The 72,089-nt window shown below is 39.7% G+C and overlaps 2 protein-coding genes across 5 annotated transcripts; one reads left to right on the top strand and one right to left on the bottom strand.

Annotated features, from left to right (window-relative positions):
* The first annotated feature begins 27,894 nt into the window (after positions 1-27,894).
* pcgf1 (polycomb group ring finger 1) lies at positions 27,895-34,404 on the top strand. 3 transcript variants are annotated; one of them, XM_031317249.2, is made up of 9 exons: positions 27,895-28,026; positions 29,346-29,451; positions 29,595-29,747; positions 30,043-30,114; positions 30,307-30,412; positions 30,576-30,618; positions 33,090-33,173; positions 33,764-33,844; positions 34,221-34,404. In XM_031317249.2, the coding sequence occupies exons 1-9, from the start codon at positions 27,940-27,942 to the stop codon at positions 34,269-34,271; spliced, it is 783 nt and encodes a 260-aa protein (XP_031173109.1). In that variant the 5' UTR covers positions 27,895-27,939; the 3' UTR covers positions 34,272-34,404. The 3 variants fall into 3 exon arrangements, with proteins under 3 accessions (XP_031173109.1, XP_031173108.1, XP_031173110.1); XM_031317248.2 differs by having other exon boundaries at positions 33,087-33,173; XM_031317250.2 differs by having other exon boundaries at positions 27,897-28,026; positions 29,349-29,451; positions 33,087-33,173.
* Positions 34,405-40,020: 5,616 nt separating this feature from the next.
* On the bottom strand, positions 40,021-42,736 carry lbx2 (ladybird homeobox 2). 2 transcript variants are annotated; one of them, XM_031317261.2, is made up of 2 exons: positions 41,975-42,736; positions 40,021-41,201 (listed from the first exon to the last, which is right to left on the bottom strand). In XM_031317261.2, exons 1-2 carry the CDS (start codon positions 42,297-42,299, stop codon positions 40,738-40,740), a joined length of 789 nt encoding a protein of 262 aa, XP_031173121.1. In that variant the 5' UTR covers positions 42,300-42,736; the 3' UTR covers positions 40,021-40,737. The 2 variants fall into 2 exon arrangements, with proteins under 2 accessions (XP_031173121.1, XP_031173120.1); XM_031317260.2 differs by having other exon boundaries at positions 41,966-42,735.
* Between the last annotated feature and the right edge of the window lie 29,353 nt (positions 42,737-72,089).

The following is a 72,089-nucleotide window of genomic DNA, read 5'->3' as shown; positions in this document are numbered from 1 at the left end:
TGTGGAAATTGGTGCAGTGTATGTGTCATCTCAGAGAATTCACGGTTGTCTACCACAGTGTTTTTTTAATACTATCATGGGGTGTCGACTAAATGTTTAAGCCCCTTTGAAATGATTCTTAGTCAGCTTCTTACTATAATGTGACCCAAATTGAACAACTACTGGCTGGCAACTACATGCGCATCAGAGAAATAACGTAGCTATCTACACCTTCACCAACAGTGCAACAATAGGAGTTAGCAGTGACCACAATGCACTGCGGGAAAACAACAATGCTTATAGCACACTAAGCATGGATGTATTACTCAAAACATAATTATGTTACATACTGTATAGGGAGCTGCAGACAGAGTGGCGAGAGCCTTGTAGTTTGTCACAGTGACTAACTGTGGTACTGCACAAAAACCTGGTGCAAAAACAGCATCTTCCCTGTTGACTGCCATCGCAAGACAGGGGCAGGAAAGTAGATACTAATACTTTTGGGCAGTGAAAAATGCATGTAGTCTGGTATCCAGTTCTCATAATATATCCTTATATGAACACTCGAACTGAAGAAGAGTTTAAAAGTTTAACACTGAATCAAATGACTCCATGTAGTGTGAAATTATTGTTAGTAGATATGTAGGCTGACAACCTCCAATAGAATTAAAAATGGCGATGACAATGTGGCCGAGATATCCTGAAATACTGACTTTTTATAAAAAAAAAAAAAAACATTTTCTTTAGACGGATGGAAAGACAATGTACTAAAGTCACTCGTAAATTTTACTCTATCTTATCCACAATATAAAATCATGGTAACATGTATCCTCCTATCTTGAGAATGCATGTTGAAATACTTTCTCACAGATTCTTAAGCATAAATATAAGCATAACCATAACAATTTTTAAAAAGTATCACTTGATAGTGTCAGAAAAGCATTGCAGATGTGTGCATGTGTCAACTCCTTCTGTCTGGTGAGGGAAAATATAATATAAATGCCTTCACAGATTTGTGACCCTTTGTTTTGAATGTGGCCTTTTTTCCCACAGATCTTTGTGTGTGAAGTGTCTGGTTTACATTGAAGAGTGCACCACACATGTCAAAATAAAGAGGCATACACTGTGTGACTTGCACCAAAAAAAGAAAGATATTTAGTTGCTTCCAAAATGTTTTGGTCTGGTTATTTTATCAGCTTTTTATGGATGAGAGGAGGAAGGACAAAACAAGTGGAATGTTTTAAAAGTGCCAAGAGGTAATAAAAGAAAATGTCTTGGTCTTAAACAAAACTTATCCTGTAGATGATAATAAAATTGGTCTGTCATCAGCCCCAGTAGAGTTGTGGTGCTGAGTGTCTACTGACAATGAAGCTCCATTCGAAGTGAAGTGGTGTTTTCAGTCAGCACTTGGCCCCAGGTATCGCTCAGGATAAGCTTATCCAATTTAAAGTCACTAAAATCTAATACCTAAAACTTGTCATTTAATTTATAGAACGAGTTGGCATGATGTGTTCCACTAAAGTTAGCGTACTGATTTGATTTAGAGGAAAACACAATAAAGTTACAGTGCAGCAGTGTGTTCAACTTTTGTAAGTTCATATACAATTTTCTTCAGCACACATTTTGAAAAAGTATTGCTGCATGTAGTCATTTTGTACTACCACAATCATTAAGAGATCAATCTAAAAGTCCCATTGGAGTTCGTCCTTTGCTTTCCGTTAAAGAGCCACAAAGGGGAACACTGAGTCCCCAGAGACAAAGCATCGGATTCCTCCATCTAATAACTTGTGGACAATTGCCAGTTACAGCTTATAGGGTGGGTGATGCAATGTTTATACAATATAGGAATATTTCACATCTCCTGTCAAAGCAGTAACTCACCTGCATTTATTCAATCCCCAAAGAATCCTTGGCTGCTGCAGAAGTGGAGAGACAATGATCGGTCTGTCACCGAGCGGGATGGTGGGCGGGGCGATCCGCCCAGCTGAGGCCTTGATTTGAGCTAGGATGGATCTTCAGTCGCTGACAGTGGGGTTAATGGAGCATGGTAACCACTTAACCAAACCTGGCCTCAGCTAAACTGAGCTGAATTAAACCCGGATATGTCTGCAGTTAGAGGTACTGAGACTAAAATTGTAGGTAGTTCAGATATAAGGTAACCACAAATAAAAACACTCAACCCTCTGGTCCTTGTACATGCTGATCATACATTGTTTAATCAAACAAGAGTTCTTTTGTGAAAGGTAAGTATCTGTGGAATCTACAGATGCTTCAATCACAAACACACACAATTGTTATGGTCACTAAAGCCGCCTACACATGATCCGCGGCAAAACCGCAAGGTTAGGCGCAGAGCAGAGAGGCAAAGCGCAGCTCAGGAAAGTTCTGGAATTGGTTGCGCCTTGAAAGGCCAGCGGCAGCAAGGTCAAAGTTGAAATAATTTGGACTTTGAGCGCAGTTATAGTTGAGCGGCACCACTCTCCCCATAAGAAAATAATGAAACGGCCAGCGCAGAGCAGTTTTACCGTGGATCATGTGTAGGCGGCTTTTGAAGGACATTGCATTGACTTACATTCATTCTGTGAAAGTTTGAGAGGGCAATCCACAGAAAGTTTTTTGCATTTGTCAATACGCACATACTCTGAGACACTTGCATGTGATGCACATCAACGAGGGGACCACCCACGTTTTTTACTCTTCGATCTTTTTTCATCTGGCGCGCTTAACAAATTGCACTAATCTCTTGCTGTTTTTATGTTATGAACTTGAAAAAATATATCTGTTATAATTAATCAAGACCGCCTCTTTCACAATGAGCTTTCTGGCTTTATCATAGGCTTCAGTCCCCACAATGTGTGTAAACTGGTATGTCCCCACAGTGTGATTGATACAAGTACAGATACACATACTCCAACCCTGTTTTCTTAAAAGATTACATTTTTATACAATGAAACTGCATTCTCAGTTACGTTAAGAGAGAAACATATTTTCCAGCAGCCACAGCACATTGTGAAACAGTCGCTGTTATCATGCTTGTAGTCTCCTGTTCACTACATATAATAGAGAGACAGTCGCCACAAGGAGATGGTATAATTGTCTTGTAGTGCAAGGTGCCAAAATACAAACTATAGAAAAAAATGTTGAGCCATGCAATCACTAAATGGTTTAAGTAATCTTGTCGTTTTTAATTCCCTACAGGCCGTACTTTGCACTTGTAAAGTCATTTCTAGATCAAAAAATACAAAACTCAAAACGAGAGAATCACAGTTTTCAACTTGCTCAGTGTTGTCATATTAACAAATACTTGCATTGGAATCATACAGGAAAAAATCACAAAGCAGTCCAAGCCACCCAATCATAGCTCTTGTGTTCACCATGTGATACTTTAATAGCACTTGTAGTCGTGACTTGTACTTTTTCTGTGTGGAGGAGCATGTCAGCCGGGTGTTTAGGCTGGTAAATACTTGGCAACTTCATGTGTGTGGTTTGATTTTCAATCTTTTTGTCCTCCATTTTGTGTCTCTCAAACTTTAAAACTGCATTCCTGTGCTGTGCTTGATATTTTACATATTCAGAGTGGCAGTTACAAGTGCATGGGTGACTAAAAACAATATTAAGTGATATGACTATAGCTACTTCACTTGGCTAAGCTCCATCAAAAATATGCAAAGAGTGCGGACGAGAGCGCCATCACTCTTAACAACACTAGAACCGGTGACAGCGATGATATTTTGATATGATTTGATTCAGCAGAACAGCGTGTGGATCTGTGATTAAATAAGTGACAGGAGGAGAGATGTGAGAGGATGTCAGAGGAAGAGTAAGACACAAAATAAATAGGATGAGAGAGATTTGAGCATACAGTATCATGAATATGGTACAAGTGTACTGCCTGTACCTGCCGTACAGCAAGTCTCAGCAGGCAGGAGTAAAAAGGGAAGCCAGACTCAGAAACAACAGGATGTAGAAGTACAACTACAACCATCACTACTACTAATACAACTACTGCAACCACAATTCCCAGCACATTTTGAATGCATACTTGTAAATAATTGTTTTTACATGGTGGTATTGCTACATTTTCTTGATTCTTCTTCCACAACTGCTTGACTTTAATGAAAATCTCAAGAACATCCCTCCAAAATAATGACAGGCAACTTTAAATTTGAATACAACTAAACACAAGCTGAGCTGTTAAAGAGGAAAAAGAGAGGAAGAATATATTGAAATGGAGAGAATGAGGCATGAATGGGGGGGACGGGATGGTTGCAGGGTGATGTGGGGTATAAGTGTAAGTGGGGTCATGGATTTAGCATTGCTCAGTCATGTTCTCATGGAGCGTTGTTACAGGCGGACGGTGCCAAGTTGAGGTGGAGTGCTGAGCTCTGCTCAGAATCAAACCCGCCTTTGTTTAACAAAACACCCACTAATCTGTGATGTTGGAATATTCATCTGTGTGGATGGAATTGGACGCTGTCAGGTAAACTCAATGCATCCGAAATGTTTTAACTGATTCCAGGGTTACTCGGGTATTTTGATAAGAGACGGTGCAAAATATTTTGATAAGCAGGATGCTGTGATCTAAAATGTAAGGCACATTGTTGAGCTGGTCTTCAGCTTTCTGTTGCTGGATTGGTTTGTGAAAAAGTCATGTTTAACTGCCATTAAATCCAGGCCCATCTGTATTACATAATCATTACATCTAAGTCCACTATGTATTTAACTGAGATTGATAAATCATACTGTATGGTGTTTTTAATAGCTCCTGTGCCAGCCCTGTCTCCTAAACAAACAGCTAAACTGCAATTGTCAATCAATTTCGAGGGAAACTTATTTTCTCAACACATCCTTGTACCAGCGACAGGCGCATGTTGTTAAATGGTCTCAGTTTTAAACACATGGTTAATGTTGTGAATTGAAACAAAACCACTTGGGTAGACTTTAAGAAAAGATGATGGTTTGGGTTAAAATAAGTATGTTTGTAACTTGTCGCTGGTACTAGGACGTGTTGAATTGGAGAGAAAATGTGTTTTCCTCAGAACGTAATTGAGAATGCAGTTTAGTTGCATGGGAATGTCATTTTTAGGAGACAACTGGGCTGCCTGTGCTGAGTCTGCATGGTTTGGCACAGAATGGCACCGGCCAATGCCCTTTGGTTTTATGGTACAATTTTGAAAAAATACCCTGAAACCAATAAAACATTAATGTAGGGTGTAGGAACTGGGCTCTATCTTGGTGGCTGTGTTGTACAAAGTTAACATCACTTTGCAAATGTAAAATTGGCCAGTATTTGGGGACTCAATTATTATTAAATATAAAGTACCATTTCAGAAATAAGGATAATTTTGCACTTTTTCGAGGGGTCATTTTGTGAACAAGTGTATTTCTCTGATGTCCATTTGTATGGATAGTTTTCTTGTTGTTTTCTAATATTTGGCTATGTTTTCTTAGTATTTTTCTGCTACCCTCTAATTAAATAAAATGTGTCTGAAATTGTGATAAGCAAATATGTTGGCTTATTTGTGACTTACTGAACCTGCTTGCGGGGATACATGAGTATAACTTTGCCAACAAGTCCTCTAAAATGTCATAGCCTAAATTACCCATAAGGGTTTTTTGACAAGGCACCCCAGGATGAAATTGTTTGTCAGTGCCTTCCAAAACCGTTACAAATGATTGTTTCAGTGGTAGGTTTAGGCATTAAAACTACTTTTTTTAGGTTAAGGGAAAACATCTCTATTGAAGAAAAAACTGGACATTGGTAGGAGACAAGATGCAACGAGCAGTCTGCCATGTCAGAGTCAAATCCATCCACCTTGGCCTCCTCTCTAAGAGGTTTTGCAGAGGTAATAACAACATGCTACTTTCGCCTCTGGTCCTGACAGACAATAACTCAAAAGAGAAGAACTTTATTATACATAAAGTGCACTGAAACAAAAATAAATAAATAAAAAGGAAAACATATTGTGCAGGGAGAACATGTGTACAGCATAACAAAATAGTCCAGTGCAAAAAGCCTATTTGAGCAGAGTGCTGAAAGTCCCAGTGAAGGTTAAGCACACATTCTTTATTATAGCAATAAAATCCAAGAGAGGCTTCTTTAACATGATGTTGTGTTCAACAATGACGTGGTTTCGTACCATTTCTTTAAAACAGTCAGTGTAAATAAATTACAAATATGAGACTGACGCAGTGTGAAGCAAGACGGATTGTCTTCAAGCTCCCTCGTTAACATGAGTTAGTATCGAAACCATTTCCATTTTTCATAACATCTAACCAGTGCATTGTGGGATTACCGGCACGGCTGGAACGCATCAGTGACCAATCAGGTGGCTTGGCTGCAACTATCTGTTGTATAAAAAGCTGTGTGGTCTCATCCTGAGAATGTGACTGAGCTTATTAGGCTTCAGAAGGGAGGGAAATGACTCTAAAAGAATGACAGGTATGATAAACCTTCCTCTAAATGTGGGCCAGTTGGAATGCAGGTCTAAATAAAACACAGGAGAGACAGTTGCTACAGGTGAAAAATAAAATAAACTGAAGTGCATTTCTTAAATGCCATATCTGTTTTTGTAGATGAAAGTAAAAAATCATTATATGAATTTCATTATTCATAGTCTCTAAAATAGGCAAGATCCAATCTGTGAAAGTATTCAAAGCCTGAAGTCAGCTATTCTCTAAAAGAATATGATGATTTGAACATTGATATCAGTTTCTCAATGCCATTAAGAACTAATAACTTCATCTCTTATTTTTTTTCCTTGTTGAAATACATGCATTGTAACATAGCAAGCCAAATCTATACTAAAACCCCATAATCTCATCCATCAAACCTTGACACGGTGTATGCTGCAATACTAAACTGTGTTGATAGAAAAGAACTTCATGAATGCGGTGGTACTTGTAAACCACATCATCAGATCTTATCCGACTGATCATTTAATTCTCATTTGTAAGTGCTTATTTTTCCTCACTGATTTATTCCGTTTAAGTGGTAAGTACTGTTAAAAGGCACACAGCTGTAGAGAGATTTCTTTCTGATGAAGATAAATGTCATCCCATATTTCTTTGTGAAATTTGTCAAGAAGGGATGTGTTCGCAGGATAAACACTGGGTGATAAAAAATATATATAAAAAAACTCAGTCTGCAAGAATTATGCTCCTCTAAAAGCAACATAAAGCATTGAGGATTTATCATGGATTGCGGGTGGTTCTCAACAGACATAATGGACCTGAAGACCTGAGGGAAGAAATCTGGGCTGGGTTGACTGCAATTGCTCATATAATGAAAAACTGTTTAGGTGGGAGAACTTTTAGATATTTTGGTCTCAAAGAGAGTGAAATTTGATGCTGACTTCTTGCAAAAAGAGATGTAGTTGGAGGTATACCTTCATAATATCATGTGAGTATGTGAAATGGTTATTACAATAACAGTGAAAAGTAGGAAAAGTGTCAACATACATTTCCTGGGCATCATGTTGGGCTATAGGTTTAAGACACTGACCATGTAATTGTAATGACATTTTAAGTGATGCCTTGACATTCATTTTGCTAAATCATATGGTACCTAGTCAGATCCATAAGTGGTTGGTTTGTCTATAGTTTTATTATTGTTTACTTTTTTTCTAATTACATATCTCACTTTCCATTGAGTCATATCTTCTTGAGTTTTGATCCATTGTGTTGTTTACAGGCCCATGTTTTCTATGGGAAGCATTATTTCTGTCATTGAGGTAACTGGTTGAATTCCTCGGCACACTGGCAAACAGTATCTTTTGTGTTCCCTGTGCTAGATCACTGAGCAAGGAAAGAAAGGGAGAAAGTGTATTCTCTCCTCTCCCCAGTTCGTCTTTTTAGCCTATGTGGCATTCTCCTCGCTACCTCATGTATGGAACCTTTTCAGAAACGAGGCTGCCTTTGCTTTGGGAAAAGACACAGACTTGTTTTGCATATTTCACAGCTATTACCAGACACAAAGACTTTTCACTGGCTCTTTGTGCTCTTTGCTGTATGAAGAACACTGCATGTTTCAGATTTCTGGGTTCCATAAAAACTGATCTCAGTTCACCTTTAAAATCATCACAAACCTATGAAGAAGCAAGGATGGGCTGTTATAGATACTTTCTGAAGTTCCTTCACTCTTAAACTCAAATTGGTCCTTTCAAAGTAAACCACCTACATGCACACACAATGTAAAAATGTAAACAGTTCCATAGATCATTGAGTAACTTTGTGTACCAGGTGAACTAACTAGAGAGAGGCTAGGTGCATGCTAAAAAAATCTATTGTATTCTTATTGTATTTGATGGAGAAACTGACAGTAGGCAGTACATGACGTCATAAAGTAGTGGCCAGCGACCCACCTTAGGTCATCACAATGCGCACGGTGGGCGTAGTGAAGACATAACTACTAATTTTGTAATTTTTTACATGAATAGCGTACGTGAGGATAAGTGCATGGATAATGTACGCACGGACGTACATTCGCCACCAGGCATGGTTTCATTTTGGAGCAAATTTTCAAAATTCGGGCTCCTCTTTGTGTCCAACAGCTAAGGCCCCTGAGTGATTCCTCCAGCGACCCAAACTGTATGTTGAGTGGAAGCCCTCTAATCTTGTTGGTCACGGATTAGAAAAGGCTTCAGTTTCTTCATTCCAGCTTTAGTTAATTTGGTGACCTTATCACTGCATGGTGTTATTCAGTGGACACTGTGTCTCCAAGCAGGGCAGTTCCTGATTAGATGAGAATGTGTGGAACACGGCAGTGAACGCCCTTTTGTTTTGCTTCACAACATCATCTACCTCCCTTCCAAGTCTAGATCGAACATGATCTGATGGCAAGTGGAGCACATGTGCCGGCCGTCAGCGATGTCAAAATGGGCATATGTGCAGTGTCACTGTCAAATAGTCAGGAGCTGCCCAGCAGCTCAATGCTTCAACTCTGCAACCGCCCTCAAACACACACTTACAGATGATGATGTCTTTTTCAAACAGCAAAGGGTCAATGAAAGTTTGTCATGTAATTATCTGTTTCAACAGAAGGAGTCTGCCAGAAGGTTAGTCTTTTTAGGAGTTGCATAATGTTCCGCCTTATTGAAACCTCCTGGAGAAAACTAAATAGGTCACACCAAAACATCTGAGCAGCTTTGTCCTCCCTAGTTTAGTGTATTTGCTTTGTTGGGATCATGACATATCCTCACTGGTCTCAGAAGGTCCTGCTTTTAGAAAAGAAATTTAGAGGAAGAAATATCTCAAGTGCAGTAACCCTAATGTATGTTTCTATAGTACTTTTGCTTAAGCTGATTTAGATTACAACACCAAATAGACAAAAACAAATGAATACATGAAAAATGAATGACTTCCATGAAGTAAAATGAGATAAGATGATATGCAATGATAAAATAAGCTGGATGAAAGAACTAACAAACAAAATCTGGCTGTTAACAGTTGGAAGTATTGCATGTGACTGGTTTTCAGATTTTGAATGCAGGGTATAGAGCAATTTTTTTTAGAATGTGCAAGTCATTTACAGCAAAATACATGAAATTACACATTATTAGTGGCTGGCTGTTATGATGATGAGCAGGAGAAATGATATAAACAGGGCATTGCTACATGTTTATCTAAGCATGGGGAAAATTCATAGTGTTTTCAGCTCCGCTCATAGTGTAGCAATTTTCTGATATACAACAGGAGGGTGTGTACATATTGTGTGTCCAAATGGGTGGTGGTCATCAAAAGCAAGTTATGCATAAAGTCAAAGTTATGCCTTTTATTGTCCTCTATCTGTATCCATTTGAAACTGTAATAGTTGTCACAGTTTAGGATGGTTTCTGCATGACACAAACCGTAAAGTCGCCTTTATATCACATAGATGTGTCACACGGGAAGACTGCTGCTCTCTGCAAACCTTTATTAGTTCTTGTCACTGGCATTATTTTTAGAAAAGCTTTACTTTGCAGTTTTGGATCCAGAACACACTGCAGCACCATGGTTGCGTACATTCTTTTAAAGGGGTGGCCACAGAAGGAGTTAAACTCCTAATCTTGGCAGTGTTATGCTCCCTCTCGTTGATTTATGTGTGTCACACAGCTTAAGATAACTTCTTAGCGTATAAGGGTGTACTGTAGGTATTAGACTGGTTATCTTGTGTAAAAATATGTATTTATCCTTCATGGTTACACCTCTCAGACTTGCCTTAAATAGCATTTAGTTTAAGCAAATGGGGAGCGATACATATCTATAAAGATTGATATCATTGACAACTTACTTTACATGAGATAAACTGTTTTTCTTTCTAAATACAACCTATAGTAACACGTTACACAGAAGACAGACTCCTGCAGCTTCTATTTACTCTTTCTCCCCCTGAAGCACACTGACCATGATTGATTGTTGGGAAATAATGGTAATGTTGCTGCACTGGAATGCCCATTACAGGAAGATTCTCACACCCCTACGAAATTCCACCACGCCGGTGAGTCGAGGCGTCACAGACAGACTTAAAATACGCTTGGAATCTACATTAATTCATGTTTAAAAGCACAGGGAGGACTTGTTGCTTATTGTTGATCTTCCATGAATCAGTTGCATCTGTTTTACTCCATTTCTCTTCCTTCATTTCTTCTTCTCTCCACTGCTCTGTGCTGGGTCCATTTAAAGGCAGCAAAGTAAACATGCTCTCTTTTATGTACAAGCTTTTAGGCCTCTGTTCTGAGCCCGTCCATCTCATAAAGGTTGATGACACGTCACGGACCGCTGGGTCACATGAGAGAGGAGCCTGGAGTGCAGCGCTGCAGTGTAATCAGCTGAGGAGACTGTGGCAGGGATACTGGGATGTAGCAGACGGTGAAACCTCCTACACTAAGTTTACCCACCTTTTTATTTGTTAATTTGTATATCCCTTGGGTTTTCTTTCCTCTAATTTGCACAATCTGTTATTATTCTCTCTTCTACATCTGCAAATAAACAAACTAAGCTGCTCAGTGATGAATGGTAATGCCCTGAGCTTTGTCCATGATCCTTCTGTCTGGTTTTAATTAGCACTCAGGGGCTGAGGTTGACCATGACGTGATACTGGGTCTGATGTCATGGAGTCCAGCGACCTCGCAGGTCAGACGCCACATTGCACACTGTGGCTTTGATGCTCAGAATTATTGAGTCATTTGTTAAGTCCTTGGGTGGCATTGGATATCATCTTCCCAGGCGTTGTACAAATGTTTGTTCTCTGGGATGACGATGGAGACGCGAGACCGTTACCCTTCGTTTGGCTTTGCCAGGTTGCAGGAGTGTGATTCCCCCAAAACAGACAACTGATTTTTTCCCCCATCTGAGCGGAGAACAACAGGGCGGCTGTAGTCACAACAGAGCTGGGAAACAGTTCTTCATCGTCTTGTAGCATTTAATTAGAAGACAGAACTTACTTAACTTATTTAATTATGACTGGGTCAGTTATTTAATTTGTGTAACAGACAAAGTTGGACACAGCTAAGAAATAAAATGAGTAAACTTCCCCAAATTATTTAATTAAATACATCATTCAAAATTCTGAATCAATCAAGCAAAGCACTCAATCACCAGTTTCCATTTGTATTAAATGAAAGGAGCGAGAGAATACATTATATTGCTGTACACCTACAAAAGGATGCATTTCAACCTTTTGTAATAACACAAAAAAAACATTGTTTTTTCCTACCCTCTGTCATTAAAAATAGTGAGGAAGTGTTTGAAATGAATGAAAAAGTGCGGAATTCTTCTTTATACAATAAAGACATTTAATATCCTCCTTTTCTGTTAAGAATCATGAGATGTCTCAGACATGCACATGTATTTGTGCACACATTTCTCATCCTACCTTTGCATGAAAGCCTTTCACTCTCCCTGCGTCTCCACACTCTCTGAATTCAGTTGCCTCTTGTTGACCCACAAAAGCCCTGCGACTGCCAACGAGCCAGCACATATCTGCTTGCAAACTATTTGCAACATTTTTTAATCAGGTGTCTGCAGTGACAGCACCACTGTCTCTGCTGGCAAGTCGGCTTCAACGTGTGTCAGGGAGCAAGCATGAGCATGTGCAAAGATACCTGATCAGCGTACCAGTCAACTGATGTGTCAGTTGTACAGAAAAGGATAAAACAATTTGAAAGAACGCAAAAGTGGTGTCAGCTTGCCACGTAGGAGTAAGGTTACACGTTGGACAAGATGATTGACTAAAACATGGCATATGCATTTGACTGTGACAACTCATTTGGACATTTGTATTGTTTGTCTCAGAGAACATTTGTACTGTCAAAAAGCAATGCAGAAACAGAAAACTTACTGAGAATTGTCAAACATTTGCCAGCATTTGTTTGGTAGCAGCCAGGTATATTTCACCAAGGAGAAGTGCTTACAAAAACACAGTGAGTAACAGAAGAGTTCAGGGCCTCAGACATAATAAACTTTAACTACTTTGTCTATCTTTTATTTCTTTGTAAGTGACATGAAATAGCTGTGAGATCATAATTCTCATTCATAGTTGTGTTTCTGCATTAAAAATCCTGGCTGCATATTGGCGTGTGACTTGACTTTTGGAGAGACTTGGTTTGAAAGGCCTGTTTTAGGCTGGCCAAAAACTGCAAAATGGTAACTGACATAAGCCAATGAGGCTTAAAGACCTATCACCCTTACATAAAGACAAGATGGAGGACAAAGAAGATGAGGAAAATGTGTTCATGCTGGGGATCAGAATGTATGTTTTAACCTTTGCAGATGTGAAAAAATGACAATGTTTCCGACGTCGTTGCCAACTGGCAAATACCACACACATTTGACCCATATTGATGCTGCTAGTAAGCAGGTTATTTCAGCAATAACAGATTTGGGGTTTTATAAAAGGGGAAAGATTGTCTGATTTGCCCCAAAATTATCAATATTATTTGCATTTGGCCTGAGTACAAAATGAGTCATTGCTCCTGCTTTTGCATAGTAATGTTTTGACATACTGCACTGCATTATCATGGAGCAGTAACATAACCTTGCAAAAACTGCATTCCAAGACTTATTTATGTCCATACTGTATTGAAATAAATGCAAACGTATCATGTCTGATAAAGCAAAAGGAAAAAAAAAAATCCTAAATCTAATGTATGATTTGGAAAATAGTTGGCAGTAATGTTAAGTCTCAAAACATTTGTAAACTAGAACTTTATACTTGTCTGGAAATGTGAGACTGCAAAATATGATGCTAATTCTAGTTACATTCAGACACAGTCATTTAGCTGACGTTTTTATCAAAAGTGACTTACAATTGCTATATCTCCCACACCAAAAGCGTGTGTCTTATCCACTGCGCCATCACCACCATCCTTAACTAAGAGCTAACTTAGTTAGTGATGAGTAACTGAGGGATCTCTTCTCAATATGCGACTCAGTGTTTTGGAGTGGAGAATGAAGGTAAAGTTGAGAGTTCACTGTGCGTATCAACTAAGAGCTGCTGAGTTAAACACAGAGCTCATGCAGTCTACAATCCCTTGTCAGTGTCTGCCTTTTATAATACTTCATTGATCATTGCTGTGCGGACAACTTCTCCAACATGTTTTTTCATTCAGGTAAAGTTCAGGTATGGGCTGCATTAGCTGTCTCTACACGCTAACACAAACTTTTGACATCAAAGAGCACCGCGAGGACATTAGATTCAACGTCATCCAAACAAACTGAGAGTTTCTATTTTTCTCTGATGAGCATAACAGCCACAGACAGAAATATGTTAATATTTTCTTTAGCAAAGGTCAAATATTTAATCTATTCCCACCCATTTTTTATATGACAGTTGAGGTATGGTGTCAAGTTTGCACAGTAAAGATAAATGAAAGCATACTATGTTTGACAGGCTTTTACATTGTTGGGTCAAATTCTGTCAGAGGACAGTTTTGATACAATGACGCTGTAAGAGATGAACAATGAGGCAGTAATGAGAAGGACCAAATATTTTGAATGTCAAAACTGTTTTATCAGAGCTTGATGGTGGGTTGCTGCAATGAATGATTCTGAATTATGAGTTAGAGTAAATTTGCTGTGGTGAAGAATAAGAAGAACCAGCTGACGACGGGAAAAAGAAGAGTAGAAGAATGAGAAGAACAACAAGAGGTGGAGAGTTATCAGGTTGAGACATTTCCCGTTCTGTCTTGTGTTTGTTAGAACGGTGGATGTATTCAGAGAAGCTATCTTCAAATATGGCATCTCATTCAGTACAATAAAAGTTGCCCAAAAAGGCTTCTGCGTTACTGTGTTCATAGAGCATGTGCATCACAATCCTTCCCTGCATCCTGGTAGCCGCGGTAAAAGAATAGGAGAGTTAAGTTTAGGAGGGTGGGGGTTATAAAATATATATTTCTTTAACACACGGGACAAGAACAGGACAAAACCCAGGCCTCCTGTAGCCTGGTCCTACCAGACTCTCGTACATTTAATTTGTACAGAGAGTCTGGCCACTCTCCATTGACAAGTGTTAACTTCCTTGAAGGCAGGTACTCTGTTGAAGTTTAAAACTATTGGATCTGCCCAGAGCCACTCTGGTAGCCTGGCTCCACCCTCCTATGTACTGTCTGGTAGGACCAGGCTAACAAGAGGGGAGACGACAACAACTATCGCCTTAGCATCGCTAGCGTTCGCCTTAGCCAACTCTTTCACCACTAACGGAGCGAGCTGGAAAATCAAACTTTTCCCAAACCCCATGGGGAGGAGGGCCACAACATCATGGCTACCAACAAAACTCAGCAAAGATTGTTCTTGCTCGGGCTTTAACTTTTGGATATTCGGCAGCGTTGCCACAACGGACCGAATGGCTTTGCTCGCATCTTTCTCTGCCGCCATTACAGAACTACAACTCAAACTAGCGCACAACCTCAACGTCATCATTCTCAGCCACTCCCTCTGTTCGCTGATTGGACCACATCCCAGATGGTGTGCCGAAGGAAAATGAAAATTGAGCGGAAGTATGTAGGAGGGCGGAGCCAGACTAGGTCTCCTGGGTGACAGTCCTGTGTTGTTAGACCTATCCACCACCCCAACCAACCTCCTTAAGGCTCTTTTACACTAGATGCATCCAAGGTGGCGCGTGCCATCGTGACATCAAAATGACGTAATATCCTGCCAGCGCGCCCGATTTATGGCGCACGAGCAGAGGTCGCGTACGGCTCTTTTTTTTTCAGCGGCGCGCGACTAAGCGGAAACGGGAGGCCTGAACGAGTTCGCCGACAACCGGATGCCAGGACTCTCACAGTGACTGCAAGTCTCTCTTGTAAACTTACTAGGTTAAGATGAGTTCTTTTATGGTGAATGAAAGGCTTGATCCGACGAAGTAGGTCATCCAATCAAATCGAAGCATTGATGGCAATGCTGCTGCCAGTTCTGCCGTTGTTTATCTTTTTCTTTTTCTTCTAGTCCGTAGAAAGAGCAACGTCTGTAGCCACTAGACGCAGCCCAGCTGGCGCGTACAAATGTGACATCATGGGATCGCCATGACTATTTATACCCGCACTGGTGCTCGCAACACTAGTTGCAGTCTTCTCCTGAACAGAGGTGGCGCTAATGAGCAAAGGCTACAGACGTTGCTCTTTCTACGGACTAGAAGAAGAAGAAAAAAGTAAACAATACTGATACTGCTCCATTGGGCTGTGATTATGGGGCGTGTTTCAACCCGAACCAGGAAAGAAAATGCCTCTGCACTCAATTGGATAGACCTACAACCAATCAGAGCAACGGAGACAGACGTCACAGAAGCTGCAAGTTAAAGGCAGGCTTCGACAGAGCAAAGGCAGAGGCGGCAGTTTCCGTGTCGTGCAGACAGGTGTGGCAATGTGTATACATACGTGATCGCAGTTCTCTGTTCCTCTTTTAAAATTAATGCACTGTCGATATCTTCTATAACAGAGGCGATGGAGGAATCTACACATCTTAATTCTCCAGCGGCAGCCATCTTTGTTTATTTTATTTATTTATTTAGAGAAACAGGGACAGCGTACAATAAACATTAACCTCAAGAGGAGAGATGCATAGTACCAGGTTTTAGCTCAAGAGCTAATTTTCACCCGTAGTCCCTGGGCAATTGTTGAACACAAATTCAACCCAATCGCTCTTTGGTGACGTGGTTGATTACGTTACTGTTGATCATCTGTCCATCATCGTATAAAGCCCACCCTGACAATTGAATTGGTCCGAACAGCTCTGGTTCGAGCATAGTTGCTCCACAACGGATCAAGACTGAACTTCCCGACCTCAAATGTTGTGGGCGGGGCTATGTTTGGCTGGCATCCAGGCTAGTGGGCAAGGACAAGCCATGAGTATATCATTGTCTTTTCTTTCATCTACTCTACAATAACCTTTTTAAAAGCTCATAATTCAAGAGAATATTGACTTAAAAATACGGTGTATATATCTCCACTTTGAAATACCTGGAAAAACACAGATCAAAGATCAAACAGGGCACACAGTCAAATACATATAAAACTGAGAAATTGAAATAAATCATAAAATAATCTCAGAAGGTGTTTTTCTTCTCTCCCTTCTCCTGTTTGAAACAACAGGTGATATAACTGTTGATTTAAAACCCCTGACTGTTGCGGCACCAATTAGTTTGGTGTACATTTACATGTGTCTGGGGCTCATGGACACTCGTAGATCATACTGACTCAAGTGGGAGCTTTTTGGCCTGGAGCAGCACGGATGAATTATAACAGTTTCCAGCTCTAGCTTGGAGGGCCCCCGTGTTTTGGGGATGAATCAAGTTCCTACATCGCCAAACTGTCCATCTTAGCAAATCACCTTGTAGTCAGCTCTAAAATCATATATTTCTGCAAACAAGACGTGGCTGTAGTGACACTTGCTCATTCATTTTGTTTCAGCATAACAAAAACGGAGTGATCATTATTTTAAGATGACAATACTGACGGATATTGTGATTTAAGCAATTTTGTACATTATTCTTGATTTCTCTGTCTGAAAATATAGTTTTGTTGTAATTAATGCCACCAATAGGCAGCATCAAATTGAAACGTTAAGATGATGATAGCACTAGAATTTAATTTAGGGATCACCAAAGTTATTACAGTTTATGCTGTGGCGGAGATGAAGGTTTGCACCAACTCGGCTGAAAGATAAGACACACACAATGGCGTAGTTGTCCTGTATCTGACCTCCAAGATGCCAGGTGCATACTGTCTTTTAAAAGAGTCTGCGTGTGTGTGTGTGTGTGTGTGTGTGTGTGTGTGTGTGTATGTGTATGTGTGTGTGTGTGTGTGTTTGTGTTTGTCTTTGTGTGTGAGTGTGTGCGCACCAAGTTAAGGAGAAATACGAGCCTCCTAATTGGATGCTTTTGGAGCATGTTTTCAGAGTTGTAGATTCATTGCAATATGAGGTAACATTTCAGCAAGACCCTAATTTTGAAGGAATCTAAGAAAGAAAGAAAGAAAGAAAGAAAGAAATATGCAGTAGGTGATTAGAAGTATAACTCTTAGAAGTTAAGACCCCAAAATAGCTAAGAACCTAAATGCACTAGTTTAAAAAAGCTTGACTTTCATGTCTGCAAATCGATTCCTAATGGTGGGTGTTTTTTTTTTAAATGCCAGAAATCTTTTTTTGGAATCAGTCTATTTGTCAAAAGCTCAAACTGGCTTCTTGTGAGGGATGTGGCACCATGACCCCCACTTTACTGTAAGCACTCTCATCGTCAGACGTCCAGCACATGTTGCAGAACCCAAGACTTACTAATCAGACGGGGATGTTGAGAAGAAGCCTCAAGACATGATGCGAGATAAAGACAAGGGATAGAAAAACTCTCTCTGAACTAAACATCCTGCTCTTCACAAATCAAGTGGTCTTTTTTTCCCCCTCCACACTCTTTGCTAATGAGGACTTGGGGTCAGTGTAATTGTTGCAGGAAACACCGCGCTGATCAGAGGTGCAATTTGAGGGAAAATTTGGTTCTGTTGGATGACCTCATCTCTTTGGTCGGGCAGGCCGAGCCCCAAGGCTTTTCTGATTTGTCTTCTTGGGTCAGCACCACCACATATGTGGGATGTGTGTGTTTGTGTGTTTCACAGACTCAAGTGAATTCACCATGAAAAAGAAATGCCAGTGAAGATGAGTCTTGGTGAGGAGCTGAGATGAATAGACCACCTACAGATGATTCAGCGCCCAGTCGAGTAGATTTACTCAGCGAACTGGCTGGTCTTATCAAAGTTCTGGCAGCAGAAGTGCTGATTATGGATCTTATTAAACAGGAATGTAACATGATTTAAGTTTAGTGATAAAGGATGAGTTAATGTATCATTCTTGTTGTCTGTAAAGACTCGTAATTTGGAATACGACCAACTACCCAATGCTAGAAATCAGAGATAAATGCTTAATCATAAGGCATGAAACCAGGGAACTATGATTTATACGCGTGGCATCATCAAAATTTCACTGGAAACTCTGTCTACAAAAATGAGTACTGTAACTGTAGCATGAGTTTCATTTAAGTGAGTATTTTGTGGGATCACAAGATGCCCTGCTCACTTTCTGAGGAGCAGATCCACATGTGACAGTGCATGTCAATATTCACTGATAAAAAAACAAAAAACATATGCATGGTATGGCAGGACAGCGGTAGAATTCCTCATGGGGGCGACAGAAACTACGCACTATGGCTTTAAGAAAGAAAAATCACTCTTTGGTTAAACTGCTCACCAATCATGTCCACACTATGGCAATAATCTGTGATTGTCACAATTAAGCATTAATTCACTTTAGTTTCACAATCCAAAAAGGTTGGGAACCACTGGCCTAAAAACTGCCAACTGCACAGTATTTCTGATAGCTTGATGTAACATTAGTTAATTGCATAATGATCTTATTACACCCAAATAGCTGTCACTTTCTCAGGACTCATGTTTTTTTTAGCTCTATTAACAACAGAATACAATGATGTTTATATAAAAATAGATTAAAATACATTTCAATAACTCAAAACCATTGAGAAAAGCACTCTTTGTTAATCTCACTTGTTTCAATATGAGCCAGTCCTCACAAAGGGTGAGTACATACAACAAAACAAGTAATGAATTTAATTTAATTCTGAAAAAAATCCCTTGTCCACTCATTTTACAGGATCAGTGTGCGTTTGTTCTTCTTTAATCATATCATATCTTTGATCCACCCACCAATCGGAAAATTAAAGGCTCTCACTCACAAATTCTCCATTAGTTGGGAAATGTGTGCACTGGACTGGTTGTCCTCGCCAAACCTCCACCATTACCATCTGTGGCCAAGCCTTAAAGCGGAGGAATACGACCAGACAATAGGTACGCTCAGTCTGACTCCAGGTCAGAGGCTTGGTTCAAATCAGACGTCTTTTGATCTCTGTATCATTCTGTGACGAACAGTTTTATATCAAATAAAGGAAAGAGTTTATTTGATCATTTAAAGAGACACAGATGACATGCAACAAGGATCAGAGACTAGATCTGAACACAGGATGTTGTGATTATATGGTTGCATTTAAGACAACGTGTTCTTTTTAAGATGGTTTTTATGGAATTTCTGCTCTCAGAGACAGATAAGAGATGGGAATGAGGTGGCAAAGATCCAAGTCCCCCAGGGCTTAAAGACACTTCAACAAGACACAAAGGAAAAAGGTAATTGTGACTTCTATGAAAGGACAGTATAATGGTTAGCTTACCACCTGATGTACTGTACTTCTTAGTTACAGTCAAACTGATAGAAAGAGAAAAAACTTGAACAAATTCCAGTTGGACATTTTGACTTTATACAAAAACTGCATATTTGGTTAACTACTCTAACTTAATGGCACATCTTAAGTGATAATGTAACTCTGGTGAAACTGTATCCATGTGGACTGCACAACATGTTATCCATGTCCAAATTAACCACAGGTAACCCAAGTGCATGTAAGTAGTAAAACCACTTGGTTAGGGTTATGGAAAGATCATGATTGGGGGTTAGATTGCTGCTTTTTCAAGGTTAAGGAGCCCTTTACTGTCAGTTTAAAACAAAAGTGAACCATGGTCTTGCGTGACAAGGAACCTCCCAACCCGACCTCCTATTTCAGTGTACTTTTTGGCACTATAACATCACACTACTTCCTTCTATGCTCCTGACGAACAAAAGGTCTTCATCACCTGAACATAAAGATAACTCGTTGCTTTCGAGTTTCTCTGTAAACGGTCTTAGATTCTGGCAAATGCATGGATCCCAAACTACAAAGCATAAAAAGAGAAGAAAAAAGAGATTATGATCGAATTTGAGTATTTCAGTAAATTGAGCAAAAATCCCAATTTTACACAAAAAACACATTACAGTTTAATGTTAACGTCCCAATTATCGACTGCTCCTTTTTCATGTGCATTGCACCGGTGCAAATCGTGCAGCCCGTCGTGCAGCCACTGCAGCCAGTTGATAGACAGGAACATGTCAGTTTCCACATCTCAACACTGAACAAACATACAAAACCTGAGAGCCGCCAAAACTCTATCCCCCTTAATCTCTTAGCCTACATCCCAGACCAGGAAGCAGCCAGACAACCCCCCAACCCAAAGCCAAGGGCAAGCAAGAGAGCACACCTTCGACTGTGGAGAGCAAACAGGGGAGAGGGGAGATCTATATTTCACAAAGCGGGCCTCCGCACTCAGGGCTTGGCAAAAGTAAACAACAGCACTAGCAGGCCCATAATTGATGGCACCGTTCCTTTTTATACAGTAAATAGATGTCAAACAGTGGTGGAACGCAGCAACCAGATTACAAAAGATTTGCAACACCCCAGGATTACAGAAGAATGCCTTCCTTTGATCTTACACCACTTAGTCTTTGATTCCCTGTAATTACTCGAAGCAGCCGCTTTCTTAGCAGAGCCGGAAAAATAATGTATGGCCTTTAACAAATTCTTAATTTTAGAAGGAATTAATGACTGGGCTCTGGTTTGTGCACATTATGGTGTCCTAGAACTAAGGTAAGAAATATTTTAGCTGGTTTTAAATGTGAACATTTAAACCCATTATTGAAAAATAGCATGTATCTTCAGTATTGTTTTTATCTCAGGTTACACTTCATGATTTGTTGCTTTGATGTTGTTGAATGAAAAAAAAAACATTAAAGTCCCCCTCAGGATGAATTGTAATTACTTCAGTGACTCCTTGACTTTCACATGTGGCACCATCAGGTCAAAATTATTTTTGTTTGTCCAATACTTGGGTTTATGGGCAAATACTTGCAAAACTAATGACCCATCAGCCTCAGCTCTACTTTGCGTTTATTGCTGATATGCAAATCTTAGCATGCTATCACGCAACACTATGATTGTGAACGTACATGGTAAACATTATACCTGCTTAACTTTAGCATTGTCATTGTGTCAGTTAGCTCAAAGCATCGCTGTTGTAACACACACATCAGCTCCCATCCTGTGTGTCACTGAGAGTGAGCGCTGAGCGTCATCAAGGCGACTTGTGCAGATACGGTAGCTCTGCTTCCTCCAAGAGGTGGCGACGTGGGTTGGCGATCTCAGCAGTTGCATGCTACGAAAGAAGATAGCAAAGATAGATGAAAGACTGCCTGCATGTGAGGCTGGAAGGCAAGAAGATGAGACGGGGCTGAAGTCTCCAAAACAATTCCATTATTGACACAGTAAGTGCAGGCAATAAGGGCCTTCTCTTCTGGTTCCTCATCAAAGCTCTTTACAGGAGGCCAAAAGAGAAATAATGCGCCAGAAAGCTTGAACCAAATCATCCTTGGGCATCAAAGGATTGCCATTATCTCACACAAATACACACACACACACACACACACACACACACACACACACATAGGCTCACGGCATATTCAGAGGCATCTTGGATCACCACAATGCTTTGATGTACATTTATCTGGATGTTGCAAACTGGTATTACAGAGCCGTGTTTTAAGCAGTTGACCGAGTTACAGTTGAAAAAGACCGATATTTGTGTAGACAGCATAAAAAAGACAACCTTGTGCAGATCAATATAGACATGCTCATCAGAACTTGCATACAGCTTTCAATGCATACCGGTATACAATTGTGTCCTTAGGGGGAAACAATATCCTTTTACAGATTGTCTTGGTCTTGGGCATGTGGATGTAGCTAGATGGCATTGTCTTTTGTATGAATATATCCACCAGTTCGAGTCCAACTGGGGACCTTTGTTGCATGTCATCCCCTCATCTCCTGTTCACTCTCAACTGTCTTTTACTGTATCTTTTAAAATTCTTCTTTCTCACTGCCTTTTGCTGGTCCATAACTATGTTTCCACCACCACCAGTGAGTGGAATGTGTATCGTGCCATTTGAAACAGTTAATAAAATATGACTAAATAATCAAGACAATTATATTACTTGTTTATCTTGTTGTGAAGAGGGAATATTCATCATACTTTATAACTGGCAAATAATGTCAGATTTATTACAAGTTTAACTCTGACAAAAACCAACATATCGGTCTAACCCTGGCCTAGACAGCCTGTAACGGTGGCACTTGCCTAGCCTGCATCCTTCATTGGGATTTAGGCGACGCTTCCTCTCTGCTGAGTTTGTTATGCCTTTACCCTTATTCTCTTAAATGGCCATGAAGATAAGATGGCTGTGTGATAAGCGAGCGTGCACCTCCCTGCACTGAGCAGATACAGCAGATGACAAGACGAGCAAGTGTGCCTGTCCTCTTTGTGGGTCTTACATTTCAAAGAGAGATCAGTGTGGGCAGGTTGAGTTGGGAATCTTGCATGAATGGACTCAGAAAGCCCTGTAACATTTTGGTCACATCACGTGAGAGATGAGCAATCATGATAATCAGAATTATACGGTTTATTGTAAATTATATCCTTACAAAAGCTACTGAAATTCTCTGAACATACCCTGATCCATAAATAACATGATTTGCTTTTTGTTATGCGTAGGTGGATTATGAGCATACGTAACAAATCACCTTATCTTAGTATGACTGTGTGCGTGTGTGTGTGTGTGTGTGTGCATGCAATAGAGAGAGAAAGAGAGAGTCTACACCACCATATTTTAGGGAGGTTGAGAAAATTCAGGGATGTATAACTGAAACAGTTCTGTGTCTTGCTCAAGGGCTCAGCCTTGGGATTCACCAATTCCACAGACCATCATCCTTAAACGTTTCCTATTGTTTTACAATAAAAGGCTCATGCTTCATGCCCCTTGTGGAGAAAAGTCCTCAGATAATCCTAAAATAACTGAGACACTTGAAAGTTATCACGGATCGCTGCATCTTGTGTGAGCATATGTGTGCACGACAAACACGAGTCACACAGGCGAGCACACAGATACACTCTCCACTAAGCTGCACACACGCACGTGATTAATGAAAATTCAATAGATGACAGACAAAGCTCTGTTGTGCCACATTAATAAGATTTAATACGGAGCTTTCTTTTCTTTAGCACAGGCAGGCCAACTTGTTCTTGCTGGCAAACTCGTCTTATCTCAGCATCTTCCAATCGTGTCATTCATTATTTGGCCTCTAGCTTATCTAAACTGAGGGCTACAGTTTTCTAGGCATCCTTACTCCAACAGGCAGGGAAATGTGAACATTTCTATTTTAAGAGTAAAATGAAATGCATTTCATTTGCAAGAGGTTCTATTACAACAACACAAAAAGAGTAATTGTTGAAGCAAGTGCCAGATCTCTATGAGCATGAACTGTTTTCATTATTTGCATGTTTAATCTAGTGCAAAAGATGCGTGCAACAACTGCTGATGTCAAAGTCCTGATATCTCTAAAGTTTCACAGATTCCAACAAGCAGGATAGCTAGATCCGACAAACACACACACACACACACACACACACACTTGTATTTGACCCGTTTATATATTGCCATATATTGTCAGCGCATGTCAGCAATTCCTGGCATCATGTTATGATCGAGACAAATTCCTGTGCATGTATTTTATCCTGCATTTGAAGTGATTCAGATTGTTATATTGGGATTTGGGGTTTTGTGCCAGGGGGAGGCCTAAGGGCTTGCCCTACATCATTCATTATGCCCTTGCCCATCAAGAAGCGCAAGCTGTACTGCTCTGGAGTCATTCCAAGAGGGCTCTCGTCATTAGCTTGCCACTTGGCGGCCAATTGCTGGAGCAAAAGAGACAAAAGCTGCAGTCCACCCCTGCATGCTCTGATTGCTCTGAGAGAGAGAGAGAGAGAGAGAGAGAGAGAGAGAGAGATAGGGAGAGCAAGAGAGAGCAAGAGAGAGGGATGGTGGCCTCCTTTTTGGCATGGCGGACCGTAGATTCTAGTAACAGGGTGGTTGTGTAGTTGTTTTGGCACAGGATGTCCAGGATAGAGGTAAATGGGGTCTCTATCAGCTCAGTGAGTTTTCAGTTGATTCAGACCCTCATGGTTTAAAGGAGTTTCCTCATGCATGATTTCATAACACAGATTTTTTATTCACAGAGCAATAATTAACGTCCAACCTAAGGACAGATACAGAGAAGAGGTTTGTCATTTCTCAATGAAAAATACCCTCAATAATCCTTATATTCTTCATAATAGCACTGTCTTTGTAGTCCTGGCAGGTGTTTGATCCATCAGATAAACTAATCATTCCCAATAAAAGTTGAAGGACAGGAGAAATAACTGGCAGATTTGCAGACTCTCCAAGAAAAAAGGGGTTCTATTGTCCATGATTTTGACATGAAATAATGACAACAAATGAAAGGCTTGGATTCGTCTTGATCCTCTCCCTTCCAGTCGGCTTTTTTACCTCTTCACTCACTCTCTCCCGACCGCTGGATCATGCTGTGATCCTCCTGCGCCTCCAGGCCCTCAGGTTATTTGGATATTGCGTGGAGTCAAAGCCCTGTCAATCAGATAAGCAGTGACCTCGCAGGCCCAGCAGATAAGATGTTACATGGCAAGAGGAAATGGCAGACAGCAGGAGACACAAGGCCTGACTATTAAGGCTCGGTGAAGCGAGACTGATCACAACGGCTCTTTAAACTAAAAAAGGCTGCCAAGAATGAAAATATATTGCTTGTGCCTTTTCTTTTTTATTTAGAATGACTGAATCTGATTTGGACTTCATTGGCAAGTGCTTGTCTTTTCATCTGAAGAAAACAAATCCCAAGGTGTTACAAGTTTTCTCTCACAAAAGGATGAATGGAAAAGGGAACATTTTCAAGAATGAATTATCCTTTGTAGAATGTTGTATTGCACATACACATATAAAGTAGTGGTTAAAGGCAGTGTGGTAAGGCATTGGTTAAAGTTCTTAGTCATTTTTTAAGTAATATTTATCAGAAATTATGATACTTAATTATCAATGATAGACACCCATTATACACAAAGCATTCATGCCAGATTTAACAGTCTCAATAAATGGCTTTCACATATAGCCATTTCGGCTGCTACAGACTCACTGAGGTGGTTGGAATAAGACAAACTTGCCAGTCATTCCGTTACACTGGGAAATTACAAAAGAATGAATGAAGGGCGAGTCTTTGTTTAGGACGGCAGTTTTTGGGTGGTCCACAGGTTGGAAGCCCTCTGGGAGGGATCAGGGAGACCTCCACATATAATACCAATACGACGCCCTGTTGAAACAGGGTAGAAGCTAATTCAGATGCAACTCAGACACAACCAAGAATACATTTTCTTCCCCATTTGAAAATGATTTTTTCCACAAAGTTTTACTTTTTATTCTTCCCATGATTGAATAATTGTAAGTAATTTGGGGGAAAATAAACTGGTTCTAGCCCACGTCTGAGTAAAAACCTCATATGAAGGCGATAAAAGCATAAGACATCTCACCGCTGCAAGAGACTGAATAAAAACCAAAAATACAGTACAACACAATACAAACTGTTGATTTAAATATTGTCCCACATAAGCCACATAATTATCTAGGGAAATGCTTGCGGAGCACACACTCTTTCATTTCAACACCCTACTTCATATTCACACATATTTAAACATAGGTCTGAGAGCTGCCCAGGACAACCACAGGCCTATACTGCTGGCCACTGAGCCAATGGTTTAATTCTTTTCTCAAGAGCCCCTCTGTGGTTGTTGTTCATGGAGGGGAGAGAAGTACTCATTCAACTCCCAAACAGTATGGGGTTTCAAACACTTCAGTCTCTAGCTCTTCTTGAAAAGGTTACTGCTGCAAAGATTAGATACGTAAAGCCAATTAAACTCAGTTTAGGTTTATTATTTTATTTATGAAACAAATACATTTCAACCTAATTTAGCTGATATTAATCCTTAATGTGCATTTTGTTAAATATGAGCACACTTTTTAAGAAAGTCAAATACATGTGTATATTTACGCCTCCTTTTTGTCTTATTATGTGGTTTTGTGGTTGTTGTTTCAATATCTTACTGAAGATTTTGGTTTCAGCACCTTTTGATTTATCTTTTGAAACTATATGTACATTGCTTAATAGATATTAATGAGATCCAAATCACAGTGTCTGACATTACTTACCAGACTTGGGATTGCGTGCAGTAGACCACCCTCCATGATGCCTGAGTACTGTAGGTCTCAAGATGTCAGAGGATTCGGTTACAAGACCCACCGTTTTCTGAGTTCAGAGTGTTCAGAGTGTTGCTGAGGATTGTGGTAGAACAGTGTTTTTCCCACACTTTACCTTTTATCTTGGAACACCTTCAGGTATGGTGCTATCTTAGCACTCTTTTCCCAATTATATGTGGTTTGAACACCAGCAGTGGTAGAACATCATTGCCAACATAATTTAAATCTGGGCCAGTGCCAAATAGCCTACATTGGTGTATCTTACCAGCAGGCTTCTAACATGTCAATACAGTACGGTATACAACTGTACAGCCTACATGATCCATGAGTGGGTTTGGACTGGTAATGGGAAAAAGTGAAAATGAATTAGCAATATAATGCCACAGTCCACACTGGTTTAAGACACGGAGGCTGTGTGAGCACATACTGTGTAAAGACTCAAAGGCCTGGCCCACTGAACAAGAGGTTGGTAGTGAATTCTGAAGTTTTAATGACATTTTCTTTTCAACAACTATAGCCTACATTAAACCCCTGAGTACATGTATGACTGAATGACATTGATTTACTTGATGCAACATAAATATCAGCAGATGCCTAAGGCTGCAACTGATTGACTGAAGTGTGTGCCTGCAGTGCCCTCTATTGCCAAGAGGAGAGACTAACAAGTAGGTGAACACAGCTAACCCTACAGCTGCTCTGCTTCTTCTCTCTGGAAAATGAATTGTTATATATTTAAGGATGTTTTTTACCTCTTCAAAGCAGTAATCCGTTTTTAATTAATAACAGTAGCTAATATTTGGTACATTGTAGAGTGTTGTTTTCTTGCCTACCATTAATAGGAAAGATAAGATTGGCTCAAATTCAAAGACAGAAGTTGTTGAGGGTTTAAAAAGAACTTGGAAAGGAGGGGATAACCAATTTAAACATTTCAATAAGCTATATTGTAATCCACATATACATTACTTTTTCCTGTCCTTTTATAATAGGCTAAGAGGTCTATCTGCCACAGTTATGCATTCTCGTTGCATAGGCTACAGAGAAAAATGTATGCCCCCCCCCACACACACACACACACACACACACACACACACACACACACACTTGAAACAAGTTGCTCTTTTGAATGTAGAAAGTGCAGCATTTTGTGTTTCTTTTTAGAAAATAGAGTCAAGGAAATATGTAGAACTGCATACAGTGAACGTGACTATGCCTATATTTAAAATAAAAAAAAAACGTTTTCTTTTTGGTGGCTTCTTATTCATCTCTAATTTGAATTCATTTATTTTTCTTTATTTGTCGGTCATATTTTACCCATCTCTGATTTTACCATAGATAGTTAAAGAAATGTTACCCGCCTCCTCAGCTTGCAGAAAATGCCACGTCCGGTTTACCCGGAAGTAAGCACAATTCCCAAAGATGGCGGAGCAAGGTCCAATGGCTATAGCGATGCGGCTCCGAAATCAACTACAGTCCGTCTACAAACTGGACCCACTAAGAAACGAGGTGAGTGGGCGTGTTATTCGAGCTCGTCCGCACTGGGGTAGAAACATACGGGGAGTCAAACTGCAGCAGAGACGAGTTGAACACACGCATTAGCGGGAGAGCGTTGTCGTCTCCGCGGCGCTGATGGAGAGAGACGGGGAGCAATGCTGAAGCGCTGTGAAGGGAGCCCCGTTTGAGCATGCGTGAACGGTGGGAGTCCAACCGTGTTGTTCGGTTCCGCCTCAACAGTGGAGCAGCGTGCCGAAATACTATGAAGTAACTGTTATTTCGCTCATTTTATGCGACATATTCAGCTGTATTCACCAGCTCGACTTGAAGTTTACTTGAAGTTCGAGCGATATGTGTGTGAACGGGGACGGTAAGGCCGCTGCACTCTGCGGGTTCTCTCCTATTGAATAATGAAGTTGGTTTGTGTTTAACGGTAACACTGCACGTTTTTATGGCAATTAAACTTGTCTGTTTAGTAACGTTGAACTTGCTTTTAAGTGTGTGACGTTAGCGTGAACTGGCCCCCATCACTCCAAAAAACAAATTTGAACCCACTTTTCTGTCGAAAATTAGCTTTGTTTTAGTTTGATAGTTCATTGGCCCTCCTGGTAAGAACATTTCTCATTTCTTAACGTTTTTACTGCCTTCCTCACACACGGAGGTCAAAGGTCAGGGTCAGCTGTCTTGGCTGGTCATCATTTGGCAGATAACGTTACAGGACTACAACCTAACGTCAGATTATTTACCCCAACTAGAAGCAGATTCTGAGATGGAGATCAGTAATGTTCTATATTCTGGGATTGGAGTTTGCGAACAAGTATCTATGTAGTGCTGAATGCTCGGTGCAGTTTGATGATCATTCTCTAGCCGACATAACAATAATAATAATGCATTGTATATAGAAAAAGAGAAGAAAAAGAAACCTACACTAAATACACACACATTAATCAAACATTCAAAGCAACTCACATATATATATATATATCTATCCATCCTGTCAAAGGTTTTTTTTATATCATAAAATAGAGGTGATGCTCATCCAAATTGCTTTAGGTATTTCCACAAAGTAAGTCAGCTTTCGCTTTTACTGAAAAAGAGAGCATTGACCCAAACATTATGCAAGTTGTAGAGTCACTGTTCAATGGGTTCACTGTTGTTGAGCTATCTTGATCGCACAGAATATATATCTTTTGCTTTCAGGTGAGATGTTTGCGTTGAGTTTAAAGCTTGGCAGTGCAGAGGAACTGTGTTCATTAAACCTTGTTTGGGGGATAATTACATGTTTATACCAAACTTTAAGAGTATGTAAAACACATTTTGTTTCTTGACAGGAGGAGGTGAAGTTGAAGATCAAGGACCTGAACGAGCACATTGTCTGCTACCTTTGTGCGGGTTACTTCATCGATGCCACAACTATTACAGAGTGTTTGCACACCTGTGAGTTTAAACGGAGCTAGATAAAATAATTATTGTGTTACTAACTTGTAAAAGTCTTTCTGCCTTTTCATAAGAATACATGTTTAGCTGGATGAAGTCATCAGAGGGAAAATCAAATGTCTCTCTTTCTTTCTGGTTTACAGTCTGTAAAAGTTGTATTGTGAAATACCTGCAAACGAGCAAATATTGTCCAATGTGCAACATCAAAATTCATGAAACGCAGCCTTTACTCAACCTCAAACTGGATCGAGTGATGCAGGACATTGTCTTCAAACTGGTGCCTGGACTACAAGAAAGTACGTAAAAAAAAAAAAAACACGGCTGTCTGTATCAGTGTTACGAACATGTTGAGACCTAAAGCATAAGCTCCCATGAGGATCAATATTTAGAGTGTGGCGCTTGTGAAATCTAAAATAATAGCTTAAGAGAAAACATTTAAAATGGAATTCAGTGTTGCTTCACAGCATTAGACTAGTTGATTATTGACAGTTTAAAACACGGTGAATACTACATGTTTTTAGCATATTTGAAAATAAGTATTATCACAATATCTGTCATGTTTGACTAATATCCACATTCATGTTTGAACAGGTGAAGACAAAAGAATAAAGGAATTTTATCAGTCACGTGGGTTAGAGAGAGTCATCCAACCGACTGGAGATGGTAAGTCTTTGATTTAGCAATGTCTCTGAGTAAGTTTGTTAGTAACCTGCTTCTGCATCTGACCTGCAGTTTGCAGCTAGTTGCTGTTCTGTTTGGCAGACTACATTGCAACAACCCTTCCCCTGTCAAAGACATGGTAATTCCTGTGAACTTTGATTTGTAAATTTAAAAGCGTATTTTCCTCCTCACTAGATGCTGTACCCGATGCTGCAGGTTTACCGTACACAAGCTTCGACCATTCAAAAGCCCACTTCTACAGATATGATGAGCAGGTTTCGCTGTGTTTAGAAAGGCTAAGGTGAGCTTTTGTCTCTGGTGGATTGTGTGTATTTTTTTTCTTTGAGATAAGACTGATAGAATTTAAGTAAAATATGCTGCCAGATGTGTCATATATATATATATAAAAGTTATACTCGTCTAACATTTTTTTCAAAACTGTTTGCTCTGTTTTGTCTTTACAGTTCGTCGCTTGCTGGGAAAGATAAAACAAAACTTACTCTCCAGGTATGTCATATATACCAATAAATGATCCCAGATAGTTTTAGCATTTGTATTTCAATAAAGTCTGTGTAAATTGTTGAGCTGGTTATGGATGCTTTCAAAGAGACTCGGCTCACAGGTTTTCACAACCGTGCAAAACGCGTCTTATGGGGCACATTTCTGAAGCCCGAACAAGTAATTTTCCACCCTTAACTGCTAAGCAAATACATGGCACAATGACATCTGCAGCAACAGCAGAAATCAGCCCTCAAAGCTTGTTACTCTGGCGGCCTCATACTCACACAGAGACAGGGATAAGTGGAACAAATACACCAGGCATATAATTTGTATCGCTATTTACCAACCAAAGTTTTTGAGAGAAGTGTTTTCGACTAACAGCTTGAGGCTAGATGTCCAAGATGTTGACTCAGTGTTGGGTTTGTTAGTGCTGACTGGTAGGACTTAAGAAGATCAAAAAAAATTGTATCAATCCAAACATCACACAACGGTGTATTTATATCCAACAAATACCTTTTTTATAGCCTTTGCTTCAAATTGACCAGGGCACCAGGCAATTAAAGTGCCCCTTATTTTCCTTTTGTTGCAAATGTACTGTAACAGTAACGCAAGATAAATGTTGAATACTATTTAGCATACAGCAAAATCTAATTTGAACTTTTTGAAGTTGAAGTTCTACAATCGTCTTTACATTGATTGTTTAATGGCTGCATGAGTGTCATAGTATGCTCATTCTTACAGCGTTTCCTCGTGCCTGTTCATACAAATATCATAACATGGCAATTTAAACGCAGCTTGTTAAGCAGTTTCAAACCCACTAAACTGGAAAAAAATGCCTACTTTGTCAGTTGTAACTGGGGTTTTCCCTATGTGGCTGGATCCTCTTGACAGGCCCATTTGTCGAGAGACGTGTGTATAACAAGGGAATTGGGATTTTATAATGCTTGGATTGTACTGAATCAAGATTTGAACAAAGATCTTTGGGGGAGCAATTTAACTAAAATGCATAACGTGTCATTCCACTGTGCTTATTATCCACACTGCCCAGCCAACGTTGTTTTATACACTGCAAAGACTTTAGTGAGCCAGCAGAGGGCACCCTTGTTTAACACATGCCTGTTTGGTACGCAAGTCTCTCATCCAAGTTTGGGCTCAAATCAAGATTTTAAATATGTTTTCACTATAGCAGATTTTCTTGACAGGCTAGGCTATCAGTCAGTTCCCTAAGTTTCCATGGAAGATGAGAGATTTGACTCCATGTGGTCCAGCTGTCTAGTTATATACAAACAGACCAGGGCCTTGTTGTTTTGGGCTTTTAATCTGGTTTTACAGTATGAGAAGAATATTCCAAACTTGAACAAAGTTACACCCTGGATGTGAGTTTGGAGTTTTAGTGAAGTGATCTGGTGACTGCTGCAAGCGTTAGGGCATTATCATCATCCAGCCATGTCCTCTTTGACCACTGTGTGAAATTGAAATGTTTATTGTTGTGGCTAATGTTACCTTATGTAATGCAGCTTCATTGGTTCCATTCCTGACTCTTGGCGTATGCCGTTGTGTTTCACTCTAACCTCTTTGTGAACTTGTAGAACAGGCTGGCAATTTTTGAATTGAATTTCACTCGTAACCTTTGTTACATGCTGTTCTCTCTCCCCTGCACGTCCAATCATAATGCACTGTTTTTACCGAGGTGGAAATTCAGTAAAATACATTTCTTCCTCTTCTTCTAAAGAAATACTGTCTTTCACTGCATTCAGGTGGAAAAAGGAAGTTAAGCTCTATGGCTTAAGAGTGTGTAATAAGTCTGTGGGGACCAGAAAATGTCCTGCAGTAAGCTGGGTTTTTCCTTCACTGTAAATCTAAATTTAACAGGAGTATGCCACACCTTGTCCATACGCGCTTACCTTATTAGTTTACGCTTCTTGTGTGCTGGAAATGTGTTTTGTCACCCTGTTACAGTTTGTGACATTGATCTTTGGATGGACATTAAAAAACTAAAATGTTTGAATGCCAAAATTAATAACGGCAGTGGAGAGACAGCAGCCTGTACTTCTAGTGTTACAGGTAAAACTTAAGAGACATTTATAACCGACGCGCTTTTTACATTATCTGAACAACAAAACCAAAAATATCTTTCTACTCTCTGAGCAGTAACTTATTTCCAGCACAGGTGGTTCCACTTACCCTGGGAAACAAATCCAAACATAAAAAGGGTGATATGTTTCCATGGTACAGTTGCATATTAAATACTGCAATAAATCGGACATTTTAACCTGCCTTATAAACAAGAAATCAAGAGAACAAGAAAGCTTTCTAGCTTACCCCGGGATGGTCACACGAGTTAGAGTAATAAACGCCAATGTACAGCTGGTCATGATTTATTGGAATTGCCTTCTTGATTTCAACCTGTCGTGGACTGATCATATTTCTCATCTGAAGTTTGACAGTGTATCTGTTTGACCTTGTCTCCGCAGCAGAAGTTTGTTCGCTGTTCTGTCCGAGCGGAGGTGAGACACCTACGGAAAGTGCTTTGTCATCGACTAAATGTGGAAAAACACCAGGTCAGTCAATAATCGTCACTGATTCGATTAAAGAAGACATTATGATACACATGACACTACATTAAAGGTTTGTCAATATGTATTTGACCTATGCTAATGAAGTCAAATGTGTGAAATGTCTATTGAGCTGCGTGGTAAACTCTCTGCAAAAGACAAACTACAGCTGCTATGTTGTGGAAGAAAAAGATTTCTTGGATAATTATTAGGGCTGTCAAACAAATTAATTATTTTTTTAAAGACGATTAATCGCTGAATTTCTATAGTTAATCACGATTAATTGTATCTTTTATCACATGATTAAAATCTACAAACACTTGAAAAAAAATCGTGAAAATTTGAAGACCAAGAAGACTGAGTGCCAAGTGCTGATCATACAATCCGAGGCAATGTTGTTGCTTTCATAAAACTGGCTAGAGATTACGGGGCGACCTCTAGCTCACCCAGTAAGAGCGTGCGCCTCCATGTAGGCGTAGTGTTTCTGCTTCCTCGTCGCATCTTTTACCAGCAGCAAACAGGTTTCTCATATAAAATATGATCCCAGATGCTCCTTTCAGATTCCCATTCACATCTGTTTGTGTGGTCTCCTGTAGGTCCAGATGTTGTTCAATAACGAGTCTCTGCCCGATCATATGACCATGAAACGGTTATGGCTCTCACACTGGTTTGGCAAGGTACGGTACAGCCACTGTTAACTAGCGCCAACAATACATTCCTTCACACTTGGACACCTTTTCTTTGTACTGTTGTTCATTTGGAAAATCAGGATAAAGCTCACTGAAGATGTGTAACAGCGAATAATAAATTTCGCTTATAACTTTGAAATCATTGTATTCCACTTTCAAATCCAACTTTACATAATTTCAAATTAAAGTAAACCTTTTCAATCCAGTGGTATGGTGACCACATGTAGCACAATGTTGGATTTGACACATTATGAAAAATGTACTTTTAGTTTTTCATCTATTTAGAAGATGTTAATAGTTACATATACCTCACTTTTAAATGTTTTCATCCCACACATAATATTTTAAATCTTTTCTCCCCCAGGCCCAACCATTAGTCCTGCACTACACCATCAAGGACAAAAGGACCAGATAGGACATGTTTTCACTCTGAGGACAGCTGTACATATTTTGTACAATACATATTCTATTTTAATAGTGTTTGTGTACATATACTTATTTTCCTTGTTTTGTATTTTTGAAAATAAATTTGAAATGAGAAAAATAAGTTTGTATGACTTGGTTACAGTATGCTTTCATCTGCATATAGATACACAGAAAAGCCTCGACACCTAAACACTTACCGAGTGTGCATATCTGTATCTATGAGGGATGGTGGAGTGATCCTCCCTGTTGGGAAGAAGGTTTATAATATTAATAAAAATGAAATATGTTTTTAATTGTTGCAGTTTAATTTAATTTGAACTTAAATTGTAATACCTCAGTAGTTTCTTATACTTTGAATGTCACATAAGCTTTACAAAGAATGATAAAGTGAATTGGTTTTGGTGATAACCATTACGTCACAAAGTGTGATTAATGATACAGTAACAATTATGTGTTGCATTTTTACGTTAATATTGAGGGTAAAAGAAGTATGAACCACCAGCATGTTACAGCCAAATAGAGATGGTGACATTAGTTATATTAGTTATGTTTGGAAACAGTATTTAACAGGAGTGAGGAAAATGATACGTCAACTTTACTCTGCAGTTTTAAAAAAAATCATATGAAGCATACAAACTATAATATATATATATATATATATATATATACGCTCCAACATGATGATGTGGTCTTGCATTCAGCTTTTTACACTTGAAAGAAATCAATATTTTGGATAGTTTCTAATTATAAAAGTGTACTGATGTGCAGTGACACCAGTTGCTTTCTGTTGTGGAGTTCTTGACGTTTTTCATTGTTTTACAACTTTGAATCTCAGAAGATGTGATTGTAGTTTCATCACAATCATCAAAGAAAGTGTAAACAAATCTCGTACTTGCCCAACTAAAGAAACTGTAGCAAAAGCACTTTGTCTGGACACTGCGTTTTTTCCCATTCTTTGTATCTGCTCCAGCTCTGTCAGGTTTCGTAGGGCCTAGGAGTGAACAGTAATTCTAAAGTCCTTTTACAAATTCTGGGCTCTGACTTGGCCAGCCATTGTTATTTTGAAGCCATTCCTGTTTAGCTTTGGCTTTAGGTTTGAGGTTATCATACTGGGAAAAATACACCTTCACCCAAGTTGCAGTTCTTTTGCAGGCAGGTTTTTTTTCTGTTTTCTCTACTGATTTTGGTGTGTACATTCCCAGGCCTTCCGGGGTTTCAGAGAAGTATCTCCACAGCAAGATGCTGTCACCACCACCAGGCTTTTTACTACAGTATATAGTGTATGTTTCTGTTGATGGTGCAGTTTTTATAGAGTACTATGATGGTGAAAAAGGCCACTTTTCATCAGATCATAGAATCTTTGTTTTCAGTCTGCTTCCTGCCCTCTGGCAAACACTAAGCATGACATGAGTCCTAGCCATAAAGCTGCAACATGGTGTATCTCAGCAGCAGTAGTTGTATGTCTGTTATCTCAACCGTGTAACTCGCAGCTCCTTCGGTGTCCAGATCTCTGGCCTCCCTCACCAGCGCTCTCAGCCTGCCCGAGGCAGATTTACAGCTGTGTCATGTTCTTACCATATTTATAATTGACCTTACTGTAATCTGTAATCTGAACGATTGTAAATCAATGTGTCACATATTTGTTTGTGCTGTGTTCATGATTAATGCAGGTGTATTTAAGATTACCTGTCACACTTCGATGATATACAGCTGATCCTAATTCAGCTTATGAGCAACTTGTATATCTGTACTAGTGATGATTTACATATGTCTAAGCAAATTAATTAAAATCCATATTTAGTTTTTACTTAGACATTAGAAAGGCCTCTGTGTTCCAACAGTGCCAAAAAATCCTATGGCCTAGGCACTTGGATATCTCGATCTTTGATGACCTACTCAAAATTAGTTGGTATTAAAGGCTGTTTATAGTTGTTTTTTGTTCACTTAAAGAGGATTAATAATCAAAGTGATTTATTATTGTTTCCATTAACTTTGGGGACTTGCAAGAGACAGATTTTAATAGAATAGATTTAATAAGAATTATTCAAATTGCTGCAACAGAGGCCCAGATATTTGTGGCCTGAGATAACTCTTATCGGGGTAATGTTTTTGACTTTAGAAAGCTCCCTCCCCAGCCACAGAAGACATACAAATGTTTTCACAGGCGATGTTGCACTTATGGTGAGTAAACTCAGCTTCATGTGTAAAATCAGTGGAGTGAGTGCTACGTTAAGCAACATATTTGCCATCACAAAACGTAAAAGCAGCTTAGCCAACTGGCATTCCACCTCATCTTTTAAATGTTTATGTGACACTTAACTGTGGTGATATTTTATTGCACATTTTAAAAGCTTGCAGACAAAAAGGTTTGGTGGATTAAAGCAGTCTGCACTGTGAAGGCTTGACAGTGATGACCCTGTTCAAGATGTATTTCAAACAAAAACCTCTTTATCTTTTGCACAATTTCACTGACCAGCGTTTCTCTCCGTAACCAACTCTGTTTTGCACTGACTGTGAAGACAATGCAGTTTAACACTAGGTGGCACACTTGGTGCTCTTCCGACATCAGGCAGGAGGGACGCTTTGATGTGTGTGATCTTGTCCAGAGTGAAAGGAAAGACTCTGATAACCTGACACGGGCGGATAATATATACAAGCCTTGTATCTTATTCTGTCTTTACTCTTTCTAAGTAGACTGTGCTGCAACAGCCAGAACATTTCAGCAACACTTTACTAAGTTGCACTAGTGGCATCTTGGATATCGTATTGAGACATTGCTCTGAAGTACAAAATAGTGCGTGCTTAATGAGTTTGTAACATTGGGATAACATTGTGTAGGTAACAACTAGTTTATACATTTGTTCCACTGTAAAATGTGCTTGGTGTTTATGTGTCTAAAAGGTCAAAGGCTTGAAATGGAGTTTAGATTTCATATAAAAGAAGAACATGTGTTCATCAAGGGCAGGACAGTCTTCCATGCAGAGGTCAATAACATGGAATAAGGCAGGTGTGGACTAAAGACTTGTGTCTTCTCACAACTAAAGGATATATCATAAACAAAGGTGTAAAGGACAGTTTGGGAGCTGACATTTTTAAAGTCTTATTTTCCAAAACACGATAACATGATAAGATGTTTTTTTTTTTTTTAATATTTTTCAGATAACCGTATTAACATCTTGAGGTTAATTTGAACCTTTGGTTGTTTCAAATCAGGCCCCTGTGGCCATGTTTTCAAATGATTAATAAAATGAACTCCCTGTAAACCTCCACACAGCACAACACACACACAGGCACACACACGCACACACACACACACACACACACACACACACACACACACACACACACACACACACACACACACGTACAAGCATATTATTTCCCCCAGCCATGCACTCTTATTAAGCCTGAGCAAGTCCCTTCAGGGCACTGTATGTTGAAAAAACAATAACCCCCTAAAGCTGTGACCTTTTAGGCCAAAATAAAGAATTCCATGTTCCTGTTGAACAGCTCTGTGAGATTGCAGAAGTTAGATTGCACAATGTCTTTTTTGGCACCTCTGGGCTTTGATTTTTCTGATCATAATACACCGGAAAAATGTGCATCTAAATGTGACCCCCCAAGGAAAGGGGACTGCCGATTTTGGAGAGACTGCTTGTGTGTATAATTCAACTGAGATTTTATTTTAAGGAAAACAGCCAATAAAAGACAGGAATATAGCTATGATGATGAAAAATGAATCTGTTATTGATACAACCATTCAGTGTGGAAAATGTAAAAAAAAAAAAAAAAAGATATATATATATATATATATATATAGTCAATGGCATTTTAATAGAATTGCTAAGGGTCTACGTTATTGTAAATCCTTCAGTTATAAATGCAATAATACAAGAATAAGATGAAACCAATATGGGAAATATAGGAATGCCACTGAGATAATTGGAGTAAAATTATCATTATTAACCTTAGTACAATTAACAATGAATTCCCAATAAAGTCTGTATAGGTCTCTGTTCTTTCGTGTATAGTTTTATATTGAATCAGGACTTCTGACTTTTATGTAAAGCTCCATCCTCTGTGTGGTTCCTCCTGCCAGTGCAGAGTAGATCCGTAATAAAAGGCCTACTTGACTTTTCAACCTCCACGATTCCAGTCGATTACTTCTGTTGTGTGCGCCAGCCTGCTCTGTTTCTCTAACCACCCAAAAGAAAGACAAAACAAAATCTGTCCTAACAAGCCCTTTAGTTTCCCTTTTAGTCCCAAAGTCTGTCTTGAGATGGCCTGATTTAATTAGTTTCCATTGCGAAAATGATTTGAAATACCGGGTTGATCCGCCTTCCAAATAAGTGGGCCTATCTTTTTTTTTTTTTTTTTTTTTCAAAGTTTATTACGATTTTAAGAGTTTGTATTTTAGGGAAAAGAGAGATCCCACTGAACTTAAAATAAAAAATAAAAAGGAAGACGATTTTCGTTCTTTCTTTCTCTCTCTCGGATATCCACATACTCAGTTACTAATCCCCAAATAATAAATACTGTGTTCGGGTCTCACAATGAAAAATAAAATTAACTTAGAAGGTAAGCATCACAACATATATATATATATATATATCTTGCAAGTCGGTTTGTATTGAGTCGGTTTGTATTGAATACTAGTTACATAACCCCACTTGTTTGAGGATAAATAGCAATGTATCATCGACAGCGCCTCTCTCCCCTTTCTCACACGCACACACACACACACACACACACACACACACACACACACATACACATACACATACACATACACACACACACACACACACACACACACACACACACACACACACACACACACACCAAACTCAAAACTGTTGCAAATGGTCGGCCAACAGCAGCAGCACGCCGCTTCATTTCCACTGCCTCCCATTGAGGTTTATTCATTAGGATCCTCACACTAACCCATTTGCTATTCATGGGAGACTTTTTTTCTTCTCTTTTTCCTAACAAACCCGAGTCAAGAGTGGCAGATGCGTGCCATTATTGCCCACGGCTCGGTGGAAGCTGTTTTATGTAACTCAAAGGCGGGTTAACCTAATCAATCATGTCGACTAGTTGTGTTAAAGACGACCCATAGAAGGAGGAAGAAAACATATGGCGCAGGGGTGGGAGCAAGCTTTTCTTAACACCGCAGCCAGACCGGGACCTTCTTGTGACAAGATGTATTCAACGCGGGGCGAAAGAATGGGAATAAAGGCAGTGGACGGCAGCTAATTGAAGTCATGGCACTTCTAAGCTGAAAGCACAGGTCAATTATTCAAAAAGGCCAATTTTTACCAAGCAGCGCAGATTTTTTAGTTGTTTGTGGAGCGGTGAATATGTGATGTATTTGCTTAATCTCCCAGTACAAATGTTATTATATTCTTATAAAAGTCATATAGGAGTGGGACTTTATCTCATATAGCATTCCTATAGAATGCCTGCGGTGCTCAGTATTGAGATTATAGGTCACCCTAACACTTATAGTATTCTTATAATATTCCTTGATTTAGCATCGTTCTCCATAATTTTGTGGCCTTCTAATATAGTAACTGCCCTTTAAAATCACATCCCTTCTGGTGTAATAATCATATTCTTACAGGGACATATTCCAATAAGTCATTACTTTAGATTTTTGATTTAGGCTTATTTTATTCTATTCTGTTTTGTCGTATTATTTAATGCACAATCACACACCCAATCGCGCCGAGAGCTTCTTGAAATATCATATAACCTTTATTTACATAGATGCTGATTAAATAGAATGTTACAATAAAATTATCGCATAGGATGTTTGATCTATATACAGAACTCAGAGCGTGTAAAAGCTTGCAGTCGTTACTAATACTGATGCGTCCTTTGCGCTTCCAACAGGCCTGCATGCTTGCAGAAACACTTTTCGCTTAGAGGAAAGAAAAAAAATAAAGTACACTTGGAGGAGGGATGGACTGACACATCGAGCCTGGGCTGTGCATGTAAAAAAAACAAACAAAGGGTGATATAAATATTTGGCAGAGCCGATTCCTTTAACAGAACAATGCGAATAAATGACAACCAAAAGTAATTGCACAACTTTCCACCCCCTTTCAAAACAACCGTGAAGAATTCAAATGTTTACACACTTTTCAGTCTTACTGTACCATAACAGTTAGGTGTCTTAAAGGAAACCAGATATTCCTCAAATATTGTGGTGGAACTCAAACGACAGACTTGGAAGCTTTACAAGTCCGATTAATAAATTAAAATGAAGAAAAAAAGAGGAGGAGGAGAGGAAAAAAAAAACTTTCCTGAAATGTTTTTTTTTTTTTTTATGTATAGCCTATATTCTCCTTTTTTTTGTCAATATCCGTGCAAAAGTTTGGGAAGAAAAAATGCCCCCTTTTTAATATTCTTTTTTGTTGTTGCTTATGAAAACCACAGCCCGCCCCTGACTGTTAATCGTCCACCTCGATTTCCTCGTCGTCCTCCGAGAATTCATCCGTGGTTTGGTCTCTGGATGAGGAGGGGGACTGTGGGAAGGCCCGGTGTCCTTGCGAGGTGGGGGAGACACTGGGCGACCTGGCCTCGGGGCCCCCACCCTGCGACTCCTCTATGCTGTCCATGCTGACGAGCTTTTGCAGGGTCTGTGGGTTGATTTTCTTTAGCGACTCCACGTCCGCTTTCATCTCCTCCAGGTCCCGCTTGAGTTTGGCCCTGCGGTTCTGAAACCAGGTGATCACCTGCGCGTTGGAGAGCCCCAGCTGCTGCGCGATTTGGTCGCGGTCGGCCGGAGAAAGGTACTTCTGGTACAAAAACCTCTTCTCCAGCTCGTAAATCTGGTGGTTTGTGAAGGCTGTCCGAGACTTTCTCCTCTTTTTCGACGTCTGCCTCTGTCCGAAAGCGTTGACATGCTCACGACCTTGGAGGGGGTGGAAGAAGAAAACATACAAGACGAATGAAAACAACCGAAAGGGTCACACACTTCACCCCTAAACTACAGCATCAACAGACGGCACTGCTTAACAGGCCTGTCCTCTGTTTACATGCTTGGCTTTGTCTTTTTCCTTGAAGCAAAATATTATATATATATTATAAATATTACATTATTATCTACGACGAGACAAATTCTCTTTGCAAACTTTGCTGAATCGCGGGCCCCTGTCTGGATACCACTGAGCGGATCATTTTACATGTCTGCCAACATTGTCAAAACAAATGAAAAAATGTGTAATAATTCATCCACATGGCGTATCCCTCACCATATTTTGGGCCAAACAATAATTTAACCAAATATTACAATTGTCTGGTTTAATAATGTTGCAGTGTAACAGTATTTACATAGTGAGTGTATCACTTACGTTTATAATTTAAGTCCGTTAAACCAACATAGCATGGAGTAGGCCATAATGGCTGATTGACTTTTTGACAGCACGCTGAGTTTTTTAGCCCATTGTATCAGTTTATTGGATCCTATGCATGCACATTTAATGTGTAAAAGTGGCATTTTCCATTTCTTATCTTCTACTGTTACGCATTCCTATACAGCTGTCTTAGCGTGTCCACATTTAAAGTCAAAACAAACCAGCTAGCACTAATGTCAGCTGTGAGTCAGTTGTGTTATGGCGCTTGCTTTCCTTCAAAAACAGAAAATTAACCTCCATAATAAGGATTAAAGATACATACAGTCTTTACCTTCTGCTGCCTGGATAACGCTGACTTCTAGACCCTTAAACGTTTTGCTGGCGAGCTCCTCCAGTGCGCACAGCGGCGAGGAGGGAGTGGTGATCCCGTTCCTCGCAGAGTTAGACCCCGTTACTTTCTCCAGCACTCTCGGCGGACAGATACTGGCGACTGACTTCTTTACCGATGGTTTGTTAAGGATATCCTCAATGCTGAACGGCGTCAAAGGCTTGTTGGAGTTGGCCGGTGGTGGCAGCTGGTCCAAGGGAGCCCGTCTCCTCTCCTCGCCGCTTGACTGTAACACTGAGCCTGCCTTCATGTCTTTACTGGAGGTCATCGCAGTCCCGAAGAATCGCTGCTTCCAGAAAAGTTGATTATTTCATTCAAATGGCAGTTTTAAGCGTCCACAAGTGTTTCCTCTGGTGCTCGGCGTTCTCGTAGACCCCTCTATATTTTCACACTTAAAGCCGAATGCCGCAACTTAGCTCGCCTGAGAGCTTTCCTCCAAAATAACCATGCTTCGGGCGTAGTTGTAAAGGCAGCCGGACTGTATTCCCCCTCAGAGAGTCGCAGCTCCTCTGCCAAGCTCCATGTAGATCTTTAGGAAGTAACAGACTGGAGGGGGTGAATCCCTGCAAGGGGGAAAAAGCTGTCTCAAGCAGCAAGAAAAAGAAAGCGACTGCTAACGAGTTATTGTTGATTGGGCGAAGTTCAATTAGAGAAACACTACACCACTTGCTGACCCGCTGCTGCGTCTTAAAGGGCCGGACCATAATAACTAATTGGACGTGGGGGATAGGAGGAGTCTGTTGCTGCCGAGGAGAACGATGCCCTGAATGTTTATGCATCTGTTTCCATCTGCTGGTGTATTCTGCTAGAAAGGGAGAGTTGATGGCCATTGTAATTCTGCCACCAGCACCTTTGCATTATGGAAAAGTTTAGAGGAACACCGAGCCAACAATGGTCTCCATTTTCGTGCGTAATTACGCATATAGAGCGTTATGCGTAATGTGCGCATTAAACAGTGTTGCACGGGAATTTGGCTTAAATTAGCCACAAGAACACATCTACGGACCTGATTGTGAAATCTATTAAAATGATTTGCCTATAACTAAACAGAAGCTGTTCAGGTTAACCTATCAACACGACAGGTGATGGATTTTTGATTTATTTTTCTTTATGACAACAGATACCTATCTAGCCTACTTTTAATTTGAAAATAAAATAGGTCTATGTATACATATATTTTTTAAATGATGTTCTTATTTATTTTCAGTGTCACTCTAATAGCTGTCTGGATGTATTAGACATATTTCATCTCAGAGTCTAAAGCCAACCATTGCAATTTAAGATTTTCAAAATATAAAGAAAAAAAGGCAGAAAATCACATTTGAATTGTTTTATCCATTTTTGTTCATGCTGTTTATTTGTGTTATATTATGTTCCCTTGGCATTCCTTTGTCAATATGACCCTGCAGGTAAAATCCAGAGTTACAGTGTAATTTAATGTTAGCGTGAAACGCGGATAACAAAGGTGACGCCATGCTGTTACGCAGAGTCTGAGCACGGAAAATGTGAATTTTACTGATAGGGGGTCAGGATGGAAAGAGAGAAACGGATTGGAGACTCAAAACGGGGACGAGGTGGACGCCGAGGAGAGTGGCAGGTACGTCTGCTCAGAGGAAACACATGCACCTTTTTTAAGGCTTGTCAAATTCAACACATTTAGGTCATTTATTCGTTAAATTGCATTTGAGAGATTGCATATAACCTGTAGGCAGAACGAAATATAGGCCTAGATTTTGCAGTTATAAGAAAAGTGCAGAGGAAGCAAAGAAACAATTATCCGAGGAATGGAACAAAAGCTTCTGCTGACAAGATCTAGCCTACATTTAGCCTATATTTTAGCATCTGAATTATAATCTATGTTCCAACTTCTGATACAAGCCAGAGGCTGAATTAAACAAATGGCAATTACTACTTGTTGTTTTTTTTCTCTCCAAAAAAATACAATCAGATTATTTCGACCCATTTGGATGAAGCCTGCCGCCCAGGAAGCCACTGCGGAGAGTCTTGTGCCAACAGGAGCATATGGTGACATTGGTTTAGGGACAGAGTTATAAAACAGCAGGAAATTCTATTAGCTACCTCGGAGGTCCACCCTTTGTGGCTGCTTTAAATATATATTTCTCCATAACGAGCACGAGTTTGTGGAGATAAATTAAATTTGGGAATTTGGACGGAACGTGCATCGTTTTGATAAAAGTGCAGGTAGCTGAACATTCCGGCTGCAGGTCTGACTGGATATTAATATCACAATGATTGTGATTTACCTTGACAGGTGAATTCAAAATGAGTTTGAAATATAAAGGGCATATATGGTGCAACCCTATTTATATAATGATCATGCAGTGGGTTTTATTGCACATTTGTCACACAAAGAAAGGAATGCTTATTTCAAAATATGAAAATGAAAAGACTTATTTAACAGAAAGAGCATTCGTTTGTTTGAATTAATAGAATAGAAATTCTACGAGTCTATTTAAAATACTATTTCATAGCCTTTCGACTAGATTTGTATAGTTTCTCATTATCCCTGCAGGCCTCTATGCTCCACACCGGGGTCATGTCTGATCACGAGAGGGAGGAAAACCTGCTGATTTTATTTTACTCTTTAATTCTACACATTTGATATCCAGGACGATACAAGTGGACCGGGCACTGCAGACCATCTGGCCCCACGCTGCTGTAGATTATTAACCTCAAATTTAGTTTAAACGTGAATAGCCCTTAGACCTCCCCAAACAACGGGCCAGTGGGCGTTAAGGTCTGAAGTGAAGCAGCGATGGTCAGAAAGTTCCTTTTTTTTCCTTCTTTGACTTAATTTAAACGTTAATTAGAAGCAGAGCGGCTGACATCATCAATCATCAGCTCTTGATGGATTTAATTGGATGATTCGCTTGGCTTTTACCTCCTATCAGTAGCCGGCTCCTCACTCCAAAAAGTAGTGCGTTACATTTAGTGAATGTTATTTGATGTATCCCTTTGTGAGGTGCAATTTATCAAACAGCACCACGCGTATTGCATTTCGGCCTCTCTTACATTTAAAAATCACTGGTCCTATTAATAACCAGGAGGGGCAAATGTGCAGTGTTCGTGTCATCCTTTGGGTCGATCAAATCAAAGCAGTGGAAAAACTCCCATCCGGTAAAGGTCAGTCTTTCTGTCATTAATCACCAAATTAATTCAGAGCAGTCCGGGAATCTCAGGGAAAGGATGCAATTCAGCCTCCATCGGAGACTCGAAGAAGGTGGTGACAAATGCAACTACTGCAATCATTATCCTGAAAATGTAATTTGTTACAGGGCTGTAACGCGTTACAGCTCATCTCTCCATGCGACGGGCTGTGAAGCGTCCTATCACCGCGACTCAGGTGTGTTTTGCACCGAAAAAAAGCGGAGGGACGATTCTTTTTAATGCATTCTTTTTTCAATCAACACAACGCAATATAATCTAAATCTGCAGGAGAGGGTTTATAGGTGCAAATATTCCTATTTAAGACTCACCTTCTGTCTTTCTTTCATCGATAATTCCTATCTAAATTAAAATAAAAAATCCTGACGAAAGGAGCCAGCTTATAAAAATCTTTTAGTACAAACGTTCTTATTAGGAAAAATAGTACAGCACATTTTACAGGGGACAGAATAAAATAAAATAGCCTTCAATGTCACCATAGAACACCATAAATAAATCTCCATAGCAATATTATAAACATACCACAGTTTCACATGGACAAAAATAGCATAGAGTTTAATAAGGTCACAATAAAATCAGTATACCGTAAATTCTGTCAGTCCCGTTCAGATGTTAAGTTATTTTTTGGAGAGACAAAAATACGGCAATTTTATCCCTCTAAAACCAGTAATTTATTTGGGGGTTCATTATGATAGTTAATCTGTAATGGCTGCGTTTTTGTCTCCACTGCTGTTGTAAAGAGGCAGCTCTCACAGCGCAGCGTGTCGTCCTGTATTATGAAACTAAACAGCTGTAAACGCCTCACGGTAGAACGTGATACAGGAGAAGGCTTCTCGTGGCGCGGTGGGTGTGTTTGTTTCCATTCTTAACCGGCTCGTTTCTACTGTAAAAGACCCTGTGTGGCGGATGAAGGGCCTGATCAAGGTGGGCATTGATAAGGCTCCACGGCACTTCTGTTAAACGACTTCTTCTTTTTTGCAGCACAAGTGTTTCTAGTCAAAACGTTAATATCTCTAAATGGAAAATTGGAGTAAACAGCATCAAAATAATGTAAATTCAAGTGACAGGCTGGCTGAATGCCTAATAACAAAAACAACAATACGAAAAATAAATAATACAAATGAATATTGAGGAGACTATATGTTTTACTAAAAAAATAAGAAAAAATAGATATACCCATTTGCTGTTTAATGTGCGTAATGGTGAGGAGCCCTCTTATCCCACCTGCTCTGTGTGTGTGTGTGTGTGTGTGTGTGTGTGTGTGTGTGTGTGTGTGTGTGTGTGTGTGTGTGTGTGTGCGTGCGTGCGTGCGTGCGTGCGCGCGCGCGCATCCCTGCGTCTATCAAATTAGAGAGCGTCAGTGTTGGTACTGGGTGTCACTCGTTGAGAATATTCTTTCCAAGCTGTCCTAGAACGCACCGTTACAGTTTTTACGTCGCACCTTCGGTTGCGACGCACAGGTGTTCATCTTCACAGCAGCTTCACTCTGTTTGGAGGTGACGCCGGTGACGTTGTCAGTTCTCATTGGCTATAGTCTCCATCCAATGCATTCCATTACATCATTTATCCTCAGTGTTCTTTTGTTTCAGTATTACACTCTGCTCTTTATATGTCGCTGTTGTTGATTGGATTTCTGAAGGGAGAGTGTGGAGCAATTACTGTTGATTGACAGGACGTCATTGATCTGTAACAGACATAAAGCCCAAACTTGAACTTAAAAAGAATGTTGGTGCAGGAGCTGCTGCTGCTGTACATTTTTAGATACATTTATCTTCTTTTTATATTTAATTTTTGTTAAAACAATAAGAATAATTCACTCAATTTGGACTCACAGCTTTGGTTGTCTCAATTACCCTCTCCAAATGATGCCAACTATATTATTTTCTTTACCGATTTGTCTGCAGATTATTTTCTTGTTTAATCATTTTTTGTCTATATAATGTCAAGAAATAGTGAGTATCATATTCAAATCACTTCATATGTCAGAACAGCAGTCTGATACCCAAATATGTTCAATTTACTATCACCTATGATGAAAATAAAGGAAGCAAATCCTAACATTTGAGAAGCTGGAACCAGAGAACTTTTGCCATATTTAACTGGAAAATGCCTGAATTGAGTAATAGAGTATCAAAATTGTTTTAATAAATGGCTTATCAAACCTGCCAAATATCATTCTTTTGGTTGATTATTGATTAACTGACCAATCACTTCAGCTCTAAATGACACCCTTGACCGTCTTGCATATGTATATCAAAGCCTATATATCCTAATATGTAGTACTGGTACACGTCTAATATAACAAAACCAAGAGCACTTTAAAAATAGAAGCCTGGATACTAAAATCACTGTTGGGGCACATTGCTCCCCCCGAAATGTAAATGAGGAAGGTGCAGTCATAACTGCAAAAAATGTAAACACTGACAGCTCTTAAGAATTGCAAGTGGAACAGCAGTTCAGGTACAATCAAGTAAGAAGTCCTTGATTTTAACTTGCAACCTTGCACAGCTTGACTGACATCTGTCGGCACACAACTTGTATCCTTTTCTGACTAAAACACAGTAATCTATTGTCATTCCTGTATCCTAACTGCCAACATCAGTGTATATTTGCAGGGTTAATAAATGGGTCACAGACATTGTGAACAGTGTGATGCTGTTATAGTAACGGCTAATACAGAGATCAGAGCATGCGCTATAAACCCACACATCTGCTTCCATCATATACAGATGAAGTGAATAAACTAAGGTTCTGTAATGCACAGATTTTATTATGTTTTTTTTACCTCCGCCCACTCATCTCCTCTGACACACACTGAACAATTTGGATTCCCAGAAAGGCTGCAGAGATCCCAAAATAAACAAGACCAAACCGCTTCCAAGCCCTTACACCTCTGAACACAGTTACAGTAGACCTCTGTGGCTTCATTTTGTTCCGTGGCCTGAGTTTACACACACTCCACTCACCACCCCACCCTCTCCAGGGAGAGGGCCGTAGTCGTCCTCGTTGCTCTCTAATGGCCCACCGGGACCCATTTAAGATCATAAAGAAGGATATGTGGAGGCTTTAAGCAGGATTACAGCAGCATTAAGGCTGAATGGTTCTCCTGTTTAACTCTTGATTAGCTTCATTACTGTGTAATTAGCCCAGTGACTGGAGGTACACAGCGTGGAATTTGATACCAGACATTAGATTTATATTGTTGATGTGTGCTTGTGTGTGTGTGTGTGTGTGTGTGTGTGTGTGTGTGTGTGTGTGTGTGTGTGTGTGTGTGGCGCTTTTATTCTAATTAGTAAATAATGACCATATACATTTCAGATATACCTGCATACAGAAGGGGTTAAGTTGTTTAGCATTTTGTGTGTTTCTCAAGTGATCATAGTACAGGCCCTTTTACTCAGAGTTTACATGGCGAGATGTATTTATATAAATGATGATGAGAGTTGCTCTGTGATTAGGAGCGACCACAACATGAACGCCCAACAGGCCGAAGTGCAGAGCAAAGACCTTCATAACCGCTGATCAAAACGGCTCGAAAACTAGTGCTGTCGTTGTTTGAGAAAACTCACACTTCTGGTGCTCCAAATTCCCCATATTAGGGTTATAATATGTAGAAAAGTTTCACTTTGTTATACAATTCAAGGTCCAACAAATTAAATGTATGATAATTAATATGTTTGTGTATTGTTGCAGATAAAACAAGTTTTCTTATACACTTAGTAGACTTACAGTGAACGAAGCCACAAAACAACCAACTGTAAATATATTAACAATTGTCATTTACATGCTAAACATAAACTCTCCCAATCCACCTACACTCACATTCACAAGCTCTCCTCCTCTTACTCTTTCTGAGTCACTTGTATCACTATGTTGCAATTATACCAGTGAAATATAGCACTGACTGTTCACTGGCTTCTGTGCAGACAACAAAACAAAATGCATGTACTAGCATTATGACACTCATTACTTGTCCATTCGTTCCACATTTTAGCTGTTAAATGAACCGAGAAAAGGTTTTTGTTTTTCAGCAGCATGCGAATGTATGAGCAACAAACTCAACCAGCACACAGGATGTTTGACTGAAGCCTGAACTAAAGCCTTCTAAGGTTTTCTAAAATGAGAGAAAAAAAACCCACTCAGGGCTCCTAAGGCCCATCTTCTCATGTCACTGTACATATCTTGGCAAATGAAGACAAATGCTTGTGCGAGCACACCACGTTCCAGGGGAGCTTTCAACAAATGAATCACTTGCAATTCTATCCTCGTCCACTTGGGCGCCCGGTGGGTCCCTGATGCAGCGTTCGAATGTACGTAATGAGGGTCCCATCGTCCAACGCTCTTTACGAGCTCCTCCAAACAAGAAACACATAAATGAATAAGTGAAGCCACCTCTCTGGAGGGGCGTCGTTTTCTTTAGATGGTGTGGTGCCTCGACCTCCAAGTCTTCCTCTGCCTCTTCACATCAGGATTTCATTAAGTGGTGAGCAGAACCCCCCCCCACCCCCCCAATCCACTCCACTCCGTCACCCCAACCACCACCACCACCACCACCCCCTCCTCCTCCCCCTTTGCTCTTTCCTGCGCCACTTTGCTCCCAAACCAAATGAGGAAATAGCTCGTCTGGTCGCTGACAGACCTCGGGTTTGGCCGTAAAAGATAAATGACCCAAAGTATTAAAGTTTAACACGTTGACAAAACCCACCTGATCTGTGGGATTAATGTTACAAAAAAAATCCATCTGTGGAAAAAAAAAAAAAAAGAGGGGGAAGGAGGAAGAGGGAGGTTGGAAGAAGGTGAATGGGACTCACAGGAGAGTAATAGCCAGGCACTGGGAAGGTCAAACAATATTTAGGATAAGTATACATCCAGTGCTGAGAGGCAGAACTTTGCAGAGACGTGGGTTATATCTCATGCTTTTGTGCATCATGTTCAGCAATTCCACAAAAGGTACAAATGCACACAACTTGTACACAGTAAGACTTCTGATGCTTAATTGGGTCACATGAAGAACACAAGGAATGCTTTTACTTAAATTCACATTAATAATCTGATGTCTGGAGCAGAGTTTTCTTTTTCTTTTTCTGAGTATTCCAACCACAACACAGTGTTTTAGAAGAAACTTGCAGAAAATAAGATTATATGATTAATACTCATATCTTATTGCATTTGCTTGCCGGCATTATTGAATATTGTGTGTTTGTTTTGATGTACTTTTAGGATGGCGGAAGTTTCCTTCTGACCACAGCTGCAGAAATTCACCTACTGTACACTTTTTGGTCAACCAGTCTTTCACATTTAGAAGGTGTTGGGGATCGACTCTGTACATTTGATAAGTCTGGAGAATTGTCTGAATGCTGTTTCAATTTTTCTTTTTTTTAATTGCATAAGGAACTGTTGTTTGTTAGATTTAAAGATAATATAGGCATAAAACTTTGGCTTTAGGTAGCGTTAATACAAAACTATCAGTATCGATGTATTACTGAAGTCTGTGGTGGATCTGGAGCATATTATGGCTTTTCAAGCATTCAGGAAAATGTATGATCCAGATATAAATATACACATGATCTTATATGATCTTTATTCAGGATATGAGGTCATTTCCAGAGTACATTATAGATGTGAATGTGGTCATTGCATCATCCTTTTGTCCTTGATTATTACTGAATGATCCCCATGGGGACGGTGGTGAATGAGTTTGTGTTATCTTCTGTTTAAAGTTGAGGTGAAAGGTGAAAGCAAAGTATATCCTTTACCTGTCAATATTCAGAGGACAGAGCTGTGGTGGGAAACTTCCTGAATTCACTTAATTCTTGTCCGCTTGAAGGAATGTTGGTTTGCTTACATGTGGACCTTTATTTTGTAGCATTTTTTACCAAAAGACAGTAGAAACAGAGGATAATGTGCAGCTCAGTATCAGGAGATGAATGAATGGAAATCATACATAAATGATACGTATTTCTAAGTCCAACACATGTATTGTAGTTGCATTCACGTTGTGGTTTTAGCAACCTAGGATTGGCCTTGGTCGGTGCAATAAATCGTACTGTCACAGTCATGCTATTTATGCATGTCTGTCTGTATATGAGCCAACAATTCTGCTCACTCTCTCTGATGATGTGCTTGCCTTACTTGTTCAAATTTTACCTACATTATGTTGTATTATTTATTCTTTGCTCCAAAAAATCATTCATAAATTGTCCTGAGCATGGAATAAAAAAAGGTCTTTTGATCATAATTATAAAAAATACTGCATAAATACTATTTGATACCATATATGTGCTTAATTATGTTGTCCACCACATGGTAATGTATGTTTGATGTACTCACTGTATGTATGATGCTATTAATAGACACTGAGTTGAAAAGTAAAACTCAGTGAGAATCACTGTTCATTCCAGACTAAAGATTAGTTCACCTCAGAGCTTGTCTCGCTTTGCCAGACCCTCCTCCAAAGCACGCTGAAGGAGGTTCTGGCTACTCCATATAGCATTAGGGGATGGGAGCAAAACATGCTCTGGTTTATTGGCATTTCTTTAAACCAACCACAATCGTCATGGACGGCACTAATCTCCGCACAGAGCCGCTGCAATATAGTTGTGCAAGAGAAAACTCAGATTGGACCGATAGTCCAGCTATCTGCCTCCATTTACCCTGCAGAGATCTGAGGAGCAGTCAACAATAGCCCTCATTAATCCACCGAATTTAAAATTCCAACACAAAGAAAGCGGAAGGAAACGGAAAATACATGCATCCGGCGGAATTTCCTGCTGCACCGGAGCAAACAGGTGTAAAAATGATTAGTTGTAATTCCCGGTGTTTGTTTTGCCTAGTTGGACGACCAGATGGATGGAGATAGTCACATAGGACAACATAACTGCCATAGGTTTTAATCATTTTGAAAGTAAATGTAATATACTTTTCTGTGATAGAGACCTACAGTGAAATATGGATTGTCATGATGCAGAAACCACCTCTCACCTCAGCAGGATAAAACAAACAGTAAGAATTGTTGGCAAACACACCGCTATTTGGCCCAATTACAATGAACTTCATGAAATAATGAATGCGTCCACATATATGCTATTAAACTTAGTGCATCACAGCTGAGGAGCAGCGAAGTACTTACTGGAACATGTTTGGAGGCTTTAAGCCAGCTGTTAAATCATTATTATTTCCTTCTATTTTTCATAGATTCAGATTGGACTTGTTCCTCTAAAAGATTTCTTTCTTTCTGAAATATTTAAATAGTGATAATGCGAAAGAAGATCGAAAGAAATACCATTATCCAGCTTTTCGTAGTCAGGCTAATGTCAGAAGTTTTGGGGGGGGGAAACTGCTCAGATTTAAATGCTGGAGTTCCTGCACTGATACTTATGACCAATTTCTTGTGAAACAGACAAATAGTTACAGGCGCAAAAATAATAACCAGAAATTGTAACTCTTTCAAGAGACCCATCGCAAAACTCTTCCCAATCAGACAAAACTTGTATACTTTTCCCATAAGATGAACCTTTCTTTTGGCTTCCTTCATTTCTCAGTTTGAGATATTTTAATGGGACAGGAAAACAGGAAAAATAGCAATAGGAAAAAAAAATGATGAAAAATGATGTAAGGGAAGCATAAATATTAAGGGAGTGAAAATACTAAGCAAGGTCTTGGCCAGATCTGTGTCCATAACTTACTCTGTCGCGGTAGCTCATAAATATTAAGAATAAGCTCATACTCCATCACAACCATGAGCAATGAATTCATGGAGAAAAACGTAAAGCCTTTTGTATCTGTGTTTTATTTCAAGACAGTTTGACTCTAAAATTAACAGCCAAACCCTTTTATGTTATGTTCTAGGAACTGAGCAAGAATCTGCAGTGTGAATTGTTTACTGCCGAGCGGTAATTCTTAAACACATTTTTTGTACTGTCAATTTCCAAAAAAATCTTTTTTACAGATTTTGCTGGCTGTATGATGAACTGACCGATTTTGTTCCACAGCAGTAACTGTCAAAAGTTCACTCCCCTCCCTGTTCCACTTAACACTGTCTGCCTGCATAAATACAAATTATAGAGAGACAGACACATGCATGCAGTCACCCTCCCACTCACACCCAGCCACTTCCTCTATGATTTTATTTACTACAGCAGAGCCATTTCAATAATTTTCTCCATTTCCTCAGTTTCATTTTACACGTTATTAAATTCTTACTATATATTCTGTGTTGATGGTGTCATCACTTAGATTGTTACGTGCATCCCAGTTGTGGAATTGCTGGTCATATTGGGTTTGTTGTAGTTTATTTAATGGTTTTGATGGTTTGGTCCTTTTTGACTCACCCAATTAACCCCCAAGTTTCTTTTCTTTGTATTTGTGAGTATTTCTGTAGGTGGAGACTTTTTGGGGGCAGAAAAATACTTATTGGTTGGGTGAAACATTAATCAGCGGAGCCAAACGATCTTCACTTTTTTATTTTCAACTGAATCCAAGTGGAAGAGGCAATGGGGAGAGGAGGAAACTAGAATAACAGTATAACTCCTTATGCTCTTGTTAAAAAGTGGATACACAGTTTGCTGGCCTATAGCTCATCTTGCATGTTTAAACTCAGTTGCCTATCTGCAAGTATCTAAAGTAGATGTGTTTGTTAGACAGCCTGCAGACCTACTAACATCAAACATGAATGACAATATATGATAATCATGATTCATTTATTCATTATCATGTTTTTCTTTGACTACTTTATCTAGGTTCCCACTTTACAGTGCATGTCTGCCATTAACTGTTTTCTGTGCAGTTTGTTTCCACATGTGGATATATAGATGTTTCAAGTGAGCACTTCTAACAGGCTTTAGCTTCCCTAGTTTGATTTATGAAAATGCTATGCTATGCAGCAAATTGTGCTGATTTGGTATTTTTCTTACCTCAGATATACATTTCATAACCACATATTTGTGTACTACTCTGTACTTATATAACATACATTATAACATAACTTAGAGTGATTTCAACCATTTCTTCTATGAATTCCATTTAGTGTGTGATGCCCGCCTGGATCTTCATATGGCACTGTTAAACATAAGGATGTGGAGGTTATGGAAGACTTAACGTCAATCAAACCTTAATCAACATGTAGTTGCTATATTGAGGGAATACACAATAGGAAAAAGCTGGCGATTCACTGTTAATATTCTACATCAGATACATAAAAGATTATTTTTTTTTAATCCAGGCAGGATTCCCGAAATATATTGATTTGAGAAAAATTTGGTATTTCTGTATCACATTCTATTTTGTGGTCCTCATCATTTAATATATAAAACCAAAATATATTTGTTTTTTGCCCACTTCATGCTGTACCTCCAAAGGGGGCATAATGAGTGTTTGAATCCTGCGTCCTCTATTTATTTTGGGTGATTGTAATCTGTATTCAGTGGCTGTTCACTTGTGATCTCATCACCTGAGATACATTTTAGTGTCAATTGTGAACAGATCCTAAGAAATGTTTATAGAGGCCGAAACTCCAATCGGTATTTTCCAAAGACTCTCAGTGACTTCGAAAACAATAAGAAAAAAAAAACGGGAACACATCAGTCAACTTTGTGTCCTATTTTTGCTTCCAGAGGTTCGACAGTCTGTGTGCAGCAGCCATGGCACACCCCTCAGTGACCACATCCGCCATAAGCAGCCGGAGATGAAACGATATGGAGATTATCGGGACAAAAAGCCTCCCAGCTTGTCACGGGATGCAGAGCGTATTGTACATCCACATGTATTGAACACAAACCTGTCACCGTCTGTGACAGCCCCATTCATCACACACAAAGCCAATCCTGTCAGCAGCACAATGCGCTCTATCTGTTCCTCCTCCCTTCTAAGTGACAGCATTGAAATGAACATTAGGACACCCGGGTATGTATTCAAATGATTTGTTTTTCCACCTCCCAGTGAAGCCAATTTCCAGAGGCTAATAAACCTGGGAATTATTTCATCTCAGAAAAGGAATGGGCTTTCTCTCACTGAAACATCATGAGGTCCTGTGGGTGGTTGCCATGGAAGTTGCTAAATCTGTCATTTCAAATCCAAAAGATTATCACCAAAGAAATTAAGAATTTTTCTTAAACAAACATTTTTCACAGACAGAGCAGGTGAGGAACTAGAACTAGTGTTTTCATCTGAGTTAAATGTTAATCAGTGGAGTCAAAGGTAGGAAGATTTATAACTCAAAATAGGCAATGAGGAATTATAAAGTGTTTAAAGTGTGTATTCAGACTAGTCGGCCTTAGATTTTCAAATGACACATACCACAATGTATGGTGCAAAGCTGTATCATATCTTATAACGAAAGGGTCAAATAAAATCAATCAATCTCAAGCTGTTTGCACCTTTATAGCTTTATTAATCTGCCAGATGCAGATTGGGCACTTGGGCTGTGGCTGCCAAAATGACACACGAAAGATCCCCATTAGGGAGGACATATCTGGATTAACACCCTTGTTTTTGCTTGGTTTTTGTTTGCAGGATTTTGGCATGGTCACTACAGTCAGTTATTTCCAGGATACTGTAGGTTGGGATGCTTAGAGGTGCCATCCTTTGGCATGTGAATTGTATTATACATGTGATCAGACACAGTGACAACATGGGTGTTGTGCACAAATTGTTAGGGTTCCTTATCTTGTATTTCCAAAGGTTTTGGAAAAATATAAATAGGGATATAAAATGTTTGTTGGACATTTCGAGCTTAAGTTTTGTCAAACATGTTTTGATATTTGACTCATTGGCGTGAGTAAGCAATTTTTAATTTTAAAGTTGTTTACATTTTGATGAATCTGCACCATGAAAAGTCATTTTAGCAGTTCCTGTTGGAGCTACAGATGATTTACTTCAGAAGGATTACTTTATATACTATAAGTAAAAATGTACCTTTTCTTACATGATTTTTCAACAGATTTGTGGATGTATATGTTAAACAGCTATCATCAAAAAGAGTAACCTCTTTTGATTCCCTCACTAACTCGATTTTGACTAAACTTAATTGACTCTGGAGAGGAAAGCATTGGGCGCTGAAGGTTAAATAAGGACTTAAAAAAGGTAGTTTTGACACCCAAAGCAAAAAGAGATGGTCACCCCATCTATACGTTGCTCTATAGGGAAGCCAATTAGCTGGCTGTTTGACCTTCCATGATCATTGCATTTTGAGTTGCCTTAATACTAGTTTTTTGCATGTTTTTTGGGCCAGGTCTTTTGTGGTTTAACTCAACTAACAAGATTAACTCTGCCATTGAGAACTATCCTGTCTATAAGTCCTATCTGCAGTCTGTGTCGGAGCAATACATGTATGTGAAATGTGGAGTAGGTGTGTCCAGGGGCGGACTGGGACAAAAATTCGGCCCTGGCAATTTCGTCCCTTACCGGCCCAATTTCAGACGGGGACATTATTTGCTTTATAATTGCAAAAAACAGGCTCACGTGAGATTATGGCACCAGCAGCATGAGGCGCATTTACAGGCTTTCATAATGAAATAATACACACAATTCATAAAACCTTCAATTAAACTACCATGTCACCATCTTAGAATAGAATGGAAATGCTTGCATATTTAAAACATATTACATACTTAAACACCCAAAACACCAAAGTAGCCTACGAATACATAGCGGACCAGACGCAAGCTTTTATTTTGAAAAGTAGAAGCTCAACGGTACCAGACGGGAGGCTCCAGGCTGCAGCCATACAGTCTTGCATATTTTTGTCAAACGCCAGTGCTGCCGCATTTTTTTCTTTTTTCCAGCGGCCCAAATTGACCCAAGAGTGCCAGATTGCCAGTCCGCCTATGGGTGTGTCTGTGTTCATATGTGAGCTGTTTTTCACGCAAGTAGGGTTTTTGTTGTGTTCATATGCGTTTGTGTGTGTCCTGAGTCAGCAGAATCCCAGTAATTACCCATAGATCCAGAGGCAGAGGGGCTTTGCAGCGCTGACAGGGGGAGCATCATTTCCCGAGTGTTCCCAGGGACCGCAGACTGCAATAACACCACTCTACAGGCCTATCAAGTTGATCCACATCACATTTTCACACAATCGCAAACACCTAACCTATTTATGCTGTAAACAACCGCAGCAAGCTAATAAAACAATGCATTGCTCTGTGTGGATGTAATTCAATGAAGTGCCTTCTTAAATAATGTCTCTTGTACTGTAAGCAATATTGAGTAAAGAAACGTTGGTCCCAATATGTGTTTGATGAACATAATGAGACTTTTCAATAACAAATTCATAAAGAATGTATGAATTCAGGAAGAACTCGAGCCATCGCTGTCGACAAGGTCTGCCAAAATGTTTGGTTCACTTTGCGTCACTGTCCCGTGAAGCTGAAATAGTGCAAAATTTCTCAACACCGGCCTTATCGATGGTGACTCACAAACCTCATCACACAGGCTGATCTGACACGTTATTGACATTTAAACATCAGCCTCTGTTTGTCTTGAAGCTGTCACACCTACTGGGAACTGACAGAAACTGAAGGTCTCTCATCTGAATGGCATTTCATTGGATAACATCTGGCCATGTTATTGCTTGAATTTTGAAGTCATTGTACGTGTAGACTTTAGGATGATTTTGTTTTTAATCTACTGTGTAGAACAATGGAGTTTATAATCTGAGCGCCACTTACAGAAACTAATTACAGGAGTAAATACTTTAAATTTTAGTCCCATACTGGAAATTAAAAGTCCACAGAATATTACAGTACATTTTGCACAGTCCAACCCTTTTTAATTTAACGTTTTAAACACGCTTCTTTGACGTGTCTACTCTCCATTATCTTGCATGCTAGTTAGCCTTACGTGATGTGGCAGATAGGAGTGTGTGCTTTGTAGCTTCCAAAGATGAAGAAGCTGAGGGAAATTATTGGCTGTTGCTTGCTTTGGACAACTGAGCGAGCCATGGCATTCAGGTAAAGTTGCCTATCAACTTGGGCCTGTTGGGCCAGCAGCTGTAGTTTAACCTGGGCACATACAATGTAGATATAAGGTTGGGTCATGCTGCAGAGTATCTGCTCTGAGCTCGGGTGATTCAAGAATGTTTTAAAGGTGCACTGGGAATGCTGTGAAAAATGTTCCAGTATCACAAGTTACTATTTGTAAGACTAGTTATGTTAGATAAGTAGGGATGATGGCTGGACCACTGAGCGGACCAGGGCATTAAGAAAATACTTTCTATCAATTCAGTGGGGCCAACCACAGCAGTTTAGCCTAAGCAGATACAAAGTAGATACAAGGCCGGGTCAAGCCGCCGAGTGCTCTCTGCAAGGGTGAGAGTAAGAGTTAAAGGCAACTTAAAGGTAAGTTAGAGAACGGTGTTGACTGTCATGGGGCCCAGTAGATTTATGACGACACAGCCTGATACCCACTGCAGGGCCTGGTTATAGGCTAAAACATCATTTGTCATGAATACTGGTTAGACTTACTCAACTTTTGGCACATTTGACTGTGTATATTGTCTCGTATAATTTCCATCTGTTGTTTATAACTGGAAGGAAAAAAAAGCAGTTTCAACCTGGGATCACCTGGTTGATTTGTTTCATGAAGAAAAAGAAAAACAGTTACTCCTTGTATTCTATTGCACACTAAGCTATTGGAGTGAGCTCATTTGGAAGTCAGTGCACTTTTCCCTGGTGAATACACCCCTGCCCTTCCCCCTTGTGCTTTTCTTTTTAATTAACCTCTCAAAGATACTCTGTTGTTGCTTCCTGTGTCTGTGCCAGCGAGGTTAATGATTTCACCAGTCCAGCGAGACGCTGCATAGGACAGATCAATGCACCTCAATTCCCTGCGCCTCATGTTCAGTCTCACTTGCCGGACCACAGTGAAAAGGAGCAGGGGCAGATACTGATTGTGTAGCAGTGGACACCTTCCCTCTGACACATATGCAGCACTCTGCATGTCAACAAATTGACAAGCACACAAACATGTATATAGCTAATTCAAGGCATGCACACACAAACATCCACACTTAAAGCATATTAAATACCTGCACAGTGAACAGGGACCAAAACACTCTGCATCTAAACACAGGCATCAAAAACTGAGTCTAAATTCACAAAACTCAACTAAAAAAGCTAAATAAAGCTACCGCTGCTCATAGTGAATACTTATATTATGGTTGTTATGGAAAAACAAGTATAAAAATGTAGGTCACTGAAGAAATAGAAAGAACAATTTGTTATGATGACAAGTGTGTGATCTTTAGGAAGAATTGTAGGACTATAACTAAAAACATGATACATTGTACTAAAGTCACTCTCTCGCAAATAACACAAGACATCTAAAGGAAAAGTTTAAAAGGATTGAAGAAGCAATAGATCAGAATTTAGGATTTAGGACAAAACTAAAACTGTCTCCATCAAGCTGGCTACAGACCTCCGTTGTATCAGCGGTAGTTGGTGGTTCAGTTACCCGAAAATAGGTGACTTTGAGCCGGGTACAAAGCACCGTGAGCTGGCGGTCGTTTCGTCTGACATTACGGTTAAATTTTGTCCACAAAATATGTTTTGCTGTGACGAAAGTTAAGATTAGGGACCGTTCGGTATTTATGGAATGGACCACTGGAGGAAAATAGGGGAGGGTCATGTCTTTTTATTCTTTGTTGAGGGGAGGGTCACCCAACATTTTTTAGTCTAGGAGGGGAGGGGTCACCCAAATTTTGTATTCATGAAAAAAGCAACATTTCAAAGTGGCTTGTTTGGTGCATATTTTTCTCATGTAGCTCTTAGTCTCGGCCCTCCTTCGCTACCAGATGGGTCTGACCCATGACTTTGCTGGGGGGCAGAGGGAGCACTGCTCCCCTGGTGGCTGAAACAGGTAATTGCATTGTTTCAAAAATGAGTGGAATAATTAATTATATCTGGCATGACCAGATATTTTATAAATATCTTAAATAACACAAAACAACTAAATGGTGGTATGTAATACATCAGATTTCATATACTGCTTTAGTAAAAAAAATATTACCTGGCTGACGATGGGAGCAGCAGGATGCAAAAAACGAAACTTACTGTTGCACTATGTCTGGACATCTTGCCGTGCCAACCTTGCAATAAAGGTTTCCTAAATGCCATGTATATAAATGTGATGTCAGCTTACTAATTGATTGCGGGTTTTGTGTAGATTTGGACTTTTATACGTTTATTCCGCTTTGTTTAAACGGCGAAGTGGAGAGGCATCGTTCACCTGTTTGGAGCTGGCTGGTGAATGCAACGCTCGTATCGGCCTTGCTGGATACACCGTGACTCTGTTTGTGGATCTACTGATCGCTGTGGATTACTTTTTTTTGTGTCATTGGATTACAGCAAAATATGGATCTTTTTTCTCAACGTGTCTTAATGTTTTATGGTGAGTTTGGAGAGGCATCTCAACAGACTGGAGGTCCAACGCTGATTGTTCACATTACATTTTAGTTGAATTTAAGTGTCGGGGCATTCCGCCACTGTCTGTCTATTGCGTTCCAAGACCGCCGTGCCGCGATTGGATTTCATAAGGGCAAATTGTTAAATTGTTACAATGTAATTTAAAATCTGCTTTAAAAATAAACATATATGTTTTGGAATATAATGTTCAGCTTCGGCAGCTTTACCTATGTGCTAAATATACGACTGAGGAAGCCTAGTGACGAGTCCATAGCAACCAGTGTTGAATTGGTTATTTCCCAGTGTCCTTTGCTGAATGGTCTCAATGTTTTATTGTTTTATTTCATATGAATACTAGTTTACTAAAGGACTAACTTAGTATTTGAAGTAATGCAATAATGCAGGAAGTGTGCATTTAGTTTCCATGCTTATTGTGTTTTCACAACTATGTTAGTGAGTAAATCTACTGAAATGGCCACCACACCATAACAGAGGAGTGTGATGTGTAAGATGAGAATGCAGAGATTAACTCATGTGTGTCATGGCTGTAAAAAATCAAATGGCATCTGTACATCTTTGCTAAGCAAAATATTGTATTCCCACTCTTATTACTTTTAATAATATTGTAACTTGTCAGATTCTAAACTCACTCATTACTTCTAAATTAACCTTTTCCGATCATGACGGGGAAGTATACTACTTTTCTGTAAATGTTGGTGTTGGTGTCAGAGACAAGCAGTTAGACATCGCATCAACTACCCAATACAAAACAATTTGAGTGCAGATTATATAGACTGTATACTGTATGTGGATGCAAACTGACCACATGTGCTACTAAGACAATGTCAATATTGGCTGTTTGGGAACAGATGGTGAACAAAAAGGTACGATACATTCTGATGTTACACTAGACCAACTGGGCTTATCAGTCAGAAGCACATTTAAGTTTTGAATAAACACTGTTTTACATCCTGTGTAACCATTTCATAAAGAGAACAGGAAACAGGCTCTTATTAATTGTGAATCTGTCGATACTGAGTTGAAAAGCGTGAGGTTGCGTTTACTCATTTACACATTCAGTGAAGGATCATTGACTTTTTTGTCAACGTGGATGTTTATTTTTCAATATTGATCCCATGGTAATAATGACCACCTCTGGGAAACACTGCATTTAAAGGTCACATTGGTGAGGAGTTGAACTGCTTTTTCTTAAAGGTTTTAGCAAAATATGACAATGTTCATAAGGAGGAATAACACATTATGATGTGTTTTGCAGGGGAACTTCATTTTTCCATACATACACTGAGTCAGACAAACTGGATGTCTGCAGCTACACACAGGATCGAGCAATGAGGGTTTGATTTTTTATTTTTATTTGGCATGTTCACCAATGGTTTCTATTTATGTTTATGTTCTGCACTCCCTGCTACCTTCCTCTCCACATTTACATGCATGCATAAAACATAAGAATTGAAAAAAATGCATTAAAAAAAAATCCTATGTATCTTAAAATAACTGAACACACATGAAAACGAATAACTTGAAGCCTGGAAAACATTGTACCTCTGCTGTATCTCCCTTGGAATGCGAATAACTAAACGTCATGAAACAGCATATGATAGAGCCGTTAAAGCACCAGAACTAACTTGGCCTGCTGACAAGAGGACGGGGGCTCCCCGTTGAGTTCATCTCAGCACGTCTCTGTGACTATCTGCGAAACACTTACTCTTCCACTCACAATAACCCCTTCCATCTCTCGACTCCCTCCCTCCTTCCCTCTTCCTTGATGTGTAACAGAACTCAGAGGGAAGATGGAGTAGACGTACATAATCAGAGCCGGGCCTTTTCCCCCCATTGCGTCTCCATCAAACTACCGCCAGCAAGACCATCACCACTATCCCCTGCTCGTGAACACCTTTGAAACATCAAAACTGACCGACCGTAGGGAGCCTGGACACTGCAGGTATGCAGCGTATTGGCCTGAGCTCTGAACCGACCCCACGCTGGGCTCCGTTCACATTTGGATGTCTCTATCTGTGGAAAATTTAGCCCTTCCCCACCTCAATCTCCTATCCCCACTCCCCCGCCTCCTGCTTGTGCAGAGCGGGCAGCCAGGGTGCATCAATCACTGGACGCCAGGGGGATGACATCATGGCACATTGGCAAGGCTATCTAAGCAGGGACAGGGGTTTTTTCGGAGGGCTAACGGAGATAAATAGAACTCCTCTTGGTTCCATCTTTCTCCGTGAGAACCTCGTCTTTATCAAGGCTCGATGACTACGAACCCTAATCGTGTCCTTAGCTTTTGGCCCCGCTCTCCACTTTTCTTCCCCATATTTGGTCACCTGTCATTCGTTTTCATCAGCAACTAACTTTGCTGTTCGACTTGCCCTGCAGCTCATGTTTGTGTCACGAGCCTGAATAAAGTTTAATGACGCAAGTGTGCAGCTGATTTTTGCTATGTGCAACACGATCTCTGAAGACCCACCAAGATGATAAGTAAATCCTTCCTCTAAATAGTTTGCAAATGTTACCCATCGTCAACACACACTTCTCACCTAATGCTGAACATTACAGTTAAGTTAGATTTAGGTTTAGGTTATTTTCATTGTTATTTTATTATGTTTTATATATTATATTATTTAGCATATTTTTTAGATGATCTATAGTTGAGCATAGGAGCATGTTTATGAACTAATATAATAATAATAACTATTTTCATCTAGTTAACATAACACACCTCTTCTCCGAAGCACTCTTAGAAGAGCATGACTGACAGAGGAGAAACTGATATGGTAGAGAAAATCTGGTTTTGCTTTTGCCCCTCATCTCCCTTTTGGCCTGTGAAAGCCAATAAATCCCATATCCAGAGCTATTAGATTGACAGACCTGAGCGCCGTTTGATGTTCAGATGTCTGAAAATGGCCTCTGCACATTCCAAGGGCCAAATGCAGTTTGGCTGTCATCAGCAGGCGTTCTTTTGGTGGCATGCATGTCAATTATCCATGCCTTTGACAATTGTGTGTCCAAGATAATGCTTATCTTTTCACCTTTTCACCTGTGCTGACACGCTGCAAGGCTGCACTATCAACATGGTGGAAGATACTATACAGGATGCCTTAATCTTTCACTTAGTCGCATCACTTGTTGGAATGGCATTCATGAGATAAATCTTTAAGAAAAACAAAATTGTGCTGCCTCATCTTACAACCAAGACGAGTTAGAAAAAAGCTGAAATGAATAAAAAATTCTGCAAACCTTTGTGGCTGAGGCATGCTCTGCAAATACACTGTTAATGGAAAAGCATTGGATTTTGGCAGAAAGCATACATGACAAAGGTTAAACAAAAGAATCCTAAAAATAAAGAAAACTACTCAAGAAAAAATAAATCCTTACAAGATGACCTTTAATAATAACATTAAGTTAATACACTTACAATCTAATGTTTGATAAAGAAAAACAACAAAAATGTGTCTGCAATCATTGTACTGTAAATCATGTTGCATGGGTTTAAAAAAAATCTGGGCTCTTAAAAAGATATGATGTTCTTATGTCCAATAAAAAGAGAGAAAAGACATTATGTTCTCAGAAGTGGGAAGCTTAATCTCTGCTCCCAACTTCTTGTCCAAGCTGGACAGCACGCAGGATAATAAATTACCCTCTCAAGTACACCACTGAGGTTTTAAGCGCAGGGATGAGGCCAAGGGAAAAGGGAAAATTGTGTGACCCGGCGACCTACAAACTCTTAACCCCTGGCCTACGTCCTGGGTGCCTCCCTGAGAGCTCTCAAAAAGCCTGAGTCAAACATCACATTTGGACTTTGTCTCTGTGACCTTTACACGCGCTGTCACTCCAGGTGCTCTTGCTATCCCCCTTCATTTCAATACACCTGGGGGAGGGAGAGAGGGGGGGAGAGACGAGAGCTACCGAGGATGGATAGTCTTGGTGATTAAAATTAAACACACCCCCCAGGAATTTCTTGCTGATTCTCATTATTTCCGCATTACTTTTTTTTTTTTTTTTTCCTCCCTTCCTTCCTCTCACCTCTCCTCTGCGTACACCAAAGACGGGAGAGGTAGTGAACGAGTGAGAGACATGTTGACAAGAGGGTGCTAAGTGGATTTGAGTTATGGGCAGTTGGGCGATGTGTTTGTTTAACCATCTGGTAGCAACTCCCTCTGTTTTGTGATGGAGTGCCTGTGGAGGGAAGAAGTCCAGTCCCAATATGGATGCATGCTACACATACACTGTTGATTTGACAGGGTCAAGCTAAAGGAAAGCAGCCGGTCTAAGTGATGCACTTTTGATGAGCTCATTTCAAAACACTCTACAACATTTAGTTAAAAATTACCTCAACTATAATTGTCTTAATTATCTTAAAAAATAAATGAATCCTGCAGTATCCTCCAAAAGTTGTTCTGCATTAGATAGATTCCTTTAACAACCATATTTAGTTTATTTTGTGTTTTCTGCCAAAATGCATTTCCCTCATAATTTCTAAATATGTTTGATATATTGTTTTGAGGGAAAACTATTAATTAAAGCTTACATTTAAATAAAAAAAAGACTTATACATCAACAGAATGAGATCACCAGAATTCCTGAGGAAAGATGTCAACACTAGGCCCCCTTTAATAACAGAGGCATATATAGATAAATGAACGCACACAAACACACTGTGATCTGTACATACACCCGCAAGCAGGCTATTGTCTCTAACACTGTGTCAAATAACCAGATCCCAGTTACCATTTTCCAAGGTTTCCTCTTATTGAATCCGGTGTGTAGTGGGGTTCTTTGTGCAGTCGGACCTCTCTTTGTGTGCAAGATCTTCACCAATTACACATGAGGTGGCAGTAACCAAATTAGGCGCCTGTTATTGAAGCGGTGACATGGAGTTCTGAAGTAATTACACCGCCTTTTAATAACGCGCCCAGCAAATTCACTTTTTAATCTCAGCATCCTGAATTATTAAGCAGCTGTTTCCCCCTTCTTACTAGATCACTTCCTCTCAGACTGCCCAGCACTAGTACATAAACTAGTGCATAAACTCCACCCATGAATGTTCAAACAATAACACAATAAATTCAAATATTCCAACTTAACACAACTGTCTACATGGTAGAAAATGAGTGACAGCACCATACATTTTAATATTATTATTTATAATTTTGTATATATATATATACATATATATATATATATTTCTAATTTGCTTTTATTGCAAAAAACAACAAACAAACAAACAAAAATACATGTGTATCACAATTTTGAACTAATGGTTTTACTTTTCAACAAAATGCAATCATACTGTACAAGGCACACATGTTTGACTAAGTTTGTAACCTTCTTAAGAGAGGAACATCAAAAATGTGTTTCAGAACAAACATACTATAAAATGCTGAATACAACATCTCATTGGCTGAAATGGGTTAAAATATCAGAGTAACTACTGTTTATCATGAATGACAAATAATGTCAAGGATTAAACTTGAGTCAGTAGAATTAAAATAGATATGAATACAGTAGCTATAATAGCCCACATGTTTTTCGCAAGTGAGCCAGCTAGCTTACCTCTTTAATGCTGCTTTATGTCAGTCAAGGTGCAGAACTCATGGTTATAGCCTACTGGTGCAGTAGGGTTTTTGCAGAAGATGATAATGTATGTATAATAGCAAGAATGTTGACTGGCACAAAGATAGGCCCCTTGACTGCTAAATGTTTAAGGTGTAGGTTTGATAGATGACGTGCATTCATAAGCCTACATTTGTCAGGGCCTGCCCATAGGTCTTTAAAGGAGAATTCCAGTCGATTTCAACCCGTAGCTCTGTTGTTTGTAAATTTGGAGTGCTGTCAGTAGCGAGAAAAACGAAAACAATCTGTGCTGCCTACACCGTGTTATCCTCCTGCTAGCGTTAGCAGCCAATAGGCTTAAACAGGGCAAGTTTTAAACTTGTTTTTAGCCTCTAAACATGTTTGAAATGTCATTACAAATGCCTACCCATGTGCAGTTATTCCTACTGAGGGAACACAGCGAATTTGACTGCAGTAGCTGTGACAGAAATGCATAAAAGTTGTGTTAATCCATACCTCTGTTTATTTCCTGGTTTCTGGTGAAGTCCACACTAGTCGATTGCCGAACTCATACGATCCAACTTTCCAAAACTTATTTTTCCCCCCAAAAAACGATTTGCCATGGTTATTTCCATAGTAATGACTGTAGCAACAAGCTGTAACCTGACACCACACCACAGCTCAGCCTGCAGAGTGGCCGGCTGGAGTTCAAAAGTTCAACAGCTATTGTGCATGGGCATGCATAAGGTAAACATGGCAACGGTGAAGACTCACAGACAGTTTTTTTTTTTTTTTTTTTTTTTTACTCACAGATGAACACGGAGTTTTGGGATAATAATGAGATTGTGTCAGTGTAGAATATCAGCTCAGATGGATAGTTTATTCCAATCTGATGTGCAATTGCACAGTTCTATTAGGAAAAAGTAAGAATATGTATATTTTACAAGTAAAGTTGAATAAGTGAATTGTAAGAATAAGTAAATTGTGCAGTTCTTTAATATATTGCTAACACCTGTCTGTTATCAGTGGTTTTATAATATAACAGTACACATGTTTATTTGTGCTTTTGTGTCTTTACTTCAACAACAACAAAAAGGAAATTACAATATCACAATCTAGACACTCATCAATGTAAAGATAGATGTGAGAAGATCCATATCTATTGTGTCACAATAATAACATTATGGTATAGCTCATTTATAGGTCAACTGGGCTAACGAACAAGAGTGCATGTGAGCTTTCTCCTTTGTGACTGCTTTTCCCGGAGTGGTCCTTTGGTTTTGCACACTGATGTTTAACTTAAAAGTTGTAATCATTAGGAAGTCTCACTCCATTAGGATTAAATAATGATTTTGTGAGCATGTCTTTCTGCTGAACTTTCACTACAGTGACGCCATATTGAGACAATGAAAGACCTAGAAAAACACCAGACAATTGAATGTTCACTATTTTGTTCCAAAGGAAAAGAAAAACAGACCTGTGAACAGAACATTAGAAATTCTTTCACTTTCCACTAAAAGCTAATAAAAACTGTATCACGTCTACAGAGAGACCAGCAGCAAGTTAGTTAGTGTTGGCAATCACAGAGCATCGACCCTCAGTAAAGTCCAAGAGTTTGGATCGATGAAAGTCATTCTCTAAAGGGATGGGGGGATGGAAGTTGAAAATCCGGATTTCTGCCTTAGCACCTCATTCTGTTTTTCACCTCCTCCATCTTGGAGAAATGTCAAGAGAACAATAAATGTATAAAAGGTCAGTGGCGTACTAACAGACCCTTCCAAGCTTTCATTACATTTGCTGTTGGCTATAGCAGAGGCGCTTGGACAACGGTGCTGACATTTGGTTTGTTTTTACACCATGTTGAGTCTCACACAGTTGTAGCTCCTAATAATGTCAGAGGGAAAGATCTCGGGGCAGCTTGGTTGTGTTTATTGCTACCGTGCAGGGACAATAGCATTATGACTCATATCACAAGACTACCATCGACAGCAGAATCGATACATAATGTAATGCTTTTAAGGTCTGAAGGAAAACCTTTTGGCTTACTGTTCTGCTTTTCTATTTTTCCCTTTCATGCATGATGATTGGTGCACAGATGTTGAAATATGTAGTGTTCCTGTGTAGCTCAGTATGTATAAAATGGCATTAATGCTGTCAGTTTTATTCAGGCATATGTATTTTAGCATTGCAGTTTTTTTGGTGGTCTACTTTTCTTTGTTTTGTAAAGAGTGAAGCTAGTTGACGCTGCACAACATTAGCTAATCAGTTCACATCTTAACTGTGACAAAATTGATTGGGAATGATTTGCATTTGGAGCAGGAAACACGTTTAAATATCAGATGCATGCCTACATATGGCGACAACCATGTGGTGAACAGAGAGAATAGGCCTTCTGTAATTTATCGCTCCTACTGTGACCATATGAAGACATCAAACCCTACTAAGGCTGAAAGCGCCACAATGTGTCAGCAGCTTTGTGATGTTCAAAAAGAAAGAAAGAAAGAAAGAGCTAAGAGCCATAATGACAGATGAGATGATGTACATGTCCGTCCCTTTGAGCTCGTCACAGTCCATAAATTAAGCTTGTTGTGTTTTCACATGCAATCCCTCCACTCACCGCCACTTTACGAGCTGATCAAGTGACTGCATCAAACCGTGGCGCGTTAATAAAGTTTGGGCTGTGGTGTGTACATTGTCAATTTGCCTTGGCTGGGGGCTCAGGGGTTGCGGGGGAAAAAAAACATAGTCGGGTGACTCAATAGACACTCCTTCCAGGTCAGAGGTTAATGAATGATTATTTTTCTCCCCCAGCAGGCGTTGCCCACTCTCCCGTGGCCAGGAGGGTGAAAGAAACTCAATTTAGGCAAGATAAATCCCAAGGAGGTAATTTGCTGTGATTTAATCAGCACTGAACTGATTGCTGTAGACAAGGAAAACATAACCAAGAGGAATTGGTTTATTGATCCTCTTAAAATAACACAATGACTTGCAGAAGATTCAGTGGGTGTTAATCCATAGAAAGTGGTTTAATGACCAGTGATTACTGCGCATTATCAGTGAAGGTCCAGCCTTTGTAACTGTAAATAATTCACAAGATGTACTGAATGAAAAATAGTGGATTAACAAGACTGAGCTACTGTGTTTATGTGTTGAAAACATGGATCTAAAGCAATGATGCTGAGATTTAAAAAAAAAAAATTTTTTTTAAATAAAAAGCATTTTAATGAGGTTTCCTTTTACCCCAGTGATGCAACAGCTTTGAAACACATTACTGTGTCAAACTGTCTGTGTGTGTGACCTGAACTCGATTCACTCCTCATGACTCCTGACCCAGAACTCCACTCACGGAAAACTGCCGAAGCAAAATGAGAGGAGAGACAGAGTTCAGGATAGATTTGATTTCACTCCGGGGCCAGGTGTGGGCTTTGTACTTGCCACGAACCGTACCGGCGCTCCGGCCTTCCCATCCAGTGCTGTATTATTTATACCCACCTTAGGAGGCTGCGTGACAATGTCATTGCTAACGCCTAAATCAGAAGTGGAAGGGATGTCCACCATACGGCTTTCTGCAAACCCTGATGCCTAAATGGCAAAAGTATCTTCACTTTTACGGGTATTGTAATAATAATAATAATAATAATAATACAGACAACGATGGAGAACATTTGCTCGACCTTCAATGAAAGTTTATTGTTGACAAAATTAACGAGCTAGTACACAAATTCCCAATCTGCTAGTAAAGAGCACAGAGAAACACATTTGTAAGTACAGAACACTTTTTTCACACGTTTAAAATCTGCATTCATAATTTTGTCCAGCTGTTTTGGCAGATTCTTAGCCCTTGACAACGAGAGCCACATGCTAACAAAACTTATTTCACTGTGATGTCTGTGGACACGAGTAGTGGCCTGATGTTATGTAGGTCTGACAGGATGATACTACCAGGTCAAATCCAAAGAAGTTGCCACTGCTCTCAGTTCTCATATGAAAAATACAAAGTGCTAAAACTGAGAGCAAGCAGCTTTAAAGAAGGCAAAAAGCCCTACTCTTTGCTGAAATGTGTTGATGCAATCCGTCTTCTGCTTGAAAATGTTTCTTGGCAAATCTGTTCTAGCTTACTCTAAAAGTTTGTAGAAATATCCCCCTGTATTCCCTCAAATCATACAGACTCAGAGGAACTTAAATTATTTTAGTTTTGTCATTAAACTTTCACAGAAACGTACCCTTCATCACCACAACTTAAGTGGCACTTCTTTCTAGGTGAAATGGTATTTTTTGATCAATTTATAAGAAATGCATGTTTGTTTCATATTACATCAAGCACAGTAAGTGATAAATCACAGAAAAGCAAATTGACTTCTGAACAAGTCCATGGACTTGTCAAGATCTTTGACACTTGGTTGCCTGTTGTGGCAAACCCTCCTCACCTGCCACTGCAGTGGGATAAGTGGACAAGTATTTGCAAAAATGAGGCAGAGAAGTGTGCCTCGGTGAAGAGCTCTTCCAAAAGCATCAAATCAGATGCAGCGTCCCAAGAAACGAGTGACTTGGATGCGCTACCTTGATCTTGAGTGGCCAAAAAAACGTTTCAAGTTCAAGTTTGGCATCATCTCATTTTCTTTTTTAGCTCATTTTACCCCATTTGAAGAAGTCACACACTTTCTGTATTCCATGTGTCAGAGATTTTGGGCTGGACTTGAATTTAACGCTGATTTATTTTGAACTATACCCTGCTTGGCCTGTTCTTCTGTTCCAGGATTTTGAGGGTTCGACATCTGCTGACTTCTGCTGTGGTCCCATGAACATTAAGTATTTACTGTATATAGGTGTATTTTATGTGACTGTCTTGGAATTGATGCAATATAAGTCCAAAAAGCAAGATATTCATGCACTGTAAATTTTATCGACATCTGCTTGCTAAATCACTGATGAGATGAGTAGATTTGGGAGCAAACATAACCACATTCAGTTCCTGCGTCCCACACTCCAAATTTTCTGCAGCAGCTCAAACATTTGTCTGAACCGGCGCAAGGGGGACTTCATTTCTCACTTTGGCGGCGGACAGTTGTCCTTTGGGTTAATGGCTCACTGAAGACCTGAATCAGACCCAGATGAAAGCGGCCTATAGGGCTCTCATTTTCCCCATTAATCATCCTTGTTTTCTTTAAGGTGATCTTTTCACCCTATTTTTAAGTACCTGTCTGTTTTGTGGAAGGGGGCTCCAAGGGGCCAACTGGAGGCCTGTTCGATCCCCGTCCCCTCCTCCAAAGCAGTCCCAGGAGCTCTGAATCAGGCCCCCAGGTTTAATGGCTTTTGTAATGGCAAATTATAAGCTGCTACAAGGGTAAGATTAATTGAAGGGTGGTCTTAGGCCGTTGCTTGGCTCGGGATACAGCGTAACTTGAGAAGTAAGCGTTGCGCAAAAAAATGTGGCTGGCTGTCTTGTTGACCAAAGGTATCAGAGACTCATGAACCCTCGTGACATGACATTTTACTGTTCTGTATTTTGATTGCCCGGAGGGGCCATCTGACTTTAAAAAAAAATCATTATCATTTGTAAAATTAACCAATTGTTTTGTCAGATTTTTCAGCACTGCCATCATTCCTGTGCTAATAGATTTGCTATGAGTCAGTGACCACTTACTTCACTCCCAGGATATGCGGTTACAATGTTCAGTATTATAATTCGGCCCCGGGAAGCACACAACATAAGATCCAAATCATCTCTATTACAGTAAGAGCAGTGCTTTAGATTACAATATATGGGGGAGTAAAAGGAAAAACAACTACAGGATCAATTTGTCAAAATAACCGCAACGGGTCCCAAGACTGTTCTCATTAGTCTCAACGGGATATGAAACACAGCTTGTGCTTGGAGTAACGCAACAAAGAGACCAAGGCTGGAG

This window comes from Sander lucioperca, chromosome 1 (assembly GCF_008315115.2).
Source record: "Sander lucioperca isolate FBNREF2018 chromosome 1, SLUC_FBN_1.2, whole genome shotgun sequence".
Lineage (NCBI taxonomy): Eukaryota > Metazoa > Chordata > Actinopteri > Perciformes > Percidae > Sander > Sander lucioperca.
The sequence above is the reverse complement of the archived record's forward strand: the minus strand, read 5'-3'. Positions and strand labels throughout refer to the sequence as shown.

What these genes read in the sequence shown, in the direction of transcription:
- lbx2 (XM_031317260.2), bottom strand. Translation starts at nt 42,299, where the DNA reads ATGACCTCCAGTAAAGACATGAAGGCAGGCTCAGTGTTACAGTCAAGC. An exon ending in GGCAGCAGAAGGTAAAGACT is followed by an intron (nt 41,202 to 41,965) that starts GTATGTATCTTT and finishes ACCCCCTCCAAG; the next exon opens with GTCGTGAGCATGTCAACGCT.
- pcgf1 (XM_031317248.2), top strand. Translation starts at nt 27,940, where the DNA reads ATGGCGGAGCAAGGTCCAATGGCTATAGCGATGCGGCTCCGAAATCAA. An exon ending in TACAGAGTGTTTGCACACCT is followed by an intron (nt 29,452 to 29,594) that starts GTGAGTTTAAAC and finishes TCTGGTTTACAG; the next exon opens with TCTGTAAAAGTTGTATTGTG. An exon ending in TAAATGTGGAAAAACACCAG is followed by an intron (nt 33,174 to 33,763) that starts GTCAGTCAATAA and finishes GGTCTCCTGTAG; the next exon opens with GTCCAGATGTTGTTCAATAA.